Source organism: Engraulis encrasicolus, chromosome 10 (assembly GCF_034702125.1).
Source record: "Engraulis encrasicolus isolate BLACKSEA-1 chromosome 10, IST_EnEncr_1.0, whole genome shotgun sequence".
Classification (NCBI taxonomy): domain Eukaryota; kingdom Metazoa; phylum Chordata; class Actinopteri; order Clupeiformes; family Engraulidae; genus Engraulis; species Engraulis encrasicolus.
The window spans coordinates 3880325-3941272 of record NC_085866.1 but is presented as its reverse complement, the minus strand read 5'-3'; the positions used below and the strand labels follow the sequence as shown (position 1 = coordinate 3941272).

Sequence of the window (60948 nt, the reverse complement as noted above, 5' to 3'; positions counted from 1 at the left end):
GAAGTTAATGTCAAGCCTTGGTGTGCACATGTCATCCCGTGCAGTAGCCTGAGAGAGTACAGTAGTCCTAGTCTGTGTGCTGTGTCCAGACTTTTTTCACCACCAGCCAAAATGGCTAGTACAGGTGTCAATCTTACTGGCTAAACCAGGGGTGGGGAACCTTTTTCATTAGAAGGGCCACTTCAAATTACTTTGAGGGCCATAAAAGTCCTCCGAGGGCCGTATATGAACACAAACTAAGATTTCCCCCCGCAGTTCTTTACGCCTATATTGAAGGCAACCACCTTTAAAACATACCCCAACTTCTCTAGGTCCCCTGAATATAACTTAATTATGTTGCAAAAGTAATTTCAAAGATTCCTTTACAAAATATGTCATATTTCATGTGAAGCTGCATAACATTAAAATTGTCTCGGGGGCCGGATAAAACTGCCTCAAGGGCCGCAAACGGCCCTCCAGACATAGGTTCCCCACCCCTGGGCTAAACACACTCTCACTAATGAGTAAAAGTGGCTAGTAAGTTTTGTTTTCTACCAGCTAAACTGAATTTTCACCAGCATTTTGGCCGGTTGACTGCTGTTCATTTAGAGCCCTGCGTTGTGATGCAGTAGGTTGACAGGCTGTTTACATGTGCTCACATCATCCAGCGCAGTAGCCTGTGAGTACAGTAGTCTGTGTGCTGTGTCAAGAGACAGGCCCTGGCAGACAGGACCATCCAGGTCAGTTCAGCTCGTCATATTACAGTGAGTGGTGGGGAACCTACTGTATGTCTCAAGGGCCATTTACGGCTGTTTTATACGCCCCCCCGATATATTTTTTAATGTTATTCGGCTTCTTAATCTTAGAAATTACACTTGCAACACAATTAAGCTGTATTTTAGGGGGTGTGGTCCGTTTTAAAGGGGGCTCTCTTTAAAGTAGTAAACATTGATTTGCATAACCCCTGCAGTTAACCATTTAATTCATTATCATTTTTACTGAATACATCAACGTGCTTTTGATCCTGTCTGAATCCTCTGGTGTTTCTTGAGATTGGCTGTTTGGCTTAAAACTCTTTCCCCATTGAGGGCACTCAACGGGGCTTTTCTCTTGAATGCATCCTGTGTGACTTTTTAGGTTGAACCAGAGAGAGTAGAGAGAGAGGTTCCATTGGCCCATTGTTTCCGGGTTCTACAATTGCAAGGGGGAGGGGGGGGGAATCCCCCTTTAGGCAGACCTAAGGACTGTTCTATTCAATGCTAGGAGTATTATGACACACCCCTTTAGGCAGACCGGAACCTGGTCATGTTAGGTGCCCATAGCAACCTATTACATTGGCATATCACTATATACTTAAAGAATCTCTGGTTGAACTTGTGGCTTTTTCCACATTCAGAATAATTAAGTGGCTTTTCACCTGAATGAATCCTCTGGTGTGATGTAAGAGGGCCCAGTCGACTAAAACTTTTTCCAAAAGTCAGAGCACTGAAATGGCTTTCCCCCAAAATTGACCACCTGCTGTTCCTTGAGATCATGCATTCGAAGGAAACTCTTTTTGAAACTCTTTTCCAATGAATCACTTGGTGAGCCTTGAGGTTCTCCATTTGACTAAAACTCTTTCCACATCCAGAACATTGAAATGTTTTTCCTCCTGAGTGTCTCATCGGATGTGCCTTGAGACTGCGCATTTGACAATAACTCTTTCCACAGTCAAAGCACTGAAATCAGAACATTGAAATGTTTTTTTCCCCCCTGAATGGATCCTCTTGTTTATCTTGATGTCGCCAGCAGTGTGACTAAAACACTTTCAACAAACAGAGCACTGTGTTTAACCGAATCACACCGCACTCTCGATTAAAAGGTGCCAAACATAAACAAAAACTGTGTAAAATTGAAAGAAAAATGTCTGCACACTTGAATCCCCTTTGTGTTCTTTTTAATAATAGGCCAAGCTTTCGGTCAACTGACCTTCCTCCCGTCCACAACAGAAGGGGGATTCAAGTGTGCAGACATTTTTCTTTCAATTTTACAAACAGAGCACTGAAATGGTTTTTCACCCGAGTGTGTCTTCCGGTGTTCGTTGAGATGACCCATTTGACTATAACACTTTTTCCACAATCAGAACATTGAAATATTTTTTCACCTGGGTGGATCCTCTTGTGTGTCTTGAGGTCGCCAATTCGACAAAAACTTCAGTCACAGCACTGTCACAGTCACAGTCACGTCACTGAAATGGTTTTTCACTGCGAGTGTGTCTTCCGCTGTACCTTGAGATTACCCATTAGACTAAAACTCTTTCCACAATCGGAGCACTGAAATGGTTTTACCCTGAGTGGATCACCTGGTGTTTCTTGAGTTTCCACATTAGACTAAAATCTCCACAGATTTCCACAATCAGAGCATTGAGATAGTTTTTCAGGAGTGTGTCTTCCGCTGTTCGTTGACATAACTCATTCGACTCTTACCAACATTTAAAATGGTTTTTCACCTGAATGGATGGTCTGATGGATCTTGAGATTGTGCATTCTGCTAAATCTCTTTCCACAATCAGAACATTGATATGGTTTTTCTCCTGAATGGATCATCTTGTGTCTCTTGAGGACGCCACTGTGACTAAAACTTTTTCCACAGTCACAGCATTGAAATGGTTTTTCACCCGAGTGTGTCAACCCATGTTCTTTGAGATTACTCATTCGATTAAAACGCTTTCCACAATCAGAGCATTGAAATGGTTTTTCACCCGAATGTGTCATCCGGTGATCTTTGAGATTACACATTTGTCTAAATTCCTTTCCACAATCAGAGCATTGATATGGTTTTTCCCCTGAATGGATCCTCTTGTGTATCTTAAGGTCGCCAGTGCGATGAAAACACTTTCCACAATCAGTGCATTGAAATGGTTTTTCCCCTGAATGGATCCTCTTATGTATCTTGAGGTCGTAAATGCGACTGAAACACTTTCCACAATCAGAGCACTGAAAAGGCTTTTCACCTGAGTGGATCGCCTGGTGTTTCTTGAGAGCTCCCATCTTAGGAAAGCTCTTTTCACAATGGGGGCACTGAAAGATGTGCATTTGTTGATTATCTCTTCTTTCTGTGTATCTGTTCTCATCGGTGTGTTGTCTTCCATTAGACTGGATCCTTTCAACATCACCTACAACATAAAAAATACATTTAAGACAATATGGCAAGATATTTTACAAAACGACTTAACCACAACATCATATGTATTGGCTTTCACCATACAGTGTATGAGTGATTCTACGATTCGACTGCGCTTTTAAGTCCATGGATTTTATTTGCCAATTCCACTAACTATTAACTGCATCCAATGATGTTTTGGACATTAGCACACACTTAACTTTCATATAATACAGAAAGTGTAGACATGGCATTATTTCCTTCAGTAAGAATGAATATTTAATACTGGTTTTGGGCGTTTTCAGGCCGTCCTGGTTTCCAAATGTCAGATTTAGTCTTCATATTAGCATGTAAGGAAACTTGTTTTGCCCAAGACGATTGCAAATGTTGATTCACAGTAATCATCACAATATGACAAAACTGTCAGAAAGACCACTGTGCTTTCCATTATACATGAAATTTGCCATTTTGTGTGTGTCCATGAAAACTGTGTTAACTGTGTCACGGTCTGAAACCCCCTCCATAAATCAGTAATGGTTTGGTCTTAGGCCATACGAATAACATCACGTGATGTCATAACCTCTTTTGTAGGATGTGGGAAGACTTTTTGGTAAGTTTTGAGCTCCATCCTTCCATAATTTAATCCATTTTTTTACATGTTCTCATAGCGGGAAAATTGCCTGTCAACTGTGTTATCAACATAGTCATAAGAATCTGAATTAGAAGTCACAAGTAGAAAAACACAGATAAAGCATACAAATACATAAATTGATTAAGGTGTTGTGGTGGAACTTCTGAGGTCCTCAGTTAGCACAACACCATACAAATGGCTGAAATGTCAAGCCGTGTTACCGTCATTGGTGTTACGCATTAGCTATGACAGTTGAGGAGGAGTATGTTTTTGCCAATTTATCTCCATATTGGCAGACAAACAAACAAATTAATTTGTGTTCTAGGGAGATGGGTTTGTCTGCTCTGTTTTTTTCTCCCAAAAAAGTGCGGACTTGTTCCCCTGCACTGTTGACCGTAACACAGTTGAGTAACTCGGTTGACTGTTTTGAAAGTGTTTTTGTGCTATTGATCCCTTATGTGTTGGAAAAATCCTATGAACAGACACTAGGGATTATCTCTGGAGAAGGAAGTCTTGTGTAAGGAGGGTGACTAAATTCAAATCAGACGTTACAGGGATTTATAATGAAAAATGTGTCAGTCTGTATCACAGTGAATCATAAAATCCTACTTATGAAGCTCAACAATCACATTTTCTATATCAGTTGCACAGATTAATGACAACATTATTGTTAAAGGGACACTGTGTGAGATTTTTAGTTGTTTATTTCCAGAATTAATGCTGCCCATTCACTAATGTTACCTTTTTCATGAATACTCACCACCACCATCAAATTCTAAGTATTCATTATGACTGGAAAAATTACACTTTTCATACATGAAAAGGGGGATCTTCTCCATGGTCCGCCATTTTGAATTTCCAAAAATAGCCATTTTTAGCTGCAAAAATGACTGTACTTGGACCATACTAGAAAATATGTTTATTACTTAGTAAACTTTCATGTTAAGATCAAATTTGGCAATAGGCAGCCCAGTTTCAATGAGCAGCATAGTTGCAGTACCTTTTTTGACCATTTCCTGCACAGTGTCCCTTTAAGGGACATAAGCACTTTCAAACGTATGTTGTTTCAACTCTGTAGTATTTTTATATATGTTTGAAATGACATAGTATTTGTCCATAACACTGTTGACAAAATAATCAAGCAAATGTTCGCTTTCATTAGAGTATTTATCAAATGATTTAAGATTAAGCTTGGCAATTTGTTTGTTTGGAAGCTTAAATATATACACTACGTGAACATCTAGGTCATTTAGTTGAAAAAAAAATACTGATAGGCCTAATTGACATTTTGCTTTTGACAAAAGCGCAGTCGAATCGTAGAGTCACTCGTATACATACTCTTTTTTTTAAGTTTGTGGAGTCCAACATGTCTACTCACAATGAATACTTCATTTAGAGTATGGAGGGGAAAGGTAGGTGACTGACCAAATGCATTAGGGACATTCTAGGGACACCCCCCCCATCAAATAACATTGATATTTCCATGGTATACACCAGGGTTTCCAAAACTGGGGTGCACCCCTGGGGGTGCGCGGGCTGACCCAAGGGGGTGCACAAGCTGAATAGAGCAGTGGCTTGGATGTGTGTTTTTACACAGCATTAATGAACGTTAAGTCGTTTTTAGTTGTTCGGTGAATTGCATGCTGGAATGGTCCATCTCAAGTGTAATTTATAACTCCTAGACCTGTCATGCAATAAGTCCCACTGCAATGAAGGTAGAAAAAGCACCAGGTCTGTTGGAAATGAAGATTCCCCAAAATAACTGCATATGTACGCATGTAACATTCGCTTAGGGCAGTGGTTCCCAACCTATGGGGCGGGACCCCCCTTATGGGTCGCCAAAGATCCACAGGGGGTCGCGGAGCCCTCTTGATTTTAAGGGGCTTTGTTTTAAATATATATAGCCCATGTTGAATAAATGACAAAGCATTTAACTAATAAATGCATAGAAACAGCAAATTGTAAGTGCTACATTAAACATGTATTCTATATTTGACCAAAGACGAATTGAGGAATAAAATAACTAAAATAAGTTTTCGCAGGAAACGGAGGGCATCTTGTGACTCCGTCTCGTGCGGGCGCTCGCGTGGTTGGGTCACCAAAGCTTACAATAGTAAAAACATGGGTGCGCGAACCACATTGAAATGTACAAGGGGGTGCGCAAGGAAAAAAGTTTGGGATCCGCTGGTATACACCCTTGAAAGTCCAAACCAACTAATTGCTGAGCTTAATGTTAAATTACTTTTAAAATATTTGAATGAAAATAACCATTTGTTGTTTATTCTGTAAATCATGTTATGGAAAAATGTTACATTATCTTAAACTAGGCCTATATCAAGATTCAAGATTCAAGATTAGTCTTATTTGTCCCGCAGGAAATTTGTTGGACAATTACAAAGCTGCTGCAACATGCAACACATTACACATAACAAAACCAAACAACACGAAAACAAAAACACCCATAACAAAAGAAAAGTGCATAATGGGTACATAGCATTACTAGACAGAATTTAGTTGGCGGCTTGAGTTCAATAAATTAACAGATGTGGGGGTGAAAGAAAATGAATACCTCTATATTGCCTGCCAGAAGGGAGAAGTTCATACGCGCAAAATTTTTGTTAGGCCTTCAACTTGAGTATTGTGTCTGTGCTGCCTTTATTCAGTGTTCAAACCTGTGTGCTATTATGTGTACATAATTCTGGTGTCAGGGGTGAAACCAACTAGTGTGGTCAGTTGGTGATTTTTTTTATTTTCCCTTCTGGGTGGCGTGGTCATGCTACAAGGTCAACCGGGGTCATAGTTACCCCAGTTACAATAATGAAATAAGAAGCAATAAAAAATATTTAACACTTTAGATTTTCTTTTGCCTTAAGACCTGTAAAAGTTTTACATGTCTTAAAGGGACACTCCACCCATTTGAATTAGGCTTTTCATTGCTAGACACCCAGTCATACTTTTGAATGTGCAACACTCTCTCAATTCCCCCTGAGATAGGAGAAATCTGCATTCACCTCTTAACACTTCCTCCTACAATGATGTAAAAATCGTAATTTTGCGTCATAGGAGGAAGTGTAAGAGAGGTGGATTTCTGTTGAGACTACAAACCTTTTTCCCACCATTTCAACCCTGCCCATAGGGGGTTGGACCTAATGCGATATTGAAATCACTGGCATTGAGGCTCCAGTAAGTCACTGGGCTTGGTCGTGACGACGCAGTAAGATTTTTGCTAGGCAGTGGTCATGCGCACTTTGCCAGTTTGATGCATTCTGGTTCCACTATGCATCAAACTGGCAAAGTGTGCATGCCCACTGCCTAGCAAAAATCTTACTGCTTTGTCACGAACGAGCCTACTGCCAGAGCTGCCTGGGTGTGGCCTGTGGAACTTCAGCATTGCAATGCATTATGGGGACTGTTGTCGCAAATCCACATGCACTAAAATGTCATTTTCTGCCTTTTCTTGGCCAAGAAGGCACAAAATTAGAAATGTAGGCTACTATTCTACTACATATATGACCCACTTTCAATACATATTCATGTCTCCACTGGTGGAATGCCCCTGGCAAAAGAAAATCTAAAGTGTTTAAGTTAAACAGTTAGACATAATGAGCGTAATACATACTGTCTGACACTAAGTGCTTTTGGATGTGCGCATCCAACAAAAAACAACAAAATCATAATCAGTCATAACAACTGTGTCATAACAACTGTCACAAGCAAATGCGTGACACAGTTGACAGAGGCGTAACACAGTTGATGGCCATTTTTAGAGTATTGTACTAACTGTAGACCTCAGAGCTTTCACCACAAGACCTTAATCAATTCACTTTTTATGGCCGTTATCTGTGTGCTTACACATATCTCATCATGTTCTTCGGATTATGTTCAAAACACAGTCGACAGACAATTTTCCCTCTCTAAGACTATCAAAAAGTGTGGATTAAAATATTGAAGAGGTTAACCCTTCCCTAACCCTGATGTGTTTGTATGGGTATTGTATAGGTACTCTAGGTGTAATGTATGTATACGGTCTATGTCTAATTATCTATGTCCTCCACATCTAGAGTAGCTTACATAGTCTATGTCTGTCTGCATGGGAAAGTAAGAAACGTAATTTCAATTCTTTGTATGACCAGCGCATGTAAAGAAACTGACAATAAAACCGACTTGAATTGACTTGACCCAAAATTCACCAAAAGGTCTTCACATTACCATCCAAAGATGTTATGATGTGGATCAGGACCAAACCATTGTAGATGTACAGGTATGGAGATTCACTTTGTGACATGGTTGACACAGCTTTCTGGGTCGCACACAAAATCCACAATTGAATGTATAATATGGAAAATCATGGGCTGTTCTTTTGACATTATAATAATTACTGTGAACAAATATTTGTGAATATTTCATACTGTAACAGGGTAGACCTGTCTACGGTCAAGGTGAGCGTTGTCCCTTGCCAGCTCCCATACTAGTCTGACGTCACAGACTCAGCTAGCTACTGAGTGGCTCCGCAGTAAGTGGCGGCTAGCCCATTGTTTTATAAAAACAGCTGAAAGTGAGCGCTTAGCTGGAGCTCTCCCGTGTTTGGGGTTTTTGTGCTGGCGAACGCTGCGCTCTGGCTGAGCTAGCCAGAGATCCTGGGATGGCCAGCCCCAGGTGCGAATCCATGCCTGTCAATGTGGAGGTACGTGTTCGTGTAACTATTTATGATGTTTGTTTGCTAAACCTTCAGAACAGTGTATTCACTACCATGTTAATCTCTAGGTGAGCCTGAGATTCTCCTTGGTGTGCGATCCGTCTGTACCAACCTGTATCTCACACTCTGTCCACTTGTGCTGAGGTATGTGTACCGGTGTGTCATGTTAACACTGAGATATATATATATATTTAATGATGGACTTTTGCTCATGGATGTTTGTTTGCCTCATCCCTCAGAGTGCCGTCGAGGGTCGGTAACATTGCTTACTGCTGTTTTGTCCCTGCCCAATTAGTTTTGCTTTTCTGTTACGTTTGTTTTTGTTTGTTTAATTTCCGCCCGGCCGCCTTCCCCCCTCTCCTGGTCTGAATAGTATTGCAGCGGTTAGTAGGCCTATCTAGGCAATATATTTACTCTGTTAAAGCTCTCTCTCTCACCGCTTTCAGTGCAGGCCCCGTGTCTCCTTACGCACTTGTAGCTTTAGGGGTGACGTGCACAGTTTGACGTGTAAAGACTTACTGATTGAATCACTTGCTTGCAGTGGAAAGACTTGCTGTTTAAATCACTTGCTTGATGTGTAAAGACTTACTGATTGAATCACTTGCTTGCAGTGGAAAGACTTACTGATTGAATCACTTGCTTGCTGTGGTAGCCTATGCCTATGCGCATATGTGTAAATAGGAATATTGTAGACACGGGTTACCTGCACTGCTCGTCTGGTTGAGATATAGGCCTAGGCCTACCATAGGAACCTCAGACCTCCCCCCTCTGCACAATCCCGTCCCCTTTTTGTTTTAGGCGGTGCAGGAGTTTTAATGTATGTTCATTTTCTTATTTTAAATATATGTTAATAAAGAAAAGATTTTTATTTTGAAACAAGAAGTGCACGTCTCTGTCTACGTCTATCCGAACCTGTTGTGCCTTGGGTTATCACTGTCTTCAACCAATACTCTGGGTGGCGAAATTCCCCCAGTGGCGTAGTCGTGCAATTACACATAAAAAGGGGTAATTATTATTTAAAGGATAATTACCAGTAAAAGTTCCACTCTGCTACATTTGGCCTATAGTCGGCAGAGATAGCGTACAGAGACGTGCTTTTTGTTTGTTAGGTTTTTGTTTTTTCGTTTTTATTTGAGTAAAGGGCAGTGCAGGGACAAAACAGCAGTGGGCTCGGCGGGGGACTCGAATCTCCACAACGACCCACCGAGTCTTGGGTTGCCTGAGAGGAGGTGAGGTGGTGTCCGTCCCCGCACAAGATGGAGGAAGACTATGAGGGACTGTCGGAGCTGAAGGACATGGCAAGGCGGCAGGGGGAACAGATCAGTCTCCTGTCGCAGTGGGTGGAGCTGCTGCAGCGGCCTCAAGCAGGGTCGCCTGGGAGCCCCAAGTTGTGTTGGCGGTGCCATCAGCCCGGCCACCTGGCCCGGAACTGTGATGGGCAACGGGTCCCTGCTCCGCCGCAGCCCTCGCCGGTAGCCCAATCGGGGCGTAGTAGGAGGCACTCCCCTCGTCGGCCAACAGGGGGTCTGCCGTCCCCTGGACTGAGTAGTGGCCGTGCCAGCGGAGCGCTGCCGGGCTCAAGGGACATGTCCATGCCTCCCCAACCTCCAACCTGGGTCCTCTTGCACTGTGTGTGTGTATGCTTGTGTGTGTGTATGATGATGCTGATCAGTTCTCTTGGTGCATTGTAGGGTGTGTGCGATGGGGTGACTGTGTGCCTGTCTACCTGTAGGTGCGCGACTGCCTGTGTGCATGATTGTCGGGGAGCATACCTGCCTGCCTGACTAGGAGGGTGCCAGTGCGTGAGTGACTGCTTATTGTATGTGTGCATGCTTGTGTAAGAGTCTGCCTGCTTGTGTGCATAGGCCCATTGTGACCTGACTCCTGGTTGTGGAAAGCTAGCCCATCGTCGGGGCGCCGATGAAAAAAAGCTGGGAGAAAATGTAACAGGGTAGACCTGTCTACGGTCAAGGTGAGCGTTGTCCCTTGCCAGCTCCCATACTAGTCTGACGTCACAGACTCAGCTAGCTACTGAGTGGCTCCGCAGTAAGTGGCGGCTAGCCCATTGTTTTATAAAAACAGCTGAAAGTGAGCGCTTAGCTGGAGCTCTCCCGTGTTTGGGGTTTTTGTGCTGGCGAACGCTGCGCTCTGGCTGAGCTAGCCAGAGATCCTGGGATGGCCAGCCCCAGGTGCGAATCCATGCCTGTCAATGTGGAGGTACGTGTTCGTGTAACTATTTATGATGTTTGTTTGCTAAACCTTCAGAACAGTGTATTCACTACCATGTTAATCTCTAGGTGAGCCTGAGATTCTCCTTGGTGTGCGATCCGTCTGTACCAACCTGTATCTCACACTCTGTCCACTTGTGCTGAGGTATGTGTACCGGTGTGTCATGTTAACACTGAGATATATATATATATTTAATGATGGACTTTTGCTCATGGATGTTTGTTTGCCTCATCCCTCAGAGTGCCGTCGAGGGTCGGTAACATTGCTTACTGCTGTTTTGTCCCTGCCCAATTAGTTTTGCTTTTCTGTTACGTTTGTTTTTGTTTGTTTAATTTCCGCCCGGCCGCCTTCCCCCCTCTCCTGGTCTGAATAGTATTGCAGCGGTTAGTAGGCCTATCTAGGCAATATATTTACTCTGTTAAAGCTCTCTCTCTCACCGCTTTCAGTGCAGGCCCCGTGTCTCCTTACGCACTTGTAGCTTTAGGGGTGACGTGCACAGTTTGACGTGTAAAGACTTACTGATTGAATCACTTGCTTGCAGTGGAAAGACTTGCTGTTTAAATCACTTGCTTGATGTGTAAAGACTTACTGATTGAATCACTTGCTTGCAGTGGAAAGACTTACTGATTGAATCACTTGCTTGCTGTGGTAGCCTATGCCTATGCGCATATGTGTAAATAGGAATATTGTAGACACGGGTTACCTGCACTGCTCGTCTGGTTGAGATATAGGCCTAGGCCTACCATAGGAACCTCAGACCTCCCCCCTCTGCACAATCCCGTCCCCTTTTTGTTTTAGGCGGTGCATGAGTTTTAATGTATGTTCATTTTCTTATTTTAAATATATGTTAATAAAGAAAAGATTTTTATTTTGAAACAAGAAGTGCACGTCTCTGTCTACGTCTATCCGAACCTGTTGTGCCTTGGGTTATCACTGTCTTCAACCAATACTCTGGGTGGCGAAATTCCCCCAGTGGCGTAGTCGTGCAATTACACATAAAAAGGGGTAATTATTATTTAAAGGATAATTACCAGTAAAAGTTCCACTCTGCTACAATACATTTTTTCACTTGTCAATATGAAGACTGAATCTGACATTTGGAAAATAGGACGGCATAATAAAAGCATTCAAAAAACAGTAATATACATTTTTTTCTTAGTGGAAAATGTAATCATTTGTAGACTTTTTGTATTATATAAAAGAGCAATGTGTGCTGATGTAAAAAAAAAATAAACTAAAAAAAAGATCATAGGTTGAAGTTAAAAGTTAGTGGAATTGATGAATAAAACCCATGGACTTAAAATGTTACCCCAATTATAGAATGACCCATAAACCAGATTTTCTCAAAACCACCAATTTTTAAACCTTCTCATAATACACATATTTGGAATTGATGGAAACACACAACGCCTTTCTAAATAATCAATTAAACTGAGCAAATATCAGTTCTGTTGTGGCACCCGAATGCCTCACATGCCTCACAGGGGAAGTAAAACGGTGATATATTGTTGACTTACATTTTGCATTAGATCCATCATTACTTTGCTGTCCTGCATCGTCTTCTTCCTTCACTTCTTCCTTGATATTATTGGTGTTTACAAAATCTTGACCAGAAGTAGTAGGTGACTCAGTCTCATCCATTTCAGTTTTGATGTCTTGTGGTAATTCAGGCTTCACATTCACAAAGTAAGAGTATAAGAAATCATCGAAATCCTCTTCTTTTGTCTCCTCTTTCACAGATTTAGCAGGCCTTGATGCCATTTTAGTTCTGTTTTGGCTGAGCCAGACCTTGCAGACCACAGTCCCTTTTTTAAGGTTAATTCTCAACTGTGTGTTTTACTAAAGGCACAATGTACGATAATAGTGAGAAGACCAACACAGGATTCCTCAACACTAGTGTCACTGCTCCAAGCTGCAAGAGATGGCCTATTGACTGACTGCCTGTGGTGCTTATCATGGCCTAATACTGTAGACCCCATTCTGTGGAGACTAGATACGCAAAGCATTGTGGGAATGAATTCCATGTGTATGGGCATTCACACCTCTGGTGGTGCTCAGGTCGTCAGCACAGCCATCGGGGGGTTGGGTGGAGAGGTGAAGGTCGGCACAGTCGTTGAGGGGGGGTTGGGTGGAGGGGTTAATTTAGGGGGGAGGGATGATCTACAGTCATAGTCATACAGTGGGTATGTGAACAGAACACAACAGGGTCAACTCTGAAATATACAGTAGAATTGTACTGAGAAAGACAAGAAAGATTGGAAGACTTGTGATGAGAACAAGGGGCTGTTTGTTCAAAAAAGGTTGGGAACTACTGGCCCATGGGAACTATTCCCCTGTGTATGGACATCATTCACACATCTGATGGTGCTCAGTTGGACATTGCCATTGGGGGTTGGTTGTCTCTTCTCTTCGTTTTCATCTATGGACAGAGAATCTGTAACCAATGAGAAGGGACAGCGACTGACTCGACGTCATCGTTGACTCGTAAACTGACACCAAGATTGGAAAAATGCTGTTATTATTTGAACAATTTCATAGCCAACCCTTTAGGATTTAACTACATGCTCACTGGTGTGTTAAAATAAAATAAAATAACATTTGAAATCAGCGGTGTAGTGTACTTTTTTGAAGTGGGTATACTGTATATTCGAGCATTTTTTGAAGTGGGTGTACTGTATATATTTATGCTATTCTAAATAATAGATCAATCAATTTTAAGTGGGTATACTGAAGCCTCTAAAATTTAGAAGTGGGTATACTCCGTATACCTGCGTTCTACATAGACTACACCACTGATTGAAATAAATTGGGCTTAAATAAACATAGGGTAAAAGGTGCAAATGGGATGTTTAAATCCTGCCTGCAAGCTCTGGCTCAACCAAGAACTTTTCTACTGCTGCATCGACTCCATACGGTGGGCTGACTGGTAGTAGAGTGGTTAAGCCCAAAAAATCAATCATTATGTTCCTCATGGGAGGTTTTTATTTTAGCCCTGGTCTTAACTAATTAAAATAGTCAAATACCCACCCTCAGACACATCGCATTGCAGAATGCGAGCCTTAGGCAGTGAATCTTATCACTGGATAGCCTATTGTGTCATAATGTTTATAAAAGAGGACAAGATTTTGCAGCAACAGAAAACTATTGGTCTAGTTCACTGGGCAGCTTGCTGACTGGCTCAATCATCTTCAGCAGGTCTTCTCTGGTGCAGTGACAGCCAGAGGTCAGCAGGTCTTCTCTGGTGCAGTGACAGCAAGAGGTCTGAGGATGAGTTGGGGCTCCACCAAAGGCCCCAGTGGAGAGGTTCACTGAGCTGCACAAGTGAACAACATGACGTCAACCCTTGGAGCCGTTAGTCCTCCGCGTGCCATGATGCCAAGCGTCTGGACTGGTTTGAGGCTCATGTTGTTCTGATGCCCACGAAAGACTTCGGCATGCAGACTGAAATTCCCCACAAACATTAGGGGTCCGAGCTGGCTCAGCAGTGCGGCCCTACCATCAGGCGTGGGGGAGAGGTTCTTCATGCTACACAGGCAGGTTGAGGCCACGGGGGAGAGGTTCTTCATGCTACTCAGGCAGGTTGAGGCCACGGGGGAGAGGTTCTTCATGCTACTCAGGCAGGTTGAGGCCACGTTGGGAAGACCGGGGTCCTGCCTCTGACAAGTAGCAGGGGAAGAATGAAGGTAATGCCGTGGGGCTGGAGTCTGGACACTTACGGCTGCAATAGAGACAAAGTCATACCTGTTGTCCTGTTGATGTTTGTAAAAACTGCTGTCAACCACTAGCAACTAGGCCTAAACTAATTAGCCTATAGTTAATTTGATTAAAATGTTTAATTGACTCCCAGTCCTTAATATGTTTGCATTTTGATTATTTTGATCAATGTTAGGTACACTGAAATGACTTGGAGCTGTTTTTACCAGTAGGTTGACCAGCATGGTGCACAATCCCATGGTTGCTAGCTTGGAGCATGGTGGGGTTGGTCAGACTGTTCTGGGTGAAGGGCACCCCAACACTGGATCCATTCCCAGAGAGAGGGGCCTGCTTATGGCTCAGCAGTGTGGCTAGCTGGTCCCAGGTGAGATGTGGAGGATGAGTGGAGGTCCCCACAAAGGACATCTCCTCCTTCCTCACTGGAGTCACCACAGGTCCGGTGGAGGCCAACTGGCTACCTCTGACACTGGTGGATGGAGAATGGATCAAGTTGCCCACAAATCTCAGCGTCTGAGGTGCTGTGGTTGGCAGGTTGGTCACACCATGGTACTGCTGCTCATGGGAAGCAGCTAGCTCCTTTTGGTACTCCTTCCAGTACTTGCCTACAAAAAGTATTGTACAGTATGAAATAGAATCACATGTAACGTATGGTAATATTATTGGCAACATTCAAAGTAATAAAATATGATATTCTTACTGCAAGAAAACTTAGTTGCCCGCACATATTTATATGGGTGCTCAGACTGGGGTTCAGCCCCAATCCATGATCCACTCTGGTTGAAAGTTTTTGGACAAAAAGCCATTGAAAATCCTTAAAAATTGCTCAGAAATCGCAGAGGTTTATCACAAGTGACTTGCCTTCCACTTGCTCATGTGAGAAGTGACTAGATTTTGCCACATTCAATTCCATTAAAATTCTAAAGCTCATCATTGTGATGAAAACATTCAGGTTGCTTAGCGATATGTCACCAAGAACGCTCATTGCAAGTACAGCTCCTGGGCCCGGTTGCACAAAACACCTTAAGTTTTCTCCCTTAAGTGTGACCCTTAAGGGCTCATTTTCCCTTAGCTAAGGGATCTACTTAAGGGGGTTGCACAGAATGCCTTAAGTCCTTCCCTTAGGTAAGGGAAAGCCCTAAGGGATTTACTACAGTAAAGAGGAGTTTACAACGGTAGAATTCTATTGTTTCCAAGGAAACTTTTTAAGTCATTCTTGAATATTCTTCTCAAAACATCGTTAACCATTCTGTAGCTATTTGATAAGCCAAACTGGTCAGAGGAGGAGAACGTGGTATTATTAGAGGAATTTAACAAAAGAAAAAACAAAAGAAAAAGCAAATTCAACCCTCAAAATATAGCTGCAAGCAGCAATGCGGGGCCAAGCAGTTAATCAGCCTAACTTGCCATGCCAAGAGAACTGACCAATTACATTACACTAGTTGACACTTTCATCCAAAACAACTTGCCTATATTGCAGGGCATTGCAGTCCCTGCATAAGTGTGACGAGATGCCTTGCTCAAGGGCACTGCAGCCATTGAGGGAAGAGGCAGGAATTGGTACTGGTTGAATGGAATCTGCAACTCTGTGATATTCATTTCCTCACCATTACTCCACGACTGCCTACAAATTACAAATTACATTGATAATTTGCCCCCACTCTACTTACCATTGCCCTACCTGTGCATTCATAACTATTGTACCTAAGCCAATTGCGTACTCTACTTATCTGTCCATATTCTACTTACCTATAACCACTTTCCTTTATTTTGTACTATATTACACTGAGCTATTTGCTTTTCTAATTACATGACAAATAGCAGAATGCTGCCCTCAGTTTATATTGAGTCAGCTTAACAAATCTCAACACCCTCAAAAATTCATACGCAGCACATCAACAGATAAGAGGTCTGATACTCAGAAGAAATTGAATTCAATTGAACAATTGAAGTGCTCATAAGCACTGACGCCATGGAGGGGTAAAAGGATTGATAAGGGTGGGATTGAAACCTTGTGATCTACAATCTAACTTCTATACTATTACTGTGTTTCTCAACGGGGGCTCTACATCCTCCCAGGGGGTGTTAGGAAGCCCTGTGGAGTTGTTGAGAAGAATACAGCTGAGAGGGGGTAATGCTTTATTTTATTTTTTAATGTTAAAGGGGATGCTGTTAGGCTTATGGTGAGGTGAAAGCGGCGTCGGGAGATTTAAGATAAGGTTAAGGGGGCGTTTGTTCAAAAAGCTTGAGAACCACTGGGCTAGGGAATAGATGGAAGAAGAGAGGAGGGGGTAGAAGCGTAGTTGTGGGACAGGGTGGTTAAGGACCATATGCCTCAGTGAATGAATGTGATTTCAGGTGCTTTTTGAACGTAGCCAGAATTCCACAGTTCAACTCACAAGCCGGAGTACTACGTCACAGTCTAGACTGCAGAACGCAAAGATTCAGGGAGGTAACCTAGTGTAAAAGTGCAGTATAGTCTCTCTCTCTCTCTCTCTCTCTCTCTCTCTCTCTCTCTCTCTCTCTCTCTCTCTCTCTCTCTCTCTCTCTCTCTCTCTCTCTCTCTCTCTCTCTCTCTCAACTTCAACCTGTGTTAATGCCTGTTGTATATACCATGTGTTTTGGAATGTTCATGTGGGCCTTATGAGTATTTATAAAAATATGTTTGACCTTAATTTCCCTCTTTGGATTAATAAAGTTACTGTAAGTTAAGTTACTCTACTCTACAGAGAGACCTTCAACAGTCCTTTATTGTGAACCATAAGTGTACTTTACATTACATGCATGTTGATCCTTCCATTCATTCACCATAAAAGGGAGTAAACCTCTCCTTCCGCATTCCCAACATCACCCCCCATAACCCTGATCATTACCACCTGAAAATTAACTTACCACCATTACAGATTGACCAAAGCCCCTTATCTAAACACCATTTTCTCTACAGAGAGAGAGAGAGAGAGAGAGAGAGAGAGAGAGAGAGAGAGAGAGAGAGAGAGAGAGAGAGAGAGAGAGAGAGAGAGAGAGAAATCACAATTGACTTCTTATTAATAATAATGTGTTTCTCATATGTAATTGTGCTTTTACTATTTGTATACAGAAATGATGCTTGTAAACTTAAACTTAAGTTTACTTTCTATACTGCTTTTCCCCCAGTTGTGGGCTGCTACAAACCACATGTAATGGTTATTTTACAGTAAACACAGAAATATACATAGTCAATAGGAGGAACTGACAAAATTAGAGAGCGAGAGAGCGAGAGCGAGAGAGCGAGAGAGAGAGACAGACAGAGACAGTAGTGCTACTTGCTACACTGCTATTGTTCTCTCTCACAGTAGTGCTTCTTCCTCCCTATGTGTGTGTGTGTGTGTGTGTGTGTTTGCTGCTCTGTCTGTGGGTTAGCACACACACGTAACATGACACCCCGCGCGTGTGTCCCCTCTGTGTATGTGTGCTAAGCACACACACATGCTTAAGTGTGTGTCACTAACTGACCCTTCTGTGACCCCGCGTCAGGCCAGAGGATGGGGTATGAGACATTCCAAAATGTTCCTCCATGAACAACACAAATTTGAATGGCTGCTGTGAGCAGATAGTTTTGTCAATCGCCATGAAAATCATTATCTGGATGCATCATAGTCTGAAGATGACCTGTGTCCCAATATTTAGAAAATCCGGCATACGGTTCGAAAGCTACAGGCAGATATGGAGCAAACACTTTGACCTGCTGGTGGCGCTAGAGGGAATGAGCTAGGAGCCTGCATTTTTTTGTGGTAGGTCATGGGATGGACTACTATGTGTGTAAAAAACCCCAGCCTAATTCGACAAACGGTTGCTGAGATATGACTTCCTGTATTGCCACTTTTATGACAATTTTGATTGGCTGTCACGGCTAAACGATAAAAGATATCCAATATTCCTTGAGACCCCATGTGTAGCTCAGTCCAGAGATACTATATACCAAGTTTCGGGCGAATTGGTCAAACATTGCGGGAAAAATAGCATTTTTATTGAATTTCACAAAATTCTAATTTGCGGGAAAACTATACACGCAGGGTACATATCATCACTAGTTCTCGGATTTGTCCTGGGCCAAGGTTTCCAGGGATACAAAGTTTTTGAAAATTGGACCAGCGGTTCAAAAGTTACAAGCAGAAATGTACCTGCAACTTTGACCTGCTGGTGGCGCTAGAGCGTTGGGGCTGGGGACCTATAAATCGCTGCGGGTAATGTTGATGCTGCCTCGAATATGTGTGCCAATTTTCATAACTTTCCTATGTACGGTTCTATGGGCTGCCATAGACTTGCAGAGGGAGAAGAATTTTGACTGGAGTCAATGAGGGAACTAAAACACTAGGGGCCTTCGCCAGCTTCGCTGCTTGGCCCCTAATAACGGCCGCGAAGAAGCAGCAACAATGGGAAGAGATCACCGCGACCATAAACTCGAGAAATAGGCCTATGGTGAAGAGGACAGTGGGGGAGGTCAACATTTTTTTTTTTAAAAACCTTGCGGTCCAAGCGAGGAAGGAACAACGCCATATGTCCATGGCTTAATTGTCGAACCAGATGTCTGGTTATGGAATACTGTGCTCCAACAGTTGTGTGCGTGCATAGGCTATGTGTTTGAGTGGTTCAAAGTGTGATTGTGTGCTCTGATCGTCGCATTGTTGCGGTTGAAATGACATCTTCTTGCATGCATAGCCTACATGAGCCGGGTGCTTGGGATATCGCAGGCAGCACCTGACCCAGCATAGCGTTGTTCGCAACATGTGCCCCGCCCGCCTCTCTTCACCGGAGCCACTCCGCGCTCCGCGACCTCCCTCTTTACAAATTAAGCACCGCTCCAAACGTTCTCCTCTCTTCTCTTAGCAGACGTGGGCTCTACTCCCCATGCATTATTTTGTATTTGTGATATCATTCCATTTATCTTTAGTTTCTTCCGCGTTGTTTTGGAAGTGTCAAGCGGTAGGCTAATGCGAATTTTAAGAATTATAATAATAGGCTATGGCGCAAGCACTGGAGAAGTGCCGTGTGTCTCACCTGCATTTTCGAGCTCCTAAAACAACTCCCAAACAACTCCAGTGTCATAATTAACACAGCGAGGATCATTGATCATTGTCATCTTCATGCATGTTAGCAAAATAAATGTGGGGTTTGAGGGCAATAAAAACATTTGGTGATGGTGGGACAATGGACGAGACTGTGAGGGAGGAAATTAATGAATGGGCTACCCTAACCCCGCGGCCATAACTTCATCCGAGAATCTTCACAATGAGGAAACACTGAATATACGCACATATTCGAGTAAAAATTAGACGTTTTGTTATGAGGACTTGATGTTATAGCCTAGGTCTAATGAAGTGCCACCCAAAAATGTTCTGGCCCATCCAAAGCTGATTTTCTGGCGCCGTGCCTGGCGCAATCATCAGCTGCAAGACGGCAGGGAGAGCACAACTCCTAGCATGGTCCAATTCGAGACGGTCGGATAATTCATATAGCCTATGGATTGTCTATCAAATCTATAATTAATAATTAACGGTTCGTCGGTAAGCGTGCCTATCCATTGGGTTCTCCCGGTCGCGGAAAACTCTTATTTGAATCCGTTGATCACGTTGCTGAATGTGCATAAACTCGGCCATGTCTGACTTAAGGCGACGATATCGGTCCCTCAGATATTTTCCCTTAACTTGGTTGTTAAGGTCTTTTGTGCAACGATTTTAAAGAACTTTAAGGGATTTCTTAACTTTAAGGGGAATTCTTAAATATTTAAGGGGAAACCCTTAAGGAAAACTTAAGGGGAAATTTTAAGGGTGTTTGTGCAACTGACTTTCACTTAGGGGACCCTTAACTCAGACTTTAAGGGAAATACTTAACTTAAGGTGTTTTGTGCAACCGGGCCCTGGAGCTACATCAAATAAATGGCCTATGTTAAGATTTTATTTTGTATACTACTAAAACTAATAATACTAATAATACCTATTATTATTATTATTATTATAAATATGAATAATAATAATGAGAATTCACAATTCATTTCAATGGGAAAACAGGCACAAATCTCTGGACCTTGTTTCTTCCTGATTTTTTTTCACTCTTTGCGTGTCCTTTTTTCCTCTGCATTCATTTATTTTCGGTGAGGTATCACTTAATAATTTGGCTAACTTTGGTATGCCATGTCAATTTCCATGCAACTTTGATGCAGTCTACATTAGAAGGATCCCATCCACCATAACAACCAAAACCTAATCAAATCACCTCTTACTTGTCATGATCTGTTATGGGAACAGTTTAATATCTTTTGTAGTCATCTGTTATTTCCAGAGGTTCTGGACTTCCGAAACACTAAACTGACTCATTTCACCTGATGTCACTCTAGCTGAAAAGAGTGAGTTACCTTTTTTAAAGCATCAATACAAATGCACTCTTCAGTACCTACCACATGGTGTCACAAAAGTAACATTTTTAAACATTCAGTTATCGGGTCAGTCACGGGCCTCGAAATACTATATTACCATATCTGATGTTAGTGAAAAACTCTTCAGGTATTTCTTTTTGTCATGCGCGTGCGACACATACACACACACACACACACACACACACACACACACACACACACACACACACACACACACACACACACACACACACACACACACACACACACACACACACACACACACAGTTCAAAAAAGGTTCACATGGTTAGTCCAGGAAGAGAAGTTCTGAGGCACTCAAGGTTGCAATATTTTTATACTTTTTTATTTAGCTACAATTGCCTACGCATTTCAGCCTTAAAGGCCTTCTTCAGGGCTGAAATGTGTAGGCAATTGTAGCCAAATAAAAAAATATTAAAAATCGCAACCTTGAATGCCTCAGAACTTCTCAAAACAAAACTTGAGAGCCCCTACACTGATGAGCACCAAGGGAAAAGGTGAAGACCCAGAAGCACTCCAATTACCTGTTTAGGTTAACATGTTTTTTGAACATTCCTCTTGCTTTTGATTCTTCCCTCCTTCCCTATGTAAAAATAGGACATGCACAACATAACGTCACCATTAAAGTCATCCATATTGATTTTATTATTATTTGGCAGTGCTTACAATGCCATTAAGGCGGTATATTGCATACATTAAGTACAAAATAACAGAAGTTGTCTAATTGTAACTAAGGTTGTAAAAAACAAGCAAAAATGATACTGACTCACAGACTCAACTGACTAACTCACAGATAAGCTTTGCAGTGATACTGTATGTGCACAGGTGAAGCCAATACATTGCTGGACTGCAACTCCACAAAATAAGCTGGCCATCACATTGACCTTGTTTTATAATATATGGTTCCATTTGTATAGTTTAAACAGTACAATGGTCAGTTATTGGGTAATCATCAGCATGGATGGCATGCTTTCTCATTGGCTCACAGTTCCAGTTTGGTGCATGGGTCTTATTGAATGAGCTCATATTGCTAAATAGATCTGTATAAACAGGTCTAATACCACTTTCAAAAACAACATAAGTAAAACCAAAGCCAAGTCTTCTGTCAAGGAAATTAAACCCACTTTGACCCCTTAAGACACGGCATTATAAAATTAGCTGTTACCAGAATGTCAATGACCAAGTCATAAATTACTATGACAGTGCACGGGGCCTTTAGTAATACATTACGACTCGTAATGTATTACTAAAGGCTCCGTGCACTGTCATAGTAGTGTTGTACTATAGTAGTTAACTTACAATGTCTATTACAGCGTGCCACAGGAGGTACGGCGTGCATTAAGGGGCTACCTTTCAATTTCTTGCCGTTTGAGAAAGACGTCAATGTGGAACAGACACAACAGTGAGAAGTTGTGAGAACATTCAAATTATTATTTTTTGATACACATATTACACTCGTTGGTTCTTGCTGACACAATCAGGGACAATAAAACACAAATGTACAGAGTACATGTAGGCTAACAGAGGTCCCCCAAAATTACAGCAAATCAGAATGTGTCTTTACAATGTAAACATTTATCTTTGAATATTATGTCTTCACATTCACCTTCATAAGGACTAAATAGGCTGGCTGACAACATAAACAAACAGTGATGCAAAAGGCAGTACAAGGCATTTGAGACAGGTCACCACAAACAGTTTCAGAGTAAAATGTCTTTTTCCACACAAAAATGACATGAACATCTCTGGAACACTGAATAACGGAGACAATCTGTGTGAATCTAACAAGAGCTCTATTGTTAGAGTGCAACTATAGGGAAATAAAAATTAAATTAAAAAGTAAGACAAATGAAATTAAATTAATGAAAAAAAAAATCAAGTAAGACCAATTACAATCTCTTAAATGTCTGTAAAATGGTCCAGATGTGTTGGCAGAGGTTAAAAGGTGGCCTGTCAAGTTGACATGTATTATTTTCACTTGATTTGATTTCAACAGTTTAGGGACAGATAAAAAAAAAACAATCAACCAAACAAACAAACAAAACCTTATCTAAGACAGTCATCTCGTGTATCCTGTTACCTATGGCAATAGTACAGTCTGGACATTCAGCTCTGCTTTCATATTGGTCTTCAGAGAGGAAAAGAGGCTTACAGTATTTTGGATGTGATTGCTGTACAGGTCTTGACCACAGTGAGACATACCATATAACAAAAATTACAAAGAATTATACAATCATCATGCTATACATGAACACAGACATCTCATCCAACGTCATGTATGTGCATGTATGTACAGTATTACACACGATGAGAAGTTCACCATAGCACTGAGCCCATGCATGTAGTCGAGTTGTCTAATAACTCCCTTGCCCTTGCTCAGGGACAGCACCCCATTGGACAAGAGACATGGCTATACAAAATCACTTACCGTATGTATACATACTATATACTGTATATACTATAGGCCACTTTTGGTTACACTTTACTTGACGCCGGCATCATATGCATGACATAACAGTGTCATGACACAGTCATAGACGAGTCATAAACATGATGTCAATGTCATAAACGGTTTACGGTCATGAAAAGTTGACATTGTTAGGGCTGTCTTTACCATAACCGAATATCACTTAATGACACGGTCTTACATTTCTTATGACCTTTACATGTTTATGACACATGAATGACTGTGTTACGACACTGTTGTGAAACTGTTATTTCATACATATGACGCCGGCATCAAGTTAAGTGGGTAACTCTTTACTTCACGTGTTCCTGCATTACACAAAGCAGCTGTTGTTAAGTCTGTACGAGACATTCATAATTGTTTCATGACCCATTCATACCAAACCTCTCATGAACTTAGGGGATGGAAGGACAGCTAATTGTCAAAATAAAAGTTGAACAAAGCAGCACAAAAATAGCAATGCTGTTTTGCAATTGTTTAACTTTTATTTTTTTTACAAGTTGCCGTCCTTTTGTCTTACATGTTTATGAAAGGGTTGATATGAATGTGTTACGAAACAGTCATGAACCCTTCATGCAAAGTGTATGAATGTGTTATAAATGAATGAATGAATGAAACTTTATTGTCATTGTACAGGTACAACGAAATTGGTAAAGTGCAGATGCTCACGGTGCTTAAAAATCAACAAAGAAACCTATAACTTATATATACTGTATAAATGCTGCGACACATCCAGTAAAGTGTAACCGTTAAGTGTTACTCCACTTTTATAGTATGTGACATGTCATCAAGTTGGCACCCATACACATTCCATGTACAGTGTTTATATGTTGCAGTGCATGAAATGTGTAGTGTACAGGCAGAGATTCTTTAAGTAGGCTATATAGAGATATGCCAATGTAATAGGTTGCTATGGGCACCTAACATGACCAGGTTCCGGTCTGCCTAAAGGAGCGTGTCATAATACTCCTAGCATTGAATAGAACAGTCCTTAGGTCTGCCTAGGTCTGCCTAAAGGGGGATCCCCCCCCCTTGCAATAATAGAACCCGGAAACAATGGGCCAATGGAACCTCTCTCTCTCTACTCTCTCTGGAACAGGTACTGTATGTCTGCCATACCTATATAGCAGGGGGTGGAACTTCCCCACCAGTCACTGTGGAAGGTAGATTCTAAAATCTACCAGTCACTCACCATTTTTACCAGTTCATATTCAACCATTCCAAACGTTGTAATGCCAAGTAAGATCATTTTCTGATCAATACTTTTGTTTCAGAGCTCATAAATTCAGTAATTGTGATCAACAACTCTTTTCATTACCAAGTTGAATGCTGCTTATAATTCAGCATTAACGGGCGCCTGTAGAAAGCTGACGAGTGTGTTGACATATTTCACCCACCAAAGGCCAAATTCGCCCGTCATTGTCAGGTGGACGGGTGCGTATTTCCATCCCTGCTATATAGCCTGCCCTACTGTACATGAAATGTTTAGTGTACAGGTATAATGGCACATTAATTGTTAGTGCCATTAAATATTTGGGAGCATTTAACAGTGTTGCGGACCTTTATTTTCTTTTCAGTTATATTACGTTTGGTCCAGCACCTGTGCCACTGATGTGCGTGCATTCTTTGACTTTCTAGTGTACAGGTATGTCTGCCTTACCTACTATACATGAGGACAATGAGGACTGGGACACTTAGAAGCCATTTATGGATTATTGGATATTTTTTGAAAACATATCAGTTTTAGAAGTCTCCTTTTGGAACTCCGTTTCAAAAAATATCAATTTAAGTCGAAAATGCACCTGTCACAATGGCATTTATATTTTTATCTACATCGTGATTACATGTAAACAGATGAAAAATATACCTGTGTTTAAAAATATACAGATACATGTAAACGGCTTAGTATATGCCATAAGAACTGATAGCTTCACTACAACGATTTTGTCAGTTTCATATCCGTCCTTTTTGTAAAGGCTCAGGACAGCACGGCGCAGAAGGAGTGTAGCTCCAGGGGCATGCAGCTCATGTGTGGGGACACAGGGTTTTGCCCTTGGGGCCACACCCAATGTTGCCAGATATGTCTGATCAAATCCCGTCCAAAAGGTTCTCCCAAATGCCAAAATGTGCAAAATTCCGCCCAATTTCAACAGATTACATTGATTTCTATGGGCATAAAGCGGCAGAAAAAACCCTCAAAATGGCAGATTTTCCCCCTTTTTACCCCTCAGACGGCCATCCCAAGTAGCCCAATTGGGTGGGTAACCACCCGATCTGGCAACACTGGCCATGCTCCTCCTGACAGGGTATTGTCAGAGAGAGTAGAGAGAGAGAGGTTCCATTGGCCCATTGCTTCCGGGTTCTATTATTGGGGGGGAAATCCCACTTTAGGCAGACCTAGGCAGACCCGAGGACTGTTCTATTCAATGCTAGGAACATTATGACACGCCCCTTTAGGCAGATCGGAACCTGGTCATGTTAGGAGCCCATAGAAACCTATTATGTTGGCATATCTCTATACTTAAAGAATCTCTGGTATTGTCCTTGGGGCCATGCTCCTCCTGACAGGGTATTGTCCTTGGGGCCATGCTCCTCCTGACAGGGTATTGTCCTTGGGGCCATGCTCCTCCTGACAGGGTATTGTCCTTGGGGCCATGCTCCTCCTGACAGCAGGTCTCTCAGTGCTGGTGGCGAGGTGGCATGCAGACAGACCCCTCGTCCTGTCAACACGCTCTCTAACACCTGACCACCAGTCACGCCAACACACACATGCTAGGCCCGCCCACAGGCATACACACACACCAAGCCCACCCAGACATACCTTATTACCGTACATCTGATTCCTCAGGCATCAGGTGCAACCTTCTCTCTCTCTCTCTCTCTCTCATGTACCCTCTCTCTCTCTCTCTCTCTCTCTCTCTCTCATGTACCCTCTCCCTTTCTCTCTCTCTCTCTCATGTACCCTCTCCCTTTCTCTTTTTTTCTTTCTCTCTCATGTACCCTCTCCCTTCCTCTCTCTCTCTCTCTCTCTGTTTCTCTCTTATTCTCCCTCACAGACAGGTATTCTTCTTCTCTCTCTCTCTCTCTCTCTCTCTCTCTCTCTCTCTCTCTCTCTCTCTCTCTCTCTCTCTCTCTGTGGGGGACGCCACTGACTGGCATTTCCTTGTCAGCGGGGTGCGAGGTGGTGCCCAGTGCAGGCGGTGTCCCGCGGAGCAGGGAGGGTGTCATGGCATGAAGCCTGGCGGTGGGTGAGGCAGGAGAGGAGGGTGGCATGGCAGGAGGCCTGTGGGTGGGTGAGGCTGGAAGGCTGGTGGTGGGTGGGTGAGGCTGGAGAGGAGGGTGGCATGGCAGGAGGGCGGTGGGTGAGGCAGGAGAGGAGGGTGGAGAGGAGGGTGGCATGGCAGGAGAGGAGGGTGGCATGGCAGGAGGCCTGGTGGTGGGTGAGGCAGGAGAGGAGGGTGGAGAGGAGGGTGGCATGGCAGGAGAGGAGGGTGGCATGGCAGGAGGCCTGGTGGTGGGTGAGGCTGGAGACTGACACTAATGAACATGAGACCAGGTTACTACCCACAGCTCTGCTCCTCACGTAGAGTACAGCACGCCTCACCAAGACATCATCCTCACAGCTGAAGAGGGATAGCAAACTAATGAACATCCCTTTCTCTTTACATTCTAGTTTGCATAATAATTTCCCATGATATTATACTCCATCTGACTGTTTCAACTGAAATATGCCACCAGCTTAAACAGATATTAAGAAATTAATGCACTCTTGCACACTGCATGATTTCTTATAGGTGATATATAAGTAATGCTTGTGAGAAACTGATATGTTTCTGATGTAATATGTAACAGATAGAAATTGGAATAACTGGTATATTGAAATCTTGGCATCTTGGACCAACATGAATGAAGATGAAAGTGTTTGCTTTTGCTCTTATATATTTACCTTATATTTACCTTAGCCATATTTGTTGACAGACCAGTGTAAGAGCAGGAGAGACAGAGACAGAGACAGAGAGGAATCTTCATGCGTGACAGAACATGAGAACATTTTCTCATGGAACTCACCATCTCAAACAAAATCAAAGTGACAGACAATGCTGTGCGCTGCCAGAAAACACAAGACACGGCAGCTATGGAGACGACTATGTGTTGTTTGTGTGGAGAGAGAGAGAGAGAGAGAGAGAGAGAGAGAGAGAGAGAGAGAGAGAGAGAGAGAGAGAGAGAGAGAGAGAGAGAGAGAGAGGGAGAGAGGGATGGAGAGAGGGAGAGGAGAGAAGGATGGAGAGAGGGAGAGGAGAGAAGGATGGAGAAGGGTATTGCAGCTGTGCTATATGACACAAGGGCTCTTCTTCCCCTTCATCAGATATGGTGGAACACTGGTGGGGGAGAGGAGAGGAGTGGAGAGGAGAGAGGAGGAGAGGAGAGGAGAGGGGGTAGAGGAGAGGGGGAGAGGGGGGGGAGGAGGAGGGATGTGGAGAGGAGGAGGGAGGAGGATGTGGAGGGGGGAGGTGAGGGGAGAAGAAGAAGAGGAGCAGAGTGTAAGAGGAGAGGAACGGAGGTGTAGGAGAGGAGGAGGAGGAGAGGAGAGGAGAGGAGAGGAACGGAGGTGTAGGAGAGAAGCTCAGTGGACCGGAGGAAAAAAGGAGCAGAGCTCAGCAGGAGAGGAGAGGAGAAAATGGGAGGAGAGGAGAGGAGTAGAGAAGGGGAGGGGGAGAGGAGCGGAGGAGAGGAGTAGCGGAGTTTAAGAGGAGAGGAGAGAAGGGGAGGGGGAGAGGAGCGGAGGAGAGGAGGATGAGGAGCTTAAGAGGAGAGGAGAGAAGGGGAGGGGGAGAGGAGCGGAGGAGAGGAGGATGAGGAGCTTAAGAGGAGAGGAGAGAAGGGGAGGGGGAGAGGAGCGGAGGAGAGGAGGATGAGGAGCTTAAGAGGAGAGGAGAGGAGGGGAGGAGCTTAAGAGGAGGGGAGAGAAGGGGAGGGGGAGAGGAGCGGAGGAGCGGAGGAGGAGGAGTTTAACAGGAGAGGAGAGAAGGGGAGGGGGAGAGGAGCGGAGGAGAGGAGGATGAGGAGGAGGAGGAGTTTAAGAGGAGAGGAGAGAAGGGGAGGGGGAGAGGAGCGGAGGAGAGGAGGAGGAGGAGGAGCTTAAGAGGAGAGGAGAGAAGGGGAGGGGGAGAGGAGCGGAGGAGAGGAGGAGGAGGAGGTGAGTGGCGGTCGTGGCTCGATGCCCCTGCTCTTCATGAAGGACAGCAGCTGCTCGGGTATCTCGGCCAGCACGTCTTTGGCCAGCCGCGCCATGCTCAGCACCTGGTTACCCGAGCGGTCAACGTAGTCGCGGAACGGCACAAACTACACGAAAAGAATATAGCATAATACATTGAGTACAGTTAGAATAAAAAATAAGCCTCTTCAAGGAAATGAAAATCACAAATCACAGTCTTTAAAAGTACTGGACAATAGACTGATCATCAATCATCTAAATCAGGGGGCATTGGGGAGCCCTGGTGGGGCGTTGAGAAAGATACATCTGAGAGGGACCCTTGCTTAGTTGCCATTTGGGGGCATTAGACCATTTTATTTTTAATACTAAGGGGGCGTTGGCAGGCTTGTGATGAGGGCGTTAGGAGTCTTATGATGAAATCCAGAGGGCGTTTTTTCAAAAAAGGTTGAGGGTGTTGGGAGTAATTAACCAGTGCTCTCCCTATCCTCCTCCATGACTGAGGTACCCTGAGCATGCTCCCTTGGGGCGCTGTTTGGGGCTGCCCCCTTGCATGGATGAGGCATAAAACGCATTTACGTTGTGGGTAGTGAGCACTGTGTGCGGTGGAGTGCTGTATCACAATGACAATGGGAGTTTACCAGGTGGGCTCTCTTCCAATAAGTATAAGTACATCCATTATGTACGAACAACACAACATGACATTACATTGCTGTTACACCATGTTGTCCACTGTAGCTAATGAGGGTCTGTACCTGAACAATGTCCCGCTCAGCCAAGCGCCCCCTAGAGGACACCCTGACCTCATCACCATCCAGCTCCTCCATGGCTGCAACACAAACAATAGCAACAGCAATAGCAATAGGACATAACTGGTAGAGATGCACTTGATCCGATTCCGGTTCCGGATCCGGCAGGATAATAGGGTTTTTCACAGGATCCGGGTCCGGCAGGATCTTAAGCAGTGGATCCGGTATCCGGCATGTTATCTAAAAATCAGGGTCTGGTGCATCTCTAGCCTAGGCTTTTCAGTCAGTCTTTCACAACCCCCATCACTTCATGGAGTGAAAGCCCTTTGGAAGCGGCCATTGCAGGCAGTGTGGCAATAAGCCAATGAGTCTAAAAAATAGTTTGAGCCAACGTAATAAAAAGGGCCCACGTGTGCAAATAGACTATATGTTTCAACCCTTTTGTAGGATCCGGTGTCCGGTTCCGGATCCGGCAGGAACTCCGGCAGGAACTGTATCATGCTACACGGATCCATTGACTTTCACTAGCTTAGCGACATGCTCCCTCTTTTAACTTGTCTTAAAGCAAGACAACGGCTTACATGAAAAATAAGACACTTTACCACATTTATAAACCCTGGCCAACGATTTTAACTGTATTAAGCCCCAAAAATAGTGGCATACCCCTTTAACTGTGAGAAACGATACACGACGTGATATAACAGTACAGCACGATCTGAATATTGAAATGGACTAGATAAAGGGTTTTCAATTTGATATGTAGTTCAAAGTTATTTAATCAAAGTGAATAATTTATTAAAATAAATAAATTAATTAAAATCTGATGATGTATTTGTACTGCAGAATGAGTGGCCAAGAGGTTAATTAAAGAAACCAAGTTACCATCAAACTCGGCAGGACCAACTCCCACAATTATAATGGACATGGGCAAGCTAGAAGCCTAGAAACAGACACACAGGAATGGACACAGGCATAAGATTCATCATGTCATATCTTGTGCTCTGGATGAAAATAAGTTTCAAGTTAGAGCGGGGGTGGGGAACCTTTTTCATTCGAGGGGCCACTAAAATTCATCCGAGGGCCATAAAAGTCCTCCGAGGGCTGTATTATGAAAACAAACCGGGATTTCTCCCTGCACTTTAGGCCTATATTGAAGGCAGCTACCTTTAAACAGCTCCCACCTTCTCTAGGACCCCTGAAAATAACTTAATTGTATTGCAAATGTATTTTCTAATATTCCTTTACAAAATATGTCATATTTCATGTGAAACTGCATAACATTCAAATCATATCGGGGGCCGGATAAAACGACCTCAAGGGCCGCAAACGGCCCTCGAGACAGAGGCTCCCCACACCTGGATTAGAGCTTTAAGTTGTTAAAGCCTACAAATCTCATGAAGGACCTCTATTTTTTGTCTGTGAAAATGTTACAACATGCCATTTTCTGTGCAATATTACAAACAATAACAAATATGCAATGCAAATTGCAAATATGATTTGTTATAATACACTAATATTTCATACATCAGCTATCACTGATATTTGACACATTAACTATCATAGTCAAGATACAAAACCCAACAACCACAAGCAACCACATGACAAACATACGTTCACCACGGCCTCCTTGGTCTGCACCATGTCTGATATGACGCCATCGGTGATGATCAGCAGGACAAAATACTGGGACCCATCCATCTCATCCGCTGCCATCCTAATGCAAATAATAGCAGTGAAGAAAAGACTTTTGACCCAAACTCGGCATATTTACTACCTGTAAAGGCCATTTTCCTACCAAACTTTTCTGGCCATGTGAGGCAGAGTGTGAAGCTATTTGGACGCGCATTCCATAGTAAGCACGCACGGAGAGTGAAATAAAGATGTTCTTGAAATGAGATGTTATTGGTATTTATTTTCAACAGTCCGGTTGACTTTCCATTAATGCAAGTAAATAAACAAACAAAGGCTATAAACTTAAAGTACACGCTATGCGGTCAAAAACTATTTCCTCTCCACGCTCTAGTCTGTCTGCCAGGCACCTGTGAGTGTCCTAATTAACTAATCTGTGAGTCGCGCTACCAATGCGCGCCAGAGGGATAGGTTCACAGTACCACTCACATCACAGGTGCGTTGGGAAGACAGAGGGTGATTAGGTCCAGGTAAGTACACATAACACAAGAGGTAAGTATGTGACAAGCAGATAAACATAAAAAGGTAAGAACATAATCCAAATAGGTAGCAGGTAAGTATTTAACCAACTTAAGAGTCTCATTTCTAGTTTACAATAAAACCTATAGCAAATGGATAGAAATCAGGAATATGGCTCCAACACTACCGGTATACAATATTATTTGTTATTAGATTTAAAAACGAAAGAAAACTCAAACCTGTTTTTATTAAAACAACCCAAGCATCTCATGAGTTCAAATAATTTGAAGGATCATAGATGTGAATGAAAATGAAGATGCCCGTTGATTTATTTTTCAGGAAACGTTCACAGAGCGGCACCAACACAGACCCTCACATGTGTACACGTGGAAGCCATTGGGGGGACAAAGGGGTCAGTTGTCCCGGGCCAGGCCAGGCTATAGCTACCAGCGGCCCTGCCTGCAGACATGGGGTTTACTTCAGCAGCAACATGTTTGTTTCTCCTGCTGGTACAGAGCTCCAATCCTCTCCTGAGATTCTGGAGGCCCGCTCATTACCCATAAGGCCACAGCTGCGGCTTGGCGTCAAAACAAATTGACACACAATGTGCTCCACTACAATCCTCAGAGCCACTCACTGTCAAACCCAGGATTTGGAGGCAAGTCATGTATTTTTGTGAGGTGTAACTCACTGAGAAGTGCCTTCTTTCCAAAACAATCCCAGTATAGTGTTTGGAAAAGTGAAAAGCTACAACAGCTCCTGTCAGAAGTAGGGACAAAGCCACTATTCTTTCACTGCATCTGGCACCATCTGTTTGCGTCTCACACTTTTATGTTCCGAGTCAGTCTCTGAATAAAGAAAAGCAAGATACAGCCAATGTAGGGCTATTTCTTCTAAAAACAACAGCATTGTTTGAAATATTAGTCTAGTAAGCAGTAATAGAACAGCCTTTGGTCTCCTGGGCCCTGGCCATGAGTCACAATAATGGGTCAAAGCTGAGGCATGAGCGGGGGAGAAAATAGAAAATGGGAGCGAAACATTGTTGTTGTTTAAGCCCTAAATCACCTTTACGTGCACCTACCCCTCAAAGAAGAGCGTGCGTAAACAAAACAGTGAGAACCACTGGGCCAAAGCGAGCTTCTAATCCCATCAGCATTCACTGTGCGTCTCCTGCTTCAGAGCATGGGAGCTGTCTGAGGCTAAATATATTTGAAAAGCATTTTGTGGAATAGCAAGTAGTGTAAGCGCGTTAAACTGCCAGACTTTCGCTGTCCCAGTAGACTAGAGTTGTAATGGAGAATACGAACATAAGGTACTTTGAGGAAATAGTTTTCTGAATATATTTTGCACATCTGAAAAATTTGTGTTTTTATTGTCTGGAGGCCCATGTGGCTGTCTCTGCAAGGTAATCTGTGTGAAAGTGAGTAAGATAACTGAAGTTATGCAGGTTATGAATTGGGTGAAGCAGTGGTGGCCTGGTCTGAGAGAGTAGCAAACTGTTATGACTGAATGGCATTCAAAGGCTATACTACTATTCAGTGGATACTAAGGACCAGGGCTTGACATTAACTTTTTTGCTTGCCGGACACTGTGGCTAGTGGTTTTCCAGAGTCACTAGCCATCCAGCTATTCTACTAGCCACAAATTTGTTTTTTTTTCATCATATGTTAATTGTTTACTATGTTTTTAAAACTATAGCTATAAATGCAAAACAGTGTATCCATCATTTTTGACTTTTGCATTCTATTATTGAAAATGACTGTTCGGAGGTCCTATCACCTATGTGTGAATTATTGCTATTCAAGTATTTTTTTCAAACTACTGTATATAAAATTAATTTTGCGATGCAATGCAATTAAATGGAAAAATGTCAATTCCCAACATTCTACAATATGGAGATACACTGTTTTGCAAATAAACTCTTCAAATATAGACCGTGAGTACACCACATGTGTTTACCGGGCGACGAGGTTGATGATGGGGGCGAAGTTGGTGGGTCCGTAGAGCTGTGCAGTGGTGAGGCTCTGGAAATAGGCCTCCAAGACCCCCTCTATACCCACACAGCTGGCATCCGCACTGCTCCTGTTCTGCACCAACACACACAGTACAAACAGTCATAGAAATATTAAATAAAATACTAATAGAATAGTAATAGAAATAGTAATAGAATGGTCATGGAAATTGTAATAGTAATACTAATAGAAATGGTAATAGAATGGTAATGGAAATTGTAATAGAAATAGTAATAGAATAGTAATAGAAAAGTAATAGTAGTCAATACGAGTCACAAAGCAAAACGACATGACAACAAGTCCATTGAAAATTGAAACAGCATTTATGTAAACTGATGAGAAATTCACACATGTGCAGGCACATATTTGAAGGCATTAGTAGTGTACATATTAATCCTGAATTCATCATGACAGTGGCATGTTCCCAAACATCTTTTCATAGTAATATGTATATTTTTTGAAGGGAAAACACTCAGGGTGGTTGATTATAGGCGCCGGGCGGTAACTTGTGTTTTCTTCTACGTATTTCTTGTGGTGCCTCCGAAAGTCAGAGGCCAAGTCAAATGTGTGAATTAAAAAAAGACCAACTGCAGTCAACTTTAGCAGTGAATTGTGCTGCGGCGTGGCGTGGCGTGTTGATACAAGCGGATGAGGAGAGTAAATGTGTGTGTAATTGGAAGAGACAAAGCATAAGGATGGCTGGTGGTCACTCAGACAGGAGAGGAGAGGAAGGCATGGCGGTCTGATGGTGACGGCCGCCTGTAGAGTGGCGTAATGAGGGGAGAAAACAGCTGTCATCGCCCACTCTGACACTCTGACACCCCAGTCTGGGCCGTGCCGTCACAGAAAAAAACAAAACATTATCTTTGCCTTTTTAGCACCGTCAGGCAGGCAGGATGACTGATGGTGTTGTTCTTTGAAAAATGGATATTGATGAAGCCGTGGAGTGATTTGCACTGCATGCAAATGAAAAAATTATTTTGTTTTACCAAGTTTGTTTTAGCTATATTTTCTCGTCAAATTCTCATCTGTATTTTCTCTTCTCATCTGTATTTTCTCTCTGCATTTTCTCTTCACAAATTCATAGATGAAGTAATGTAGACGACAGATTAAAATAAGCGTGCACACAGGCACGCACACACACACACACACACACACACACACACACACACACACACACACACACACACACACACACACACACACACACACACACACACACACACACACCCACACACACACACACAGCCTGTGGTCCACACAAAAAAAACCTCTCAGGGCCATAATAGCAAGCACCCTACATAAAAAAAATCTAGAAGCCAAAACAAAAGATAGGAGCAAAAACAAAGAGCCCCTAACCCTCACCAGGGGGAAAGCGTGGGAGACTGTTCCCTCCGGGGGCAGCTTGGCTCCGAAGCCGTATGCAGGAAAGAGCTTATCGCTGTCGTAGTCCTGGATGATCTCCCCCACCGCCTTCAGGGCCATGGCGTACGCATTCATCTGGTAGGGACTCATGTAGTGTAGGGACGTGGGCTGGGACGGGTTGCCTGGGGCACACGGCCACAACAACAACAACAACCACACAACTTTTAGATTTATTTATTTTTACAAGACAATCACAACGACTAGACCCAGGGATGACTGGAGCAGTTTTTTAGAGGTTTTTTTTTATTTTGGTGCACTAAGTGACTGACGTTTCAGCACACCTGCGCCCTCCTCAGAGTTATTTATTTTTACCTATGCGATCATCCAATTTGTGTGTACGTTCATTAGCTTGTTTGTATTTTTGGGGTGCGTGTGTGTTTCTGTTCACAAGAGGCCAGAGATGCATATGCTCTCTGAGCGCATTTCTAGCTATTTATTTATCTGTATTTACTTCTTTTTTCAGGGGTTTTGTTCCTTTGCTGAGGATAGGGCAGTAGGGATTATGACAGGAGGAGTGGGAGAGAGAGATGGGGTAGGGCAGGGTTGGGACATGTCACATGACCCAGGCTGGACTTGAACTTGGCTCCCCATGGGAATGTAAGCTCATTTGTGATCGGGTGCCTTAGTGGACTGCACTTGCCTGATAATCACCGACTTTCAAATCTCTTCAAGACCAGGGGTCCGTATCTCGAAAGCGTCTTTGCTAACGACTGTAGCAACGTCCTTCGTAAGAGCGACTCAACTCTCTCTCGACAGCGACGCTCACCACTAAATCCAAGGGAATGGTAAGACAGTCTTAAGACGGTCTTAAGACGGTTAACAACGACAAGAATCGAGAAACGGACTCCAGAAATCTGACCAAGAGCATAACAATTAACGTTTCCCAAACGGCATGGTTGACCCGCCTCCCTAGGTTTGCCACTGGTTGACTGGTTTCTGACAAAGTGGGTGGAGTTCCCGATTTTTCTGGAGAACGGAAACTATATTTAGATTGCTCTTGGCCTGACTAGAAGCAACACTAAAGGTGTTACGTCACTAGGAGGGCGTGGCCTGGCTAGCACTACAACATCCAGCACACCCAACTCCAGTCCAGCTACAAACTGTGGCAGAAGTCGCTCAAATCGACCCTCGTCAGGGTGCGATCTGTCGGAAAACCAGAAGGGGGGATACGTTTCAGATTGTAAGCAATATCAATGGAATTACATTGAACTGTGATAAAATCATGTCGAAAAAGTGGCGATATCAAGACCAGAAGTGCGGACAATCCCCCCCATCCCCCCCTTCAAATCGCACCCTGTCGTCCATACAAATTCAACTACTTCCGTGGCCGGAATCACTGTGCCTTTATGTCCCACAATCACTGGTGGATTCTCACTCACCATTGGAGGCGGTGAAGTCAATGGCCACAGTGAAGTTCAGCTGTGTCCTGAGGGACAGACATGTAAGGCATATTACAGTATATTCAATTGCATATTGGCATATTAATATTAAACTGCATTATTCTTGGCACACAGTTTATCTAAAAGGGACTATCAATACAGGACACATATCAAGGCACCAGGGCTTGACATAAACTTTTTTGCTTGCCGGACACCGTGGCTAGTGGTTTTCCCAAGTCATACAGTTATTCTATTAGCCACAAATTTGGCATTGTTTTTTTTTTTTATCATAACGCTGTACATCTAACCACAGATGAGGTGCTAAAGCAAGAAGATGAGTGCACAGCTTTCTACATTGAATCAAACAATTTAATCAAACAAATAGAAACTAGCTGAGCTTTTTCTTGAACTTCAATACAAACAATTGATACACAAGGGGCAAAGTCCAGAACATAAGCTATTCTGATATGTCATACCAGAGAATACACTACCTGCCAAATTGGCTAGTGACACTAAAATTATTACCAGCCACAGCCAAGTTTTACCAGCATTTGGCCGGTTGGCAGGTGCCAGCGTCAAGCCCTGCAAGGCATGGATATGCAGAAGGGAACAGTGTAAGGAGTGCTACAAAGTAAAGTAAATGTCATTGGCAGTTAGCAATGCATGTAGAGATGCACCCAAACTATAACATTCACAAAGCAATATCGCAAGTTCAAATTAGTTTCATTCATTAGAACTCAGAAGGAAAAATCCATGTCTTCTTGCACAACCAAAGACTTCCTTCAGTAATTTAACAGCTGAAGGTGTACTGTAGTGTGGGTAAACACGTAGGCCTACTGGCAAAAACACCTCAACCGAGAGCATCAAGCTGGAAGTGGGTCAGAGACCTTGAGATGCATAATGTGGGAAGATAATCATCTGAGGGAGTTGCAGAGGCAGTAACCACTCACCTACCCCAAATGAAACCCACATGATGCCTAAATAATCACTCTCAACTTCTAACCTCAATAACATTGGTTCATTCTTACACACTTCTATGAACAACAGTGAAATTAAATAACCTCAGCATGCTGACTGACAATAAAGCTGACTGGAGGCTTGAATGAAGGGCTGTATTGCAATATCCCATACTCTATGTGGTAGTAAAACCTTCCATTACTGCGACTTCAGAAGTGTGCTAAATCCTTAATTTCAGAGGCCTATTTTGATTTACAGAACTCATCACCCAGAGAGATAGAGTAAGTACTCACCCTCCTCGAATAAAATCCACAAATGTGTACTCAGACTCCACTTTAAAGGAGAGAAGAGTTACCTAATTGAATGGAGAAAGAAGATGAGATGTTACACATTGAGGGATGGGTAGTAAGACCAGAAGCTGCATGCTATTAATTACAGGCAACATCCAAAAATTAGATTTAACTTAACAATCAATCCACATATCTGCATAAATAATGAGTTATGCATCATGGTTTATCATCTAGCCAGAAGTGCAAGAAGCTACAAATGTGACATGTACAGAGATGCACTACAAAATGATGATAGTTATTCTACATACAACCACATAGGACAACATTAATAATTAGGCATAGGTAGACGATGAGGTTTACCGTTCCAGAGTTGATATATTTTTTCTTCCTCCCTTTCTTTTTAGGGTTTAAAACCTTTCGATTGGTGGGGGAAAGGAGGAAAAGTTCATTTGCATTACAAGTGCATTTAGATTCCTTAAGTGTCACATTCCTATTACCACTCATAAAATATCCATAGCCCCAAATTTGTCAAGGCATGAATACAAATGTTATGCCCGGGAGGGTGTCTCACTCACCTCGTAGACGTGAAACTGACTCTGACCTCGAGACAGCTCCCTGTAGCTGGTGGTGAACTCGCCGATAAAGTCGTGGCTGTTAACAGACAAAGGGGTGTGATGGAGTGACCATCACTAGGGTTGTGGGTGTGTTCTGACTAACATGCCAAAGAGCCTGACTCTTTGGTGTAGTGGTCAGAGCCCCGGTTTACTACCCCAGAAGGTCTGGGGTTTGAGTCCCAGCTGGGCAACTCTACTCCCCTTCGCTACAAATGGTGTCAGAAGTGGGATGGTACCGTGAGGCCATCGAAAGCGGCGTACCCATTGTGTGTGAGCCGTAATACCATGTGAGGGACCCCCAGGATTGGTTACCCCGGTGTGAGGGACCCCAGTGATGGGTAAAGCATTGATGATGGGGCACACTGGATGGGAGAAGCATGATGGGCAGTTGTGTGAAGGGGAAGGCAGCGTGATGGAGTGACCATCACTAGGGTTGTGGTTGTGTTCTGACTAACATGCCAGCAATCCTGGCTCTTTGGTGTAGCGGTCAGAGCCCCAGTTTACTACCGCAGAAGGTCTGGGTTCGAGTCCCAGCTGGGCAACTCTACTCCCCTACGCTACAAGGGGATTATGCTCCGCTCTGATCAGACATTATTGTTTCAAGACATTGTTGCTCAGACTGTCTGCTGGGCATGGTTTAGTGGAGAGGGAAATATGAAATCACCATTAACACACCCTCCCTCGACTGACTTCTGAAATAGATTATAATTGTAAGGGCACTGTCACACCATTAGCTGTTTCCTATTTGATCTACACAAAGGGAGTAAAATGGTAACTATGTGGCACATGAACTGGTTGGTCTGCTGGTCTGCACCCTGAGAGACACCAGCTTACCTGATTCATGGTTCTTTGTACATCTTTACAGGGCTAACAACAATGCATTCCAAATAGTTTGTTGATCTACTACATCATATCCATGACCAATTCTTTTTGGAGGACTCAGCCCTTTGATTTGTACACACTTTAATTTAATCAATCGGGCAGCCTGATCTCCAAAAATTCCGTGCTCCTGGACACGGATGTTAAGGACACTAAATCCGTGTCCAGGAGCACGGATTTTGCCAAAATTCTGTGCTCCTGGACACGGAATTGTTTTCCGTGCTCCTGGACACGGAATTGTTTTCCGTGATGGGCACACGGAAGTGCTTTCTATAGGCTATTACCACAGCACTGTGTTAACTCTATCATTAGAAAATACATACCAAATGCTAATCCTAAACAAAATAATGCTATAGCAATTCAAGTTGTGCCCTGACCAAAACATTCCCTAACCTTAACCTGTCATTAAAGACATATTTTTGAGAAATACCTTTTCCAGTTGGTTGCTAAGCTATCAAACTCATATGATGAATGAAAGAAAACTAGCTGTGCCCAGACCAAAACAATCCCTAACCCTAACCTGTCAGTAAGAAATGTTGTTTTTGAGACAAAATATTTGAAATCCTGAGACTGTGGAAATAGCCTATAGAAAGCACTTCAAACAATTCCGTGTCCAGGAGCACGGAAAACAATTCCGTGTCCAGGAGCACGGAATTTTGGCAAAATCCGTGCTCCTGGACACGGATTTAGTGTCCTTAACATCCGTGTCCAGGAGCACAGAATTTTTGGAGATCATGTTGAATCGGGTGACCTTCACACCATGAAAAGTGTACATTGATTGGACAAATAATGTTTTCTGAATTAAACTGAACTGAACTGAGAACAAGGAGTTTTTTTTCCCAGCAGTGGACCATGTGAAAGCACCCTACTGCTTACTGCACAGTAGTTAGCCCATCATTTTGCATACAATGCATACCTCACTTTGTCTTACAACTGTGGCCCATCTTGTGACTAAGGATTTTTGGGATGTCTTGAGGAGCTATTAATACCATTGATGGCATTGTATAATTGACAGAGGCCACACAGTGGTCATCTTTGCCAAACGAACATCCTACGCATGGTGAAAAGTAATAAAATAAAATAAACACTAAACAGCTACAGTGTATGTCAACACTAACAGCTATTAAACTGTCATAGTGTTGTGTGTTAGTTGAAGATGGCATTATGGTCCACCATCAGTCTTATTGACATTTCAAGAACTGACTACTACGTCACACTAAGATGACCTCCGTGTGATTTGGGTGAAGTACGTCTCCTACAGTTATGGGATATATTGCAGTGACACATATCATGTAACATTCTAAATAGAGAAGAAACATTCATGAACATAGAAAAGTAGGCTACTACCTCCCATCCCGCTCCCAGTCATAAACATCCACTTTGACCGTCCTGAGGAGAAATCAAGAAGAAGATACGTTTTAAAGGCAGCACTGAAATCACACTTTTTTTCTCAATGTTTTTTTTCTTCATCATTAGTTAATTATTCACTAAGTCTTTATAGCGCATCCCCCATTGTTAAGTGTTACCTGATTTTTCTGTGTGCTTTCTTACCGGTCATAATCTCCATTACAGAGAGCTCGTACTGGGATGGTGAAGGGCTGCCACACTGGATTCAGAGTGTTCTTTATCACCTCTGTCTTGTGACTTATGGTGAACCTACAAAAATACATTGAAATGAAATTAAAGTATCACGAAAATGCTATGGAAGGGCTACTTTGTTTTTAAGCTTGTCTTATAAATCAGGGGTGCATTTCTCGAAACCATAGTTGCTAACTGTGTTAGCTACTTTGATAGAAATGCAATTTCCCATTAGATGCTAACTGGCTAAAAACTACGCTTTCGAGAAAAGCACCGCACTCTTTTTTAGAAGTTCAAAGTTTACTCTTTATTCCGTATGTCTTCTAACAATATGCTTGAAATACTTTGGGGGGAAAATGAACATGGTACAATGTTCTAATGACACTCACGTCCCATCCTCATTACTGCGATAGAACACCAGGAAAGGATCGGACTTCCCAAAGAAATCCTTTTTATCCAGCTTATTTGCACAGAGCTGCATAGTTGCAATATCCTGTGTGGAATTAACACAATAACACAATAATAGCAGCACTAAAATCTTTCCAGTTTACAACTAACTCTGAGCTGAATAAATTATCCTCACAACAAGTAATACGTGAAATGATTTGTGGTAGGCCTACAGGTGCAGCTGATGAAAAAAATAAAAGTGGCATAGGGCCTACTGTTTATCACCAGATATTTTGAGCAGAAATACAGATATGACTGACAAAGTCAGATTTCTTTAAAGCATAACTTTATATCCATCAAATAATGTCTTGAGTTTGTCATTTGTCTCTTGCCTCTAGAGACAATAAAACTGTTGACCCCAATTTGTCAGGAAGCCTCATTAGGAACAGTTTGTCCAGCTGTCTGAGTTAGCGTTAGCATCATTACATTACTGACCCTGCAGTTACTGAGCTCCTCGGCTGTGAAAATAATGATCCCACACTTCTTCCCTGGAATCCCCCTGCAAAACACAAAAAGACAAAGAGGAGAGTGAGTAAGAGAGGGAGCGAGGGAGTGAAGTGCAAATTAGGAAGAGAGAAGACTGCAATAATGGGTTCATCAAATACTGTGAGGTTGAAATCTGGCATGCTAAAACAGGATAACAAGTTGATGTTTCCTGGGGAGCAAAACTATGAAAGTCTTCTGCATTTATTAGAAACGCTCGACATGCTGGTGGTTGGAGTGCAGATGTAGCATAAGACTTGACTATTTTAAAATAATTAAATGCAAAATATAATGCCAGACTTATGATAGAGTAGAGCCGACCGCACACTTTGCAATATAAAGCCACACTTTCATGATAGAGTAAGACACTCTTTCATTGGCCGAACATTGACAGGCAAATGAATATATCGTTGGTAGGAGCATGTTTGATGCAGCTGGACCAATACTCATTAATTGTCTCCCAGGGGTCCACCAATAATATGCTGATCACTCTTCCTCACTCGTAGGAGCTGCACGTGGACAGATGGGCGAGTGACAACAGCACTAATCTGATTGCATGTTATCCATATGGGAAGCCAGCACGAGGCTCAGCATTCATCCCTCTCAACTGTCCAAACTCACAAAACAACTCGCCCCAAAAAGTCTTTGTGATGTAGTGCATCCCTCATGAGAAGTTGGACAGCTATTAGTGATTGTGTCGTTATTCAGCACCGCCAGACAGGATTTCAACAGTTTGCTGTCTGTGTGTGTGTGTGTGTGTGTGTGTGTGTGTGTGTGTGTGTGTGTGTGTGTGTGTGTGTGTGTGTGTGTTTTTCATTCCCCTGTCACGGTTCTAACAGGTGTGTGGCTGGCTTCTTAAAACTTTCATTCAGAGAGGATTCTTTCTACTGTATGACGAAATATTTACCAATAGCTTGCAATACCATTCCACAAATGTAGGCCTACTGCTCACAATTCTGTTGCAAGTGTATTTTGTTGTACTGTATTGCCTTTGAACATATTGTTTAAGTTGCCAATATGTAGGCCTATATTATGTAACCAGTTAAGTGTTATCAATGGTTGTCTGATACATCACGAGTGTGTTTTGAATCATGACATGCAGTATCTGTAAGTTTCATTCATTCTAGAAACATCTGCCAAAGCAGAATTTATTAACACAAATATGTTCCACAGCCCATCTGCCGATTCAGACTGAAGACCACTGTTGCCTAGATGTGCTCACACGGGGAAAGTAATGACAGGTAAGCCTTTTTTTACAGGGGGTAGAGGCATTCAAATGTCATTCAAGGGGTATTCAAATTCAAATATCTTCTCACAATTTCATATTACGACATAATGGCAGCTCTTATAAGCATTTCCTTTTGGAGCCGACAGGTTACCATAGAAACCCCCCAGGTGAAATGGAAGCAGCACTTCTTTCAGTCACAGCTTGAGACTTGCACGGATGAAATAATAATAACATAAAATAAAAAAAGAAAGAAAAGGAAAAAAAAGCAACCAAAAAAATCCTAACCCTCAAGGACATGCTGTGTGCTGCCTGCGCAGGATGAGGAATACTGTCCTGTCAGCGGTCCTCAACCTTCTTGGAGTAAATGCCCCCTTGACCTCATCATAAGCATGCCAATGACCCCTCAGTATTAAAAAAATAAAATATACTATTGCCTCCCATTTGAAATTGAGTGCCACCCCTCTCCACTGTCTCCTTCTCAACGTACCCCCAAGGGAGAGCCCCCGTTGAGAAACAGGAGTGTATATGTGGTGTGCTGGAACGCTAGAAACTAGAATGGACCTTTGTTTGTGATTTATCAGCCAAACGTATAAAAACAGCTCCTGCTTCAAGGCATGTTAGAAGAGTCTCTCTCCACAGGACGCCTCAGCGTGCGCACCACTCACTCACAGACGGCAGCTGTCACAAGGGGAGGAGATTGCCTCGATAGCCAGGTAGGCGACTTGTCATCCCCACTGCTGAAAGCAATTATATAGCCCGTGTTGTTGCCAGATGTTTGGCTCAAACATGCAATGTTTCTGTACATCATGACGTGACATGCTATGCCATGGCCAACACCACTAGCGCCTGAGTATTGTAGTTCCAAAATACAACACCAGTGAATTATATGTCTGAATGCTGCTGAAGGGTAGGTGCCCAAGTACATGAGGCAGCAACAAGGAACTGGGGAACAACATGTGACTTCGGAGGATACAATGGGCATTCCCTCAAACCTTTGATATGATGAAGTATTCACACAGCACGTATTGATTTTAAATAGAGATAAATACTGCCCAATGCTTTTCAGGGTTCACTGTCAATGTACACGTGCAGTATGTACCCATAATGAGAATGGGTACAACTGACACAATTGGTCCAAATGACATACAAGTTGACATGACTATAATGGTCATTATTATTATTACTATTACTTTATAATACTATATTATTACTATATTATTATTTATTATTACTATTGTGACTAAATGAAAAATACCTTGAATATGGCAAGACCCACACAAACAGGTAAGGGTATTCCAAGAAAGTGTTTTTTTCTTCTTGACAAACCTAGAAAATGATTGTCTAGATCTCCAAATAGAGTTTTGATTCTTCATGCTAGATGATATGATTCTCTAAATAGAGTTCTGATTCTTCATGCTGGATAGGATATGATTCTCTAAATAGAGTTGTGATTCTTCATGCTAGGTGATTAAGTTAAGTAGTTGTGATTAATTGTTGTGAGTTGTAAAATAATAGAGTTCTGATTCTTCATGCTGGGTGATATGATTCTCTAAATAGAGTTCTGATTCTTCATGCTGGATAGGATATGATTCTCCTAATTGAGTTGTGATTCTTCATGCTAGGTGATACGATTCTCTAGACCTCCTAATTGAGTTGTGATTCTTCATGCAAGGTGATATGATTCTCTAGACCTCCTAATGGAGTTGTGATTCTTCATGCTACTCACGAGAGGTTCCTCTCCAGCCTGCCTCCTTTAGAGCCGATGATCTCCCCCAGGGCACAGAATGTCTGGCCGAGAAACGACTGCCAGATGACATAAACACACAAACACAATGATTAATATGGTATAGTATGGACAAAGGTTCATAGATTGATTAGTGTCTAATGAAATTATGACCAAATATTTATTTTATTATATTTTATTTTATTATTTTACTAACCTTCTGTCCATGGTTGGTGAAACAAAATCAGAGTATTAGTGTAAGTAAGGACTCATACATGTAGTTTGAGTCAGTGACATGATTGTAAGTATTACTACATGTCAGGACAGACTTCTTGGACTAATGTGCCAAACAATAGGCTGTATCATAAAGGAGAGAACTTACATGTTTAGTCATATTTGAACTTCTGGTGTCTACATTATAACTGCATAAACGAGAAACAAGGGGGTTAGACCTAGGCAAAAGGGCAATGTGGTCTACAACTTCATAAACGAAAAATACATTGCACAGAAGCTATCAAAGGTATACTTGTCTAGTAAGTAAAACCTCTTGCATTCAGATTGTCTTTACACAGATTTTATGTTACTGAAGAAGTCAACAACATTTTAAAAATCAGTCACTAAATTAATAACATGATATACAGTATATTTAAGTCATCTTCATTGACTCACACATCAAATCGAAGATTTTGTTTTTCTTCAAAAAAGTAGTCCACCACGAACTTTCTCACAAAGTCTGGATTCAGTGTGGTGTTAATCACCTCAGTTCGTCCAAACTGAAATTGAAATTTTTGAAAGAAAAAAATATACAAAGAAACTTACAAAAGACAAACATAACATTTTCACAGTTCCCTGCACACACACGCACGCGTGCGCGCACGCATTTATCCATAAACTGTGCACAGCACAATATCAGGGGACTTAGCATTCCTTCAGAATACCAAATCCTAAAACTGTTGCGAAAGAGAAAGACCAAGGGCATGACCATGTGATTCATTCTCAATATGAGGGAGCCCGACCCCACAGGTGACCTCGGCTTTATGAGAAGTGTCTCCCCCCTGATCCAGCCTGCGATACTCAGAGCAGAGCAGAGCAGAGGAGAGGAGAGGAGAGGAGAGCAGAGCAAAGCAGAGGAGAGCCTGGTCCTGTCAAGATGGACTGCTTCATTGAGGTGCACTACCAATAGGCCCTCAACAAACCCCTAGGGGGCGGGCACTAAGGGCTTTGTAAAGTAGCGCAACTCGACAGGCAGCTCACATCAACACAACATCCCTGTAGCATAGGGTGAACTATGGTAAATTGGGACACTTTTGGTAGATCGCAAAAAAAACCCACTTTAAGTTTAAAATACACCAACATTTAGTAATTGTATGTCTTCATATGGGTCTTGGGTACATTTCCATGTAGGAATTAGTTTTTGAAGTATGATATTTTATAATATATTAACATTTAAAGACAGTGAGACACCAACTTCGTTGTGAGAAAATGCTATGGCAATTTGGGACACCCTTTAATGTAAAATGGGACAGTCTGTTTGATTATCATTATTTTTGCACAAACTGAAGAATAATATCGTTTTTCTCTTGTTAACAGTAGACTAGGATCTTAACTATTTAAAAAATGATATAACATCCCTGAAACATTTCCATTTCAAGAGAATATTGAAGGAGTATGGCATGTGTGACTGTGGCCATGGCCATTAGCATGTGGGATGCATATTACAATACAGGCCTATGGCGTGCTAATATGTTATGCTAACAGCTAACAGAAGCCCATTCTGTTGCTATGAGAAAACTGTCCCATTTTAGCTTAAAATATTGTCCCAAATTAGCTCACTCCACTATACTTACTAAAAGTATGTCTCCTTAATAAAGTAAAGACAAATGTGTAAATGTTTTGATATTGAGTTAAACCTTTAGTAAAACAACATATATTTCAATCATATTTTGTACCATATAATCACTAATTCAGCCATAATATCCTTATGATCTGATAGCATAATCGACATGTCAGCTAGCTAAACTGACAAGTGTTGGATCCACTGTCACTTCAAACCTTTGCTCATTTCTTTTATGATACTTAACACCAAATAAAATTATTGTTCCTTATACATGACAGTTGCAGTAACAATATTACATCCCATTTTGTGATTGGCTGCTAATATTTAGAAAGAAAACAACCCAAAACCTTATTTGTCCCAATTTGGCTGATGTCCCAAATTACCTTAGTTCACCCTACTGTAGCATGAGCAGGTCTGCTAGCCCAGGGGTTCCCAAACTTAGCCATGACAAGACCCCCTATATACCGGTAGCTATCAGCTAAGCCCCACCCCTCTAATATGGAGAGTATAACACTGTGCCAATAGGCCATTTTTTTGCACACCGCCCTTCACATCTCTATATAAATCTATCCAAGTAGAACAGGTAACATGTTGTAAGAAGCATAACAGTGATCATGGAATGCAAGAATGTACAAATCCAAGACATTTGAATGAGTCTTGAAGCAAACAAATTTGAAAATATGTAGATTACTTATTTTTTTCAATGGTTTATTTTATTTAGCTAATTTTGTCTCCAATTTGCCATGGTCGGCCCAGTACCCCTTTCGGTCCCCCAAGTGTCCCCGGCCGGCACTTTGAAAACCACTGTGCTAGACATTCTAAGCCTGTCTCACTGGCCATTTAGTAACCTGCCTTGCCTACCCAGCAGTCCCTGCCAGATCCCCACTCCCATCCCATCCCAACCTGTCCCACCCTCCCCTGCAATCTGATAGTGATCCCCAGGGCCAGATTAATGCACGGGCTAGATATGGCTGCAGCCTAGGAGCCCCCACCTGCCAGGGGGCCCCCTGATCGACCAAAAGGGGGAAAAAAGCAGAATTGTGATAAGATGTAATGTTGTTGAGTACAGTTAGTAGACATGTTATCCTTAATTCCTAGCTTGTAATTATGACACTGTCTATGAACATATGTCACAAATCTGCACTCTGGGGGCCCCACGGCAACCTGTATCTTAGGGGCCCCAGGCCATCTTACCCCGGCCCTGGTGACCCCCGTAGGAAGCCGGCCGGGCGGCTGGGTGGATGTAGCTCTGGCATTGGAGAGTAATGAGCTATTGATCCCTGCCAGTGCTGCCACGTCTGGTCTGTCTGTCTGGTGGACTTTGCTGGAGTCCACTTATTATGTGCTCTCTGCTTCCTACCGTAGTCGTCTGCTGGAGTCCAGTTGTTATGTGCTCTCTGCTTCCTACCGTAGTCGTCTGCTTCAGGTCTATCTGATTTCAATAGCCAGCAGGTGAACAGGCGGCTGGATAGTCACGTCGTGGGACTCAACAATGGCAAAGCCTCTTTCGGGTGTCATGCAGTCGCCTGATAAGACTGTGGATTAACAAATGTCTAATTCCCCCATGGGAAATTCTTTCAGGCAAGGATACTATTGACAAATGACGATACCCTTTCTATGACGCGGGAAATGTGAATGTGTAAAATACTATTACTCATAGTAATAGTATTAGTACAGTAGTAATAGTACAATCAAAGAAGGTGGATCTAACAAGAAGCGTCATTTTGTTTCTTTTCCGATATCCACTTTATGTCGGGTGAACGCCCCTTTAGGAGACCTTCGGTTAGGAGACCTTCGGAGGCCTGAGGTTGAGAATCAATTAAGTCCCCTTAGCGCTATAGATGGCGGTAGCGCACATCTTGCGCAAACACCTCAAAAAGAGAAGAAGGAGGGGACAACACCCCCTTAGGAGACCCAACTCGAGCACACGCTTTTGCATTGAGTGGGCGTGTTTTGCGTTATCTTGGTTTGATTCAGTATTTTTGGTACAATAGTACTCAATATTACTCATTATTACTCATATGTGATTCCCCTTTATCCAACGAAACACAGTCTGTCTGCAGTTGCGGGTGTTGTGACATTTTGTGGTTTGATGACATTTCTGGTGCATGTGCTGTTGGCCGGAACAAACGTATCATTATGTGCAATATGAAGTTTGTGGTGATTATTAATATTAATTAGTGGAAGAAGAAGTGTTGCTAGAGACCGAAGCTTGCTGTAAGAATAATTCTAATATTCAGTTAAGACTTGGTTCTTCTTTCTGTATGTTTCTTAAGCTCTGTGTTCCTGTGTGCACCAAAGAAACTCGACACAGAAGAACAATCTCTCGGGGGGAAATAAGTTGGCCACGGTGTAGTACGGGGGCGTTGCCTGAAGACATGAGTGTATGGAAAATTAACTCCCTTGCGCATGGTCATTGGTCAGTGGGTGCGATGGATACAATTTCCGTACTCCGCAAAATCCGGAAACTCCGCGAAAATGTGCCGAACGAGGATATCCGGTTGTCAGTGTTCAGTTTGTGGCCAAATTAACTGCAGCTGTTGGTCAGCAGTAATTGCTGGGGGTAATTAAGGACAGCTGACAAACATTCACGCTGTCCTATGACCTGTTCCACATTCCGACCCTCGCGGATATGTCATTGCATGCTTCCCTGATGCTTCCAATACTGACCGTAGAAGAAGAATAACATTTCCGTACTCCCCTCGCCATCATTTCGTACTACGCTGATATGACGTCAGTAAGCCCTCCTGTCTCTACTCTCCTTGGTGTGCACTCTGGTGAACACCTGCAAGGCTGCCTCTGCTACTCACAAGAGGGTAGGAGAGTTGCTCTCCCTGCTCCCTGCAGTTGTTTTTAACAGAGACATTTCTATTTTCTTTAACATCTCTATTTTTATCTATCCTACATATGAAGAGTTCAGGTGCAAAACCCCTAAGTACCTTTTCAGAAAATAATCTTAATTCATTTTTATTTAATACAAAGCTATCAAAATTGCATATTTTTTTATTTTATTTATGTAATATAACTATTTATATGTATTATCAAGTACACGAATGTAAACCAAACCAACAACGGGGTTCTCTAAAAATATAGAAGTGCCATTCTTCAGAAATGGAGTTAGGGGGTGTTGCATCTGAACTCTTCATATACTTTTTAACCTCCTGGTCCTGTGTTGTATGTATGCTGTCTACTGTTTTTGCACAATCTGTATGCTACTGCTGCAAACAAATGAATTTCCCCATGGTGGGATAATAAAGGGCATACTATATACTATATATGAACTGTGGGACCTCTGTGAATTTCCATTCCTCTGTCTTTTCATTAAAAACAACCATACTGGAACACAGAGACAGTGAGAGTTCTGAAAAGAAACCAAAAGGGAAAGTTCTCTCTTTGCTTTCGTGAAAGCCAAATGTAAACTGCTATGATCAACTTGTCCTGGTCTCGTAGTCTAATTATTTAGTTTTAATTCATTTCCTTAACGCTTGCTCAACGGCAACCTAAAGGCTGCATTCCTGTTCATGTTCATGATGATGATGTTGGTATGTAAGACACTGGTTTGGTTTGTGTCCACAGTGCAGCTGGATGAAACTGTTATGAGTGTCCTGTAAGAGTGTTCTGCCAGCAGTGTGGTGTAAATATGTGAATAATTTATCGTGTTCTCAAGGGGCCGCTGACTAATGCTCCAGAGAGCATCTCTGACTCCGCAACTGTCCTCAGAGCGCTGGCTGATGTTAATGCCAGGGTTGCCAGATGAGAGTGATGATTTCCAGCCCGAAAAATGCTCAGAACCCGCTTGGAATCACTAAATCCTGCCCAATTTGAACTAAATTCTATTGGACGAACGTAAATCGGCAGAAAACCCCAGACAGCCACAGACCGTCATTGTAAGCAGCCCAATTGGGCAAGAAAACGCCCCATCTGGCAACACTGGTTACTGCTGCTGCTGCCAACAGGGTTGGACTGGTAATCTGCATTGACAGTAGCCTATATGGTAATCTGCATTGACAGTAGCCTATATGGTAATCTGCATTGACAGTAGCCTATATGGTAATCTGCATTGACAGTAGCCTATATGGTAATCTGGCATGCAAGCATTTACCTGGTGGGCCGATAATCGTCAGGGGCAGGTGCTGTTGTTTTTTGTTTGCATCTTTCTTTCTTTGGTCATTCTTTTTCATTCAGGTAGTGTGGACAGAGAAAATCATTATATGCTTTATCATTTTAAAGCAGTGGGCTATGTGAGGGGCTTGTCATTGTAACCACGCTCGGGCAGTTTTTCGATTCCCAGTCCAGTCCTGGTTGCGGTTGTTCCTCAACATGCCCCCCCCCCACTACTCTCACTAACTGGAGGAAGAGGAATGCTTGCCCTACAAAGGCAAAGTGCAGTAAATTTAGCCAAAATTGAGTTTAGACTGAAAAAGGTCTTCATTAGATCTCCTTTGTCTTGTGATATAAGATTACAGTCTAAATATCTCCAGTTTAAAAGATATTGCTATGCTATATTGGCAGTAACTACAATATCCAACTTAATACTATGGCTTTGAAGGCATTTTTCTCAGTGTCAGTGTTTGTGTTTGTGCTAGGGATAGCATAACGAGTGTGCCTTACATAGTATAGCCTGATGCATCACTGCATGTTGTGAAAACAAATTGATTGCGACACTCAGATATCATCGTGGTAAGACATCTCATCAGATGATTAGCCACATCAAACTCAAGTATGCCTGATGGTATGACAATCACAATCAATTCATAATTGGGTGAATATTTTCTGTTTTAAAGCAGACAGTGCTTTAAAAAAAAACATACAAACACACTTTCAGTGTAGGCCTACGACAATGAGGGACATATTCAGGCTTCAAAAACTGAAAAACAAAATGTTGCCAAAATCTTTCCTCTGCCTCTGTGCCCTTTTTCACATGGGGATTTATAAGTTTCTCTAACTCACTGGTGATTTGTGAGTTGTTTAGATATCTAAATTTTTGTAGGATAGTTCATACTGTACATGTGTCCAAGACTTTATCATCTAAAGCTGAGATCTGCGCCTCTAAAACCATCCACCAACGGTAGTGTTCACAACAATAGTTGACAGGCTGTTTTCAGTAGCACCGTTTTCATTTCCCAAGAGTGTACTTAATAATACATTTCATTTACCTCCCTCCATTCTTTGGTCCCAATCCCCTGCACGTACAGCACAACAACTAAAGGGGAACAAAGAGGAAAATATGTTGTTTACTGAAAGGAAACAAAATATCATCACAGCAGCTTGTCTGAAACAGACACTACCATGCCTTAGATGCACATTGCACTTGTTTCCAATTGTATCACTTGTATCCAATCAACATGTTGAATGCAGAACATGGAAGACGTGCGATTTGAATTAGAATTTGACTCAAATATCAAGCTCTCCGCAGACTGCATCGGTAATGGTCTGATTCTGTTCTGAATAGATGCTGATGAACAGACACACTGATGAGTCGTCTCAACGAGGAGAGATAAGCAACGCCAGAAATGCATAAAAATGAACATCAAGGTCAAGAAGTTTCACAGTAAGCGTAAACGGGTCTGAGTGATGTGAGATATCATCAAGACATAATCTTCCAGTTCATTTCAATACATTTGCATAATCAGCATTGCACAGCAGAAAGTGCTACACATTAAAAATGCAGTGTTTATTCAACACTTAAGAGTCAATTCAACATCTTCTAGAGAGTATTTGGTCGCAGAGTATTGAATTAACACTGCATTTTTTACTGTGTAGAGTCTGACTGGATATGACAGATCCACTAAAATGACCTTTTAAAATAATAAATCAACGATGAATGTATTATGTCCAAACAGGAAAAAAAATAATTTCCAGGGTGTACAGAATCCCAAGAGGAAAAGCCTGTTCTGTCAATCTCATGCCCCACATTGAAGCCGCACACCAGTTGCTCCAAAGTGTGCCGCACTAATCTGACAGGTGCCAAGTCAACGTTTGATTCCAATGTTTTCAATACATCCCATTCCCCACACACCGGCACCGATGCCTGTGGATGTCCGCACATCTGCACTGGTGTGTGGGGTTCTATAGAAAACATTGGAATCAAACATTGTCAGAGCGGTGCTCCACACTTTGGCGGAGCAGGTGTGCAGAGGGCCTAACAGTGTTGCCCAAGTGTAACATTAGAGGTAAGCTAGAACATTGCTGTTGGGACTTGTTGGGAAAAATGTAATAATACCAAACGTATGGAACATAATCTCATTGGGATAGAGTAGTGGTTCTCAACTTTTTTTGAAGAAACCCCCCTTGGCCTCATCACAAGCCTCCCAACACCCCCTTGACATCATCATAAGACTGACAACGCCCCCCCTTAGTGTTAAAAAAATAAATGGACTAATGCCCCCAATGGCAACTACGCACCGCCCCCTCTCAGCTGTATCCTTCTCAACGCCCCCCTAGAGCTCTCCAACGCCCCCTGGGGCGCTGTACTGCTCCCGTTGAGAAACACTAGGATAGAGGAAGAGCTATAGAGACTACTGGTATGACAGAAAGGCTAAGGGGGTACACAATCTACATGAGAAAAAAAGCTTGTGAAAACGATTTAAACATATTTACATAGGCACACATCTACATGCCCCCTGAATACCCCTCAACCCAGCCAGTCAGAGGAGCTAAATGTTGCATCACGTTGCATCACTATCATGCCATCTAGAAATATGTTTTTGTGTCAAAACAATTCTTTTATTGCTCAATACTGAAGTAACCCAGGCATGACCCCTTTTTGTGAAAACAATCCAAGCGATGCACTTGAGTGCATGTGCAGTATTTCTTAGGTTGTCCGAGGAACTAGATTTATGCCAGCAAACTGTAGCCGAGACCATGCAGCATTTACAGCTCAGAAAACACGAGATTACTGACACGGGCACGGGCCTTCCAGGAAGCAATGTTTGAAATACATCCGTCTGAGACATACTGTAATGCAGACATAATGCAGAAAGTGAACCACTTTGTCTATGCATGACTCATAGAAACTGAAGTAGCTTGAGCTTGTAATAAATTCGAATTAATTGCCTAACGGGAAATTTCCATTTGGGAAAAGCACTTGGAATAACTCCTCAAATAATTCTATTATAATACTTCTTATTGCAAATACAGCTGAAGTCAGGAGCTACTCTACTGAAGACTGAAGACCGTATACCAGCAAGGACTACTGCTTGCAGTCGGTCAAAATAAAAAAGCTCACAGCACAGTCATGACAATTGACCATTGACTTGAATGTGGTCATGTTTAACGACGTGTATAGCTCCTTCCAGCTTCCCGATAATTATCCTATAAGTTATACACTGTATATATTCTTTTATATTCAGAATGAAAATGTATGTCTATGTCATAAACATTCATGACTATTGTCTTTACGTGCATTCGGTTTTGTTAAAATCAACCCTAACAATGTCAACTTTTCATGACCATAGAACGATGATGACATTGACATAATGATTATGACTCGTCACTGAGTGTGTCATGACACCGTTTTATGACTTATCATGGCATGCGTATGACGCTGGGGTCAAATAAAGTGCAAACCAACTTCCATTCACATAGGCCTACTACTATATGTAAGTAGAGAGTAGAGTAGAGTAACATTTATTAATCCCGAAGGAAATTTAGTTGTCTAGTAGCATACATACAAAAAAATAGATTAGACTATTTCACATTAAACATTCAGATATAAAAAGTCTATCATTGCAATAGTTGTTACTGATTAATGATGTAACTTACATACCTGGATCAGACTTGGAGAATGTGTCAATGTCCAACAAATTCCTGTGGATAAAACGCAGTAACAATGATTGAATTGTTTTTAACCACCTCACTATAACCAAATCTAGAATTTAGACATGCGGACAGAGTGTATTAGGAAACAAAAACTCCATTCAGCATTGATTGGTATTCTTGTGGCTTTCCTCAACATCAGGAGACACACGACATAATGAAGGGAACTTGTGACTATGGCACAGCGCCCTGCCTTAGAGCTGTCAGCCACAGAGAGCACTTGATTAAAGGAACAGAACATTTTTGGGACGTGGGTCATTTCTCAAAATCCCTTGGGAGTTACATAGTTGCATTCAACATTTCTGCATATGTCCCTATCACCTCTCCCAGACCTGCTAAATGGATTAAAGAAATGTTAAAAATCATCCATTTCATATCTAATGAATTTGAGATGTGTCCCCTCGCTTTCACTCAAGAATAAAGAGATACACAAGCCGTAAAGCCAAGACTATAGCTGGATCTCAAATGGTGCACTTGGGCACTTCAGTGTTCATGTTTCAGTGCATATAGCGTATTAATTACACACTGAAACATAGTGCTCGAAGTGCACAAATGCACCATCTGAGACACAGCACATGTCAACATGGCAACGAAACACAGCAGTTTGCCAAAAGCCACCAGAGTGAGCGGCTGATTAAGACGCCACACTGTCTGATGAGGCCCTACTCAACAGGAGACGAGTGTCAGTCATCAGTTAGCTACTAAAGCAGGGGAGGGGTAAGCTGCTTCACCCAGCCTTGATAGCACTGGCATCCTTACCATACCGTAGGGCAGTGGTTCCCAACCTTTTTTGTCTTGCGTACCCCCTAAGCATCTTAGTTGTGCCGTGAGTACCGCCTAATTCATGTTCTATATCGCTTTCTCTGTCCTGATGTGACTACTCCATACATTTGTTATAATAATTACATTTTTCCACGTACCCCCTGCAGTGTGCTCGCGTACCCCTAGTGGTACACGTACCCCTGGTTGGGAAACACTGCCGTAGGGGATAACAGCAGGAGGAGCCACTTCATTTCCCTTACTAGCGGTGTAAATAATAATCGAAATGTATCGATATATCGCGATATAATCTGACGATTGAATCGAATCGCATCGTATCGGGGCATTCTTAAGTATCGAAAATAATCGAATCGCTGGCCCCTGCCCAATGCCCAAGCTCCACAACATGATAGAAATGGAAAAGTAATATGAAAAAAATCGAATCGAATTGTATTGTGTCTTGGGTTGGGGCACTTAAAAAAAAAAGATATTTTTAGGTCTTTTATGACTTTATTGATGATAGGACAGTTTGAGAGATGGACAGGAAGCGAATGGAGAGAGAGACGGGGAGGGGTTGGCAAAGGACCCGGGCCGGGAATCCAACCGGCCGCATGGCAGATGAGTACCCTACTGGTTGACCACGGCAGGGCCATCTTGGGGCATTCTTAAGTATCGAAAATAATCGAATCACATCAATAATAAGATATCGATATTTAATCGTATCGTCATGGAGGCTATGATTTTCACCCCTCTCCCTTACGCTCAATCAGCCATTATAAGGTTATGAGTCTCAAAGACAGGCTTATGCGTGTTCAAGTATGCATGGTTCATCACAAGCGTCTTGAAAGAAAATCATCCCTGCTGACATTATTTTAGGGAGTCATTTAGAAAGGAAACACACAAACATAACAGCAGCACCTGTTAATATATTAGTAACCTAAGATGTATTCACATTCCATCCGAGGATCCTCATTTTGTCTGCAAAGTTGTGCAAACCAAATATGACACTGTATGAAACACAAACAGGAAATTTTAGTGATTCAGGGTCTTCACCTTTTCTCATTGGTGCTCATCAGTGTAGGGGCTCTCAAACCTGCTCCAGGTAAGCTTAGGTATCGATACGCCATAGGGCCATACAATTGGAACCTTGAGTGCCTCAGATTTTCTCAACCTGGACCAAACTCTTCTTGCTGTTTTTACCCACTCCACAGCATATATAGTCATCTCCTTGGCTTTGCCTCTGTCCTCTGTGGTAATGTCTGCCTATCCCCAAGGGCATGGTTACTGAGACTCAGAGAGAAGGTAATATTGTAGTCGTCCTATACACCTAAATATCTTAAGCTTACTTTAGTAAGAGCATTGCTCAGAAAAATAGTGTGAACAACAGGAGGCAATACATTTTCCGTCTGCCTAATCTGTGTTGTTTACCTACTGACATGATTAGTACATCTCTGGTCTTGATAACTGAGTGATTAATATGATTCATATGCAGTATTTAATTTGTTGTAAAATGACAATTCAGTTGGCAAATAACTGTCACACATACAGCTCTTCCAGTTGTGCAACTGGCATCAGTTTATGCAAAGGCACACCAAAAATATTTGACTCACATCCTTATCATTTTGCTTCAATGAATTTTCTCATTGTTGGTGACAACAAAAAGAATTGCCTGCATTGTTTTCACCTCAACAGATCCTGACCTTCAGATTTGCTCATGTCAATATACATTTTTAACAGCATCAGTAGAACTACTCTATTCCAGCTAAGCTTTTCTCCTGATGTTTCCTTGTGCAAATGAATCAATTAACTAATGAATGAGGTATCAATATTCCTGAGCCACAAAAATGAGTGAAATTTATCTTGGCTCTCATTAATTGTACTGCTTAAATCAAAGGACGGACCAACTGAAAAACCCATCACTTGTCAATCTAACAATGACATTGGTTTAGTCCACCAAAGGTACACATTTTCGAGACAGTTCAGAGGAAGTCACAGAGAGGAGCCTGATGCACAAGTTCGTCTGCTGCTTCACAAGGTCACAGGGGGGAGTTTGCATTATGTCTGAAAGGGCTGGGTCCACGTCGCATGACTCAACTATGAAAATACATTTTCCTCTCTCACTGAGAACATAGGCTACTAAATGGTGTGATTCAAGTCCACAATCAACCACTGCGCAGATTGTTATTTTTTTTACAAGCAGGAGGCTAAGCGCAACCACATGTCATAAGTTCAAAGGAAGTAATCACTAACCTGCACGAGACGGTAACTTCTATTTTGGTCGCAGGTACGTTTGAGTGCAGTGGGTCATTCTGTCCAACTGATGCCAGCGATTCATTCGTAGAACCGATTTGCCTTCCTTTCAACATTTTGCTTTTCATTGAATCCGTTGAATGTGATAACCGAATCAGTTATCAATTTATGTCACTTCGTCGACACTGCCACGATGGAAATGACAAACTCGCTGACAACATCTGGATAAGGGAAGCCTGCGCGTGGAATCACTGTGGCGCGCGCGGCTGTCCAACGTTGAATCTTCCTATGTTCTGCTTTCCAGCGCCTTCGACAGGTGGAGTTGGAGGAGTTAGATGCCCTAGTTGTACCAGCGCATGCACAGCCAAAACAAGGGTGGAGAACGCTCCTACGTTATTCCAAAGATGTTTCACATGTCGAGGTGCACGGAGATTGGGCTACGTGACGTGGTCGATGTCACGCCATTGCCAAAGAAAGCATGTCAAAAATCATGTAAAAAACAAAACAGAACGCTGTCTTTTAAAAAATTATTATTGTAGGCCCATCCGATGCCACGCCACACCAATTAGTGATATTGTCTGTGGACATTAATTACCAGCTGTGGTCTAATTTCTTTTTAGTTTTCTTGGCTATGGAAAGTGTTATTTACCAATACAGTACATGCACTGCTCTCCATTCTGCTGCTCTGCCTCTTTTTTGTCCGATTTCAAATGCCTTAGGAGGAGAAAGTGATAGGATCAAATGGTAAGCCAGATGAGTTAAATCTCCCTATGTTTTTCGTTCACATAGACTCTCTACTGTAAGTCCAAGGATGCACAGCCAGGTGACAGAATGATAATATTACAAATTCAACAGCCATTCCTAGAGAGACTATATTATCTTCAAGGAAAATATCTGATTAGTTTTCCTGTCACAGGAATGCACTGGAACCCACACACAGAGGGGAAAAGAGAATGTGGGAAATATCAACAACATGACACCTGCACGCAGCATTCTATTCTACCCTGTGTCCTTCCCCGTATCCTTGAGATGCTTGCTGTGCCCCGCTGCTGGTGATTGCGAACACCCTAAAGCGCCCACGGTGCCAAATTAACATGCGGGCCGCGTCAGGATGCTCCTCACATTCCTGTGTAATCCCCTTAAAGGCAGGTGTGCTCTGCTCTGTGTCATCAGAATAAGTGCAGCAACACCTGTTGGGTTTACCGTAGGCCTATTCGTTTTGCTATCTGCATGTTGATTTTATAGATTGAACCTAGGTGCAAACAAAAAACAAAATCTAAATTTGCAAGAGAATAAAATCTTTTAGATTTTTGTGATTTCAGCATGCATGTGCATGACATTGAGTTGGTGACTAAGTTGGATACATCTTAAAACCTTTTCAGAGTCTGAGAGCATACAGCAAAAAGGTCCAGGACCTGGCATTTGTTATTCTGTATGTGCACACTACAAGTTCTGTATATACAATGTGTTTTTGCGCGTGCGTGGTGTGTAGTACTGTGTGTGTGTGTGTGTGTGTGTGTGTGTGTGTGTGTACCTGTACCTGTTTTCCACACTCAAGCCTCTAGAAGACATTGTTCTGCTGTTCACATCTCAGAGGTGTAGGATAGATGGAGGAAGTCTGTTTGGACTGGGCCTGTTCTGCAGGACTGATAGGCCGACCTTAGATGGCTCACCTGTCAGGCATGCCAATTACATTTGACATACAGTGGCTCACAGAGGTGAGTACACCACTCATATTTTGCAGATTTGTAAGTATAACTCTTCATGGGACAAGATAAAAAAAATATTTGACAAAAGTAACACATGTAAAACATACATATAACCACTTCAATTTACTGTTTACTCAAAATCATAAAAAATACAGCCATTAATATCCCCACAAAAGTGAATACCCTATGTTAAAATCCCATAGAGAGGATCATGATCTGCTTCAGTAGTCACAGAACATGGAGGATTCAAAAGATTTTAAAAAAACTGTATTTTGTAATATGTTGCCATATTAGAAAATTGTCTTTTGATTGAAGGCTTGTGTGTATGTGTGTAAGTGAAGTAGCCTGTTCAAAAAATGCATGTTGACATGTATTATTCTTTGGGAAATTCAGTTCTCCAATCTTGATGGCATTCATGGAGCCTCAAACCATGTAAATCCCACTACCTTGACTGTAAGCATGGGACACTTTACTTTGTACTACTGACATAATTACCACCACACATGCTTTGAAACCATCTAAAGCAAATGTGTTTATCCTGTGGTCTTATAACACCAAGATAAACAAAATTGTTTTAGATTTAGGCTAATTTAGTTGATTTTAATGAAATCCAATACACATTTGTTTAAGTGAAACTCTTTCAGCACAGCTGTATTCAATTGACCTTCCTTCACCAAATGTAAAATGGCATTGTTCAACAAATCTAACATTCATAACTTTCTTAGTTAAATGCTTAGCCTGCACAGGCAGTAAAACACAAAGGTGCCACTTTTGTCACAAGTAATGACTGATAAGCTATTTATTTCCATGACAAATCGAATTGGTCTAATAAATATATTAGATTGTATAGCTATACACCGTATTTCATTATGTGATGTTGGCTGTGGGAGAACATAAGAGAATGTCGCCCTCTAGCCACGAAAATGTGGAGTTACATGTTTACACCTTTTATGCCCTTGTTCAGGACAGGGCAGTGAGAGAGTGTTATAGGAAATGAGTGAGGGAGAGAGAAAGGGGAAGGATTGTCAAAAGGCCTCGAGTCGGAATCAAACCTTGTTTAGAGGCGTAATGTTACACTTGGTACGTTTACATGAGGCATTTAAATCCGATTTAACTCACTTTAAATCTCATTAAAACTTAATTCCACTTTAAAAACATCATGTAAACACTTACCGAACAGGATTTAAGTTTATTCCGATTTAAACTTAAGTCCGATTAAAGTGGGTGGTTTATTCCTCTTTTAAATCCGATTAAACACGTTCCTCTGTCATGTAACCTTTTAATCAGAATTACAATAAATCCGGTCGTTCCACGCATGCTCGTTGACCACACGATGGCGCCAAGAGCCCGTGCTCTTTGTCAGTGAGAAAAAGATGGCGGCACTTCCTGTTGATTTTCACATGAAAGTTTTGCTTAATTTAAAGTCCCTAAGCGACTATAAATGTTGTGGCTTCCATATATTGATGTAAAAGTGCCCCACGAAGTAATTAAGCACAACAAAGTTACTCCACATCACCCTTTCACCAGTTCGTTTTTCTAAGCTAGGAGGGTGCTAACTAGCATTTGAAAGAACCAGACCCAAAGGGGATTTTACCAGCCTTGAGTCCACTGAGGGAATTCATTTTCGGGCTGAAGATAAGCTTGTGTCCCAGTAGTTCCCCGGAGGTTTGGCGACCACGCCCCCACGCCTTATTTGGCTCACTCAGCACGTGCGTCCTCAGTCCAATCGCAATGCTTTATTTTCCCCAGACGTTTAATCGCATTTAAGTGAAATTGCCATGTATACACTTCGCAAAATAACTCTTAATCCGATCTACTTAAATCCGATCTATTAGATCCGATTCAAAAACATCATGTACACGTAGCAAGTGTCTTAGCTCATTTAGCCACTGGCCCGGCCTAAGTTTACACTTTTTTTCTAACCATTGTCGTGGGGTTTATGTTTTTGATGCCAATGACCTGTCTGCATATCTGTTTGTCAGCTCCAGATGTCTCAATGCCAGTATTGTCATAGTCACACACACACAAACCAGATGATTCTGATTTTCACAGCGCTGCACTCATGAGATCCATGCCAAGACCCAAGTCTATATTTTCAGAGTGAAAATAAATGGATAAAAAAGCAACTTAAAAGAACAACATCAACTTGCTGTATGCATTGATTTT

General features: G+C 42.3%; 3 protein-coding genes across 3 annotated transcripts; all 3 read right to left on the bottom strand.

Annotated features, from left to right (window-relative positions):
- Positions 1 to 2450: 2450 nt before the first annotated feature.
- Positions 2451 to 8036, bottom strand: LOC134456416 (zinc finger protein 239-like). The gene is made up of 2 exons (XM_063207778.1): positions 7961 to 8036; positions 2451 to 3133 (listed from the first exon to the last, which is right to left on the bottom strand). The coding sequence occupies exons 1-2, from the start codon at positions 8034 to 8036 to the stop codon at positions 2451 to 2453; spliced, it is 759 nt and encodes a 252-aa protein (XP_063063848.1).
- Positions 8037 to 13817: 5781 nt separating this feature from the next.
- LOC134456415 (uncharacterized) lies at positions 13818 to 15259 on the bottom strand. Its single transcript, XM_063207777.1, has 4 exons — positions 15088 to 15259; positions 14597 to 14992; positions 14136 to 14394; positions 13818 to 13989 (listed from the first exon to the last, which is right to left on the bottom strand). The coding sequence occupies exons 1-4, from the start codon at positions 15191 to 15193 to the stop codon at positions 13818 to 13820; spliced, it is 933 nt and encodes a 310-aa protein (XP_063063847.1). The 5' UTR covers positions 15194 to 15259.
- Positions 15260 to 26451: 11192 nt separating this feature from the next.
- Positions 26452 to 57189, bottom strand: LOC134456413 (copine-9-like). Its single transcript, XM_063207776.1, has 22 exons — positions 57074 to 57189; positions 54015 to 54055; positions 51403 to 51449; positions 45079 to 45182; positions 44792 to 44831; positions 44627 to 44629; positions 44413 to 44489; positions 41411 to 41474; positions 40918 to 41021; positions 40502 to 40606; positions 40298 to 40339; positions 38033 to 38108; positions 37818 to 37871; positions 37461 to 37522; positions 36211 to 36257; positions 34772 to 34953; positions 33354 to 33481; positions 30858 to 30960; positions 30129 to 30186; positions 29253 to 29326; positions 28466 to 28628; positions 26452 to 26612 (listed from the first exon to the last, which is right to left on the bottom strand). The coding sequence occupies exons 1-22, from the start codon at positions 57187 to 57189 to the stop codon at positions 26452 to 26454; spliced, it is 1851 nt and encodes a 616-aa protein (XP_063063846.1).
- Between the last annotated feature and the right edge of the window lie 3759 nt (positions 57190 to 60948).

What these genes read in the sequence shown, in the direction of transcription:
- LOC134456413 (XM_063207776.1), bottom strand. Translation starts at nt 57,189, where the DNA reads ATGTTGAAAGGAAGGCAAATCGGTTCTACGAATGAATCGCTGGCATCA. An exon ending in CAAAATCTTCGATTTGATGT is followed by an intron (nt 44,832 to 45,078) that starts GTGAGTCAATGA and finishes TCGTTTATGCAG; the next exon opens with TTATAATGTAGACACCAGAA. An exon ending in AGGCTGGAGAGGAACCTCTC is followed by an intron (nt 41,475 to 44,412) that starts GTGAGTAGCATG and finishes TGTGTTTTGCAG; the next exon opens with GGGGATTCCAGGGAAGAAGT.
- LOC134456415 (XM_063207777.1), bottom strand. Translation starts at nt 15,193, where the DNA reads ATGGCTTTTTGTCCAAAAACTTTCAACCAGAGTGGATCATGGATTGGG. An exon ending in CCATGCTGGTCAACCTACTG is followed by an intron (nt 14,395 to 14,596) that starts GTAAAAACAGCT and finishes TCTCTATTGCAG; the next exon opens with CCGTAAGTGTCCAGACTCCA. An exon ending in AGCCAGCTCGGACCCCTAAT is followed by an intron (nt 13,990 to 14,135) that starts GTTTGTGGGGAA and finishes TCACTTGTGCAG; the next exon opens with CTCAGTGAACCTCTCCACTG.
- LOC134456416 (XM_063207778.1), bottom strand. Translation starts at nt 8,036, where the DNA reads ATGTCACAAAGTGAATCTCCATACCTGTACATCTACAATGGTTTGGTC. An exon ending in CATCATAACATCTTTGGATG is followed by an intron (nt 3,134 to 7,960) that starts GTAATGTGAAGA and finishes TTTATGTTGTAG; the next exon opens with GTGATGTTGAAAGGATCCAG.